The sequence below is a fragment of the Astatotilapia calliptera genome, chromosome 8, assembly GCF_964374335.1.
Source record: "Astatotilapia calliptera chromosome 8, fAstCal68.1, whole genome shotgun sequence".
In the NCBI taxonomy this organism is placed as follows: Eukaryota; Metazoa; Chordata; class Actinopteri; order Cichliformes; family Cichlidae; genus Astatotilapia; species Astatotilapia calliptera.
In genome coordinates, this window is record NC_137429.1 from 8,897,650 (window position 1) to 8,948,941 (window position 51,292).

General features: G+C 40.1%; 3 protein-coding genes across 5 annotated transcripts; 2 read left to right on the forward strand and 1 right to left on the reverse strand.

Moving 5' to 3' along the window:
* Nucleotides 1-11,132: 11,132 nt before the first annotated feature.
* Nucleotides 11,133-14,840, reverse strand: arl3b (ADP ribosylation factor like GTPase 3b). The gene is made up of 6 exons (XM_026178338.2): nt 14,682-14,840; nt 14,052-14,195; nt 13,839-13,955; nt 13,694-13,744; nt 12,316-12,501; nt 11,133-12,215 (listed from the first exon to the last, which is right to left on the reverse strand). Exons 1-6 carry the CDS (start codon nt 14,787-14,789, stop codon nt 12,168-12,170), a joined length of 654 nt encoding a protein of 217 aa, XP_026034123.2. The 5' UTR covers nt 14,790-14,840; the 3' UTR covers nt 11,133-12,167.
* sfxn2 (sideroflexin 2) lies at nt 14,254-28,000 on the forward strand. 3 transcript variants are annotated; one of them, XM_026178336.2, is made up of 13 exons: nt 14,254-14,366; nt 15,643-15,702; nt 19,360-19,607; nt 20,113-20,283; nt 20,379-20,477; nt 21,182-21,257; nt 21,574-21,659; nt 23,678-23,738; nt 23,823-23,889; nt 23,989-24,038; nt 24,118-24,167; nt 24,254-24,301; nt 27,277-28,000. In XM_026178336.2, exons 3-13 carry the CDS (start codon nt 19,453-19,455, stop codon nt 27,374-27,376), a joined length of 963 nt encoding a protein of 320 aa, XP_026034121.1. In that variant the 5' UTR covers nt 14,254-14,366; nt 15,643-15,702; nt 19,360-19,452; the 3' UTR covers nt 27,377-28,000. The 3 variants fall into 3 exon arrangements, with proteins under 3 accessions (XP_026034121.1, XP_026034120.1, XP_026034122.1); XM_026178335.2 differs by lacking the exon at nt 14,254-14,366 and adding an exon at nt 15,005-15,482; XM_026178337.2 differs by lacking the exon at nt 14,254-14,366 and adding an exon at nt 15,009-15,444.
* Nucleotides 28,001-30,883: 2,883 nt separating this feature from the next.
* On the forward strand, nt 30,884-48,922 carry timp2a (TIMP metallopeptidase inhibitor 2a). Its single transcript, XM_026178341.2, has 5 exons — nt 30,884-31,320; nt 41,758-41,858; nt 41,943-42,051; nt 45,568-45,692; nt 47,393-48,922. The coding sequence occupies exons 1-5, from the start codon at nt 31,191-31,193 to the stop codon at nt 47,588-47,590; spliced, it is 663 nt and encodes a 220-aa protein (XP_026034126.1). The 5' UTR covers nt 30,884-31,190; the 3' UTR covers nt 47,591-48,922.
* The last annotated feature ends 2,370 nt before the right edge of the window (nt 48,923-51,292 follow it).

Here is a 51,292-nt window from a genome sequence, read left to right on the forward strand (position 1 = left end):
ATCGTGGGGGGCAATTTCATAGCACTAAAGGGCTGCCATATTTAAGTTTGTACTACTTTAATTAAGGGTCCAGTTTACAGCGTAGTTCAGAAGAGGACCCAAAGTTTTCCAGATGTGGTGGATACTTATTTTATTTACACTTTGCTTTGATTTATTTATTTTAATTATTTAAAAATTAAGCTGAGTCATAGATCTGGGTTTCCACTGTTGTGTGTGAGAAAAGGTGTCCGTGTCATCAGCGTTGCGTAACAGTTCTTCGACACCATTAGATGTGAAATACCACATTGACTCATGGTGCCAAATATATCTTTCAGAGAGCCAACTCTGGGTTTTGGGCCTTGAGTTAAAGAATATTTCAAGCCATGTTACATGTGACCTAAACAAATATGAAAATCTTTCGTCAACCAAAGTCTGTTGTCAAGTACAAAGAAGTTCAAATTGACTGTATAGCCTAAAAGAGCAGCAAAATAGTTGACCTCATAAAGACAATGCTTATTGGAAGCACGAATTCTTTGATGGTTTTGCTATTTTGTGGATTGTATTTCTCATAAAATTTTCCACTGGCATTTTGTGCAGTTTTGCAAACACAGCTACCCCTAAACAGTCATCTGCATACTCAACCATTCAACCTTAAAACAAACTGACATCCTCCCACCTATACCCTTAACATTACACAATCTCTGCTCCAACAGACCTCCCCCAAAAAAAACCTAATCAGTCCGCCTTGTATCGGTTTTATATATAATCTATTAGTGTACTTATCTGTCTTAATGGACGTGTCAGTAAAGGAAAAACCCATTTAAACAGAACTTAACAACTATCTCTGTGTCCACTGAGTACAAAACGGCTCATGAGTATGTGTGGGTGGAGGCCTGCAGAGAGAAAACAGGATGGAGAAAACGAGTCTTGAGATGACTAGACGCGCGAGACAGAGATGCAGAGAGAGTGTGTGTGTCTTTGAGTGAGTGCATGTGTGCGTTCCCCTCAGCCCGATTAAGCTGTTGCATTACTGCTTTCCACTACCCAGCACTTTGAGCCTCAATCCCATTCACACAGCAGAGATGATCCACCTGTGTCTTAGAAAAACAGTGAGTGCAGAGCGGAAAGAAGGAAAGAAAATTTTGAATATTTCAGTTATGAAGATCACATGATTCGATTGAAAGTTACTCAAAGGAGTAGACTGACGCTAATAATTTCCTAGATGAGGACACTTCCATCAATAAAGTTATCTTTGTTTAGCATATAGACTGTAAACAAAGGGTAGTTTAGTTTCACTACTTTACATGTTTTCAATGTTAATCCAGCAACTGGCCACACTTTATATTAATTCTGGCATCAAATTATATCACAGGCAGTTACAGATCTACGTTGCTGCTAGCGAACTCGCAACAGCATTAACTGATAACTCCACAGGACTGTAACGTATAAAATAAAAAGCTACAGGCTAGTTTAAACCTCTGGGTGTTGTTGTGGCAGCTACAATGATCTTTTATGTAGAGTTTACGAATGAGACATCTGCAGAGGTGCTGGTTTTGGCTGATTTTGTTGTTCTGGACTAAATGCTTCTTTCTTCTAGGCTCTGTGCTAAGCTGCAGTAGTGGTCAGAAGTTTACATACACTCAATCAGGAGCATGAATGCCATGGTAATTTTGGTCTTTTAATGATTTCTTTGAACTCTTCTATTTTCCAGGGTAGAATGATTAAAATGCATACATCTTTAACTACATTAAAGAAACAAAAATTGGGTGCATAAGTTTGGATTTATTCAGAATTTCTCTAATCCACATACATATAGGTTCAAATATATACATACATTTAAATCTAATAAGAGGAGCTAAAAGTTCTCTAATTTCTTTTAACTTGACAGTGTCATGGGCAGTTTAAAAGCACAAAAAAGAATTTATTTGACAGAACTTGTTGGATTGTTAGAACAATGGGACAGTCCAAAAAGCCGAGGTAGATTTAAGAAAGAGAAATTCAGATTTACAGTTGGGAAGTTCTCTTTGAGCTATTTGTCCACAATGTTTTGAGGATTTAAGATGAGGTTTTTCAAACTGTCAAGCATGGTGGTGGTAGCCTCGTGCTCTGGGGCTGTTTTACTGCCAGGGTTACTCGTAAATTGCACAAGGTGGATGGAGTAATGAAGGAGAACTACCAAAGTCTTCAGCTCCACCTGAAATGAACAGCTAGACACTTGAAACTTGGACACAATTGGGTGTCAACAGCAGGACATTTGTCTCAAATACAGCCCTCACCTCAACTCTATTACAAATTTGTTAATTACACTTAAAGTCCGGCCAGGAAACCAACTTATATCTGCCAAGAACTGTCAGACGTCCAATCACGAGTATGCCTGAAGGCTGTCAGTAGCTACCAAAAGTGTCTGGCCCAGGTGCAGCCTGCTAAAGGAAATTAAATGTTAGTGGAGGTGTCTATATTTGAACCTGTATGCACACTTTTGACTCTTTGTGGATTAGAGAAAATCCAAAATAAATTCAAATGTGCACACAATTCTTATTTTAAAAAGTCATTATGTATCCGGTACAAGACAAAGAACAGCTCAAAGAAATCCCGAACATTATGAGTGTCATGGAAACATCATGACCACGACTGCACATTCATTTTTAATGTGACTGAATTGCATATTTGAACTTTACATGACTGACTGTAACTGCATGTGTCAGTTCACAGAAGGAGTAGTTTTATTGCAATGTTTCCAAACAGAAAATGAGAACAGTGGACATAAGGTGCAAGTTACCTGGTAAGATTGTGGTCGTTAACCACTTGGTTCTGCTTTCAGTCCGTTGTGATGAGAACTGAATATGTGAGGAAGTTTGAAACACCAAGGAACTACTGACAGCATTTTTGTTTATCAAGCAATTTAAATATGTAGCCTACAGATACTTAATGATGTGAAAGTGAAAATTTAAACATGCCCTGGCTACGTTAGAAATGAAGGTTTCTTTTTATTCATTATGAGAGAGCTGTGAGCTGTAAAGTCTTGCATCAGTTGCAACAAGGTGCCTGCAGGTCCTGTTGGCTTCCTCAAAAGTTTACCCCATGCCATGCTACTGTGTATGAGTGGCACCAGTCTTATTCATAAAACAACTAAAGCTACAAAATCAACATCACGTTGAGGTTGTTTTGTCAACTACAGCTTCCAAGGTAAAGAATAAACCTACATTTTGAACTCTCTTCACAGTTTTATGAGATATTTACTCATTATATGTCAGTTTCAATGTCTGAATGCCATTTCTTTCCCTCCAGCAGCAGTCAGCGGTTAACATACACGTAAAAACAAACATTTTAAATCACATTGCTTCTTGCTCCACCCTCGTCTTCCTCCCACTTCTTCTCCCTTTCAAGCTTAAGCAGAGGTCTGATGTGCTGCTTCTTTTTCTCACGTCAGCAAACCTCAGCAGAGACAGGCAGCCAAGAGCTGTGGGGTCGGAGGTGCAGCATAAATTACAGCGCTGCTTTTCAGTCTTTCTCTCTTGCTGACACACACACACACATTAGCAAACACTCCCCTCTTTCTCTCCTGACACACATTTTCTCACACTTGCGCACACAGCTGCCGAACAGCTGCTTGATCCACAAGGAGAAACAAGAAGAATCCGGTCGCCTACCTCTCAGATATGCATCTATGACACACACACACACACACACATGCATACACTGTGAGCCACTTTAGAATTACCACCACACACAGCAGGGTTTTTTATTCACCAATAAAACAGCCACAGAACTTTTTGTACTCTCATTTGAAGCTTCAACAGACACATAAAAGACAGATAGAACTCTAAAAATATGTCATTAAAAGAAAGAAGACTCTTTGATATATTTCTCATTTAAGTATTATTGATTTCATGTTTCTATGGTCACTTTAGAGCTTAAAAAATGTAATTATTATAAAAGGAATCTTGATAAAACTTATCATTTATACACACAGATTTGTTGAGTTTAAAATAATGCAAAACAACCAGCTACCAAAACCTACTATTTAAGCTCTTAGCTTGCTGATGTTGAAAATCCTCTGTTTATTTTTTTCCGTCTGTGTGTTCTATTTTTATAGTGATTAAAAGGAAATTTCTCTCATTTGTCAGTTATTTGACTTTGTTTGTGGGTGTTAAAAAATGCTGCCTACAGTGGATGTGCAGTAAATCCCCAGCGCTTATGAATCAATGTTTAACAGGGCAAAGGCAACAAAACTTGTCATACAAACCATAGAAAAAGTAGAATTAAATTTGTTTTTGGATGTTTTTGAGCCTTAAATTTGATATTTTTTAATTAGGCGTGACCACATGTGATGGCAAGCCACACCTCACCACTAGTTTACTTCACTTTGCAGTCAGTCCTTAAAATATATTTTACTCATTGTCCAATATATTTTTTCATTATTAAATTAAATTGGTTTATTTTTCCATCACACGTTACAAAACATGTTTTAATGTTGTATTAACACATCTTCCTTTGCTTGAGTTACCCGGGGCACATGGCTTCTCCTTCCTGGTTGCAAAAGGTGTGGCTAAGGGCTGAGGGATCTAAAGTAGTGATTAGAGCCTCATTGGACTGAACCACATGTTTCATTGCCCGGGGGGTGTTTGGAGTTTGTTTCATTGTTTTGTGTTAGTTTGCTATATAGCAGCCATTTTGTCTTCCCCTGGTGTGTCATATTGTTTAGCTAAGCCAGTATTTAAGTTCCCTAATGTCTCGTTTTCTTAGTTGTTGTTTGGAGTTGAGTTTATTGAATTGCCCTCTTTTATTGGTCTGCCTGTATAAGTTTTGGATTTGTTTGTCATTTTCATATTTTTAGATTAATAAAAACCTACCTTTTTGAATGCGACGTGTCCTCTGTGCTTTACTGCTTGGTCCCTGACACCATTTTTAGGTGGGAAGGTGGTCCATAGACATATGCAGCTTAAGTGGCAAAAACTGCACTTCCCCTAGGTGATGCTTGAGGTTGGCTGTTAAGTGGAGTCGATCTTCCCCATAAAAAATGGTTAACTTTAAAAGTGGTTTTGGCTCCTGTGGATTCTTTTCCTTACATAACAATTATTTAATAACTTACCCACCTGGATAACTGACTTGGAGTCTGCCAGGTCTCATCCATAGTTCCAGTTGTTAATAATCATTTTCCCACCAACCTCCAGCAACAGTGAGTATTCCCCACAGTTTGTTGGGGAATACTCATTATTCCTACTTGACAGGTGGTTGATTGGTCATTAGGCCTGCATGACTGGGCCTTATTTACTTGATCACCCTAAAATGCAAAAACATCCCAAATGGATGTTAAGGCAACTTCTGGCTTCACAAAAACCAGCGGCTGTAAAGGTGCTAAACTTTAAAAATCTTGTCTTTGGTTGGATGCTAGAAAGTATAAAGGATGGGCATACCTACTTTAATTTAAACTCCTGTTAGGAAGCCTTGACTTGAGCATTTTTGCTGTCAACATCTTAGTGTTTTGTAACTGGCCAAGATCTGACTAACAATATCCAGGATCCTCATTAGCTAATAACTTGTGGTTGACTTACATTAGCCTTTCTGCCTCTAAAAGTACCATCATTTATTAGTCGTGCTCAAAAATCAGCAATTGAACCAACAGACTTAGACACATAGACTCTTAACTTTGGTTTTCATATCAGGAAGCACACTGCCATCTTGTATACTGGATATGATAATGTGTAGTTGCTAACTGGCTTGCTTAATCAGGTGCATCTGTAATTCACAACATTCAAAGACTCAAAGACACTCACCGTAGAGACCAAAACCATTTTTGTGCCAGCTAAAGAAGTAGTAGATTAAAATACTGATAGCACTATGTATATTAGTTTAACGGTGCCACAGAAAGGTTTCATAAACACTGGTAACACCTGGCATGCTCACTAAATTACATTTCATCAGGTTTATTTATTCGATACCAGTAATTCAGTTTGCCGGGACAAGTCTGTGTTCACAGCTGCCTGACAACTGGTCCCAGCAAAAAATCTCCAGCACTCAAACCCCCTTAAAGCAGCACTTTGTGCAAATTAACAAGCCTGAGCAGGTGAATTAGTCAGGCCATGCTAGCTGTTTCAGCGTTTTCAGTCTTAGTGCGACCAACTTATCTCCAACTCTCCACCAAAGAGCAAAAAGATATTTTCCCAGACTGTTTCCCCCAACGCCTTCATATTTCTAAATGTGACTCCCGCGGCGTATCACATTTTCCGCAGTGCTTTGTTAGATTTAAATGCAACTGGGCGTTTAAGCGCCAGAAATGAGGAACAACACTTGCACATTCTGTCTGTGTGAGCAGAGAGGAAGACTGAACAATGAGAATCTTTGTAAGACAAGAAGAGGCTGTTTTCAGGCCTCCAAGGCCCTCTGAATCAGTTACATACAAAGCTATGCATAAAGTAAAAACACATAGCACACTGTTTCTGCACCCGGAACACACTATTAGACATGTAATACCTCCAAATATCTTCTTCTGGGTCAGTATTAAGGATCTGAGTGTACTTCAGGGTTGAGTAATAACAAACACATGCTGCTTCTCTAAGCTTTAAAATGAAATGACTCAGGGTTGGGAGTAATCAGTTATATAGTAAGTGGACTCAGTGCTGTAGTTAAGGTTCCTGCAGTCAGTGATTGCCTTCACTTAAGCAGAAAATATGAGCCATTCATGGGTTTTCTATGTAAAATCAAAGAGGGTCAGGGTAACCGAGCAACATTGCCATGGTTAACTAAAACCAAACTAGAAAAACTAAAATAAAATTATGAGTGGAACATTTTTAGTTAACAGAAATAAAAAAAAAATTAAAAAACAAAACAAAACAAAACTTTTGCTGCAAGGCATAAAAAAACTGAAACAATAACTAAAATAAAATAAAAGTAAACAGGAAATGTCTGCTGTAGTTTCAGTCTGATGAGGCTTTGTCTACTGAGACTTAAGATGTCTGCATGACTGTCAGTGAGCTGCCAAACAAAGTATTGTGGTTGTGTGGTAATACCTGTTCTAAATCCCTTTTCTGATAAAAAAGATATCTTATTATAACAGCAAAAACCAGTGGAAACTAAACAAAAGCAAGAAAACTATCTCTGAAATGTAGCATAACTTGGTAATAGTCAAATAGATTGCATTTTGTTGTTGTTTCTGCTGCTTACAAAAGAAAAAAGATAAATATCTTAGAATTTTGACTTATGGATAAATATATCCATAAGTCAAAATTCTAGTTTAGTTATCTTAACATTTTTGACTTGCATAGAAGTTTCAGTCAGTAAGTCAAAATCTTGAGGTAATAGCTCAAAATTTCAACTTAGGTCTGGCTTTCAAAAAAAATTAAAGATATTTTAACTTGTGGAAACAAGCTTCCATAGCTCTGGGCCTCAGTTTATTTCCTGTTCATTATTTAAAACTCAGCCATCGACCTGATACAAGGTTTGTTTCAAACAACACCTAAGCACACATCATGTTTGTGGGCGTGTGATTTACTTTGGCAGAAAAACTCCTGAAACTCTTCAAATATTGAGATCACTGAAATATCTGAAAGTTGTAGCAATCAAAAAGTTGTCACTACCAAAACTTATGACAACAAATGTTTAAAAAAAAAACAGTTCTTATAAAAGTTATGTAAAAGTAGAAGTAGAATTCATGACATGAAACATTTTTTTCCAATTATACAACTTAGTCATTTGAAGGTTAAATAGTTTTGCGTAGTTATATTAAAACTACTGGGTGGAGGTGAAAGACTGCAGTGTCATACAACTGTTTATCGCTCACGTCTGTAACAGTTAAGTGCTCTCAAGTTAAACAGGGGCCTTTGTGGGTGGATGAGGTGTATTTGTTTCCTGATATTTGTCACTTCAGCTCGGGGGAGAAGATTCAACGGTTCCTCAAGCACAGCCCCAGGACATCAGGCACTTACCCAGACCGGTGGATGCAGCACCACCTACCTGAAACCTGACAACCTGTCAGGATTTGATTTGACACTGCAACTGTTATATTGTAATACATATTCACAAGAACGACATGATTTTGTGACACAATATTTTGTAACACAGGAAGCCATTGATCCTCTCCAGGCAGTACTGTCTGGTTTTCACCAGTAGTACCTGGAGTAGCACAGGCATGCATCATCAGTGATGACTTATAAGTGATTAGACATTTATAAGTCATTTGTACAAGTCAGCAGTGGAAGTAATTTTCCAGATGTATCACGATGGTATCTTACAGCTGTCATTCTGCATTTTAGGACAGGCTGAGCCTGTAGCATCTCGGAAAAGAACATTCAGTTGTGGTCAGTATTTGCATACGCTCATCATGAGCAGGATGTCATGGTAATTTTGAGGTTTTAATTATTTCTTTGAACTGTTCTTTTTCCAGGTTAGAATGATTATACAGCATGCATATTTAATGCCTTTAAAAACCCCAATTTAGATAACAAGGTTGAATTTATTTTGGATTTTCTCTAATCTACACAGCATCAAATACAAGCTCAAATATATACATATACTGATTTAAATATTTTAATAAGGTGCTGAAGCTTCTATTCACTTCCTACTAGTGATCACGACTGACTATAACAGTCAGTTTCCTCTTTGGTAGCATAAAAGTTATTTATTTTTCAACACTCACTGGAACACCAGTGTCAGTGTCCACAGTGAAACGACCATATACTACCATGCACTGAGAGGGTGCTGACCAATAAAAAAGCTCCTGTTCCAAAATTGACATGCGTGAGTGAAATTTCAGCTGCCTACTTGGACAAGCCAAATGGCTTCTGGACAAAAGTTTTATGGTCAGACACAAAGATTGAGCTATTTGGCCACAGTGTTTGGAAGATTACATTTTTTTAACTTCAGGTCAAATCAGCAGCTTAGATGTTTCAAATGTCAAACACAATTGTGTTCCAACAGGACAATGATCCCAAACACATATCAAAAGTGGTTTGGAATTGGATGAAGCAAGCTAATAGTATGCTTCTGGTAGGGATTTTGCAAAGCCCTGATCCTCAACCCTATTGAAAATTTATGCTTAAGCCAGGGGTGTACCAGGAAGCCAACCAATTCCACCAACTCTGCAAAGAAGAGCGGTCAAATATACAGCTGGAATTATGCCTGAAGGTTGTTGACCCTGAACTGGATAAGCGGAGGAGAGTCGATTCAAACTTATGAACCCAATTTCTGCTTTTAGAATCATTAAAGGTGTATGGCGTACAGTCATTCCATTCTGTAAAAAGAGCAGTTCAAAGAAATCACTCAACGCTTAAAATTACCATGACATTCATGCGTGCATAAAAATTTCTTACCACAACTGTAGATATTTTGGAAACATAAGCACATGTTTTTTCCATGTCATAGGTTGAACTACTGTAGCTTTATCATTCATTAGGTCACAGGCAGAGCTCTATGTGGGTGAGGGTGCATTTTAGCTGCATGCTAAACAAGCATGGTTTCTAAAACTAGAAGGTGTTAGCTTTCAGATCAGTTCCTTTACACATGCATCTTAGCTCTTGAGTACATCAGTTATAACATTTCCACTTGTATGTGCTGTGTGCACTAGGTGAAACGTGCACATAAAGGAGTTAAAAATAAACCTAAACCTTACCCCTAATTTTAAACAGGTTAAGATTTCATTTCAAGAAACAAGAAGTTAAATTTACCTTTATACATTTTTTTTTAGCTGTAATCATAATTACAGACAAGTTCACTGATTTTCAAACAGGTTGGTGGATGTGTCAAATTTTTAATGTTATATTATCCTTCACAGTTTGACCTTGTACACCTATGCAAGTGCAACATTTATGATTTTATGTTATATATTATGCAAAGAGTTTGAAAATACCTTCAGGAGACCTCTGAGTTTTTAGTTAATAATATGGAATTTCAAGAAAATCTAGAACGAATATTTTATTAAACATCAGCATTTATTTATTTATTCATTTATTTTTTATTCTAGAGAAGCTAAAGAGATGATTGATGGCTGAATATATGTTTAAAGCTCACTTATTCAACATTAACATGGTTTTAATTGTCTGAATAAATAGAATTTCAGGTTTTGGATTTAATTCATGCAAAATTGGACTATATTAGAAACAAATCGTGACTAGAAGACGATCCCAGTATTAAAATATAGATAGAAATCAGACCTTTATAATATGCTAAACCTTGTTTTAACCGTCATCGACCACACATGGTGATATAACCCCTGCAAGTTTACCCAATATATACTTTTTGAACTTTTCCAGTGAATTAACAGAAAACAGAGAAAACATCCTGGGTGCCAGAGCTTGTTTCTATTACTCTACATCCTAGACATTAAAGTGGCAGTTTTGCTATTGAAGCTGTCATATATCCCATGATACTGATGCTCAAGTTTCCCCATAGAACAAAAATGAGATCGTGACACATGGGGAACGTGTAAAACTGGTTTGGTTGCTGTTTTTCAGTAAATGTGTCTTTCAGCCCTGGAAATTTCATGTGGATATCTTTTTTATTTGAAAAATTAGGAGAGCTCAAATATGCTAGAAGACATAAGGTAACTTGAAAAGCAGAACACTTATAGCAATGCCTATATAATTCAAGGGCTGGTAGTTCAGAAGGAAATCCCAGAAGAAAGGTAAAATTTTGCATGGGTCATTAAATGTACTAAACTTACTTAATATAAAACAATCAGCTCATTCTGAAAGGTTCTGGAGGCCTTTTTACAGATTTGTTTGATTTTATATTGTCATGACTCTCAACACAAACACTAAATGAAGGCAGTTGACTCACACGCATGCACACTGTCCCAGTGAACACTCCCCCCCACAAAAGTCTAGTTATTTCTGTTTTGGTTAACTAAAATCTTTGCTTTTTCCACACCTATTATCTCACTGTATAATAATCTTGTGTGACGCAGGCTTATACCAGCACACAAGAGGGACAAATGTGTGCTGCAGTTCCATACAAGTAGGGTATCGTACTGCTAGATCAAATCCACATTTTGATAGTGAAAACAATGCTCTGCGCCCCACCCATCAGCTCCCACAGCGGCCTCTCCACAGAGGGTGGTTGTTGTCATTAAGCACACGACTCCACCTGCTTATGTGACCAAGTCTTCAGTATCCAAGTATGTTACTGCATCCAGAAACTAAATAAATGTAAGACTTGTGAAACATTTTTCTCGTGTTTTTATTCACATACAGTATCTTCAGCTCTGGACAGATTACATTCAAGAATATCAAAAGGAGCGAATTACCTGCACATAGAAATGCACTGGGACATACAGTACCTATTCCTCTGTTACAGATCTGCAGGCATACATTAGATATGCAAACATTATAGACTACAGCAGGGTAACAAATACTCTATAACATGTGCATAAGGTAACATATGAACACAGAGCTGAGCTATTTACAGTTGATCGAAAAATGTCCTTAACCATTTAATTTCAGCCTCCTTTTTACATATTAACATGTAGAGTATTATTTTATCTGTAGTGGGGGGAGTTGGACTGTTTCTCAAACATCCTTGAAATCACACACACGCGCACACACACACACGCACACACACACACACACGCTGCATGAGCTGTTGTTCAAAAGCGCTCTACACTCTACTTCACCATAAATAAGACAATTACAAAAATATACGTCACTTTGAACAGAGCCATAGCAGGAAAAGCGCGTTACAGCCTTTTGTGGAATGAAGAAGAACCAAAAACAACAAAAACTGTCACGACATAGGGGTGAGATGGAGGGAGGGGGGTGGTTTCCAGGACAGCGTGTGAAAGAGCTTAAAGAACATGTTGGAATTCCAGTGAAAGACAGCAGTTTAATGGGAATGTTTGAGGCTGTGACAGGCTGCGCATGGGTGGCTGCGGTTGGACAGAGATGGTGACGTGGGTGGACGGCGGAGGGGTGGAAGGGGTCGATATGCTGGTTTGGGTTCCCTTTTGAAGGCAAACGCCCCTCCTCGTTGTAGAGGCCAGCACAGAAAGATGTGCTGAGATTAGTAAACATCAGCGATGCGGGAATGCAGAGGGGTTAAAAACTCCAAGTCCATGTTGGATTAGTAGTGTGTGTACATTCACAGGTATATCCCTTGTACTAAGGCTCAGGAGGGTGCAATGTGTGTCAGTGTATGCGTGTGTGCTGCTGCTGTTGCTGCTGCTGGTCCTCCTGATTAGTAGAAGACTACAAGCAAAGCTATTTTTTCTTAGAGTTGACGCTCTTGCAGACCCAGTTCATGCCCTCCTGTATTAAATTTAGGGGAAGCAGTGGGGTGAGAAGGAAAATATAGATATATGTATAATTTTTAAATGCAACAAAGGTGAAGCACAGTTCATCTGCTCACCTGAATCCCCTCGCCAGTGAGGGCGGAGCAGGACTGGATCTGCCACATGCGATCCCGGATGGTGTGCAGATTGAGACCCTCTGCGATCTCGGAGGCTGGGGCGGCGGTCAGGAGGTCCTGTTTGTTTGCAAAGATCAGCACAGGAACACCGCTCAGCTTCTCCTCATCCAGCAGCTCAGCCAGCTCCTGCAGCGCACACACAGACACACACATCTGTCAGCTACACAACATGACAGACACACACTTACACAACCAGAAGGGACTTCAACTGTACTGTAATGTAAAACAGCTCTAGGGTTCAGATCCTTAAGAAGAAGAAGACCTTTAAGCTGCTACTTTATTTCCCAGGAGTTTGCCACAGGGATATATTGGATATTTGATTTGGGTCAGATTTTATGATTTTATGTTTTATGGCCTTCCTGACACAACCTTTCAATTTATCCGGGCTTGGGGCTTGCACTAGCTTGTACATCCTGAGGCTGGTTTGGGTCTCCTCCCGGAATCAAACCAGGTATTTTTCATGTGTAAGGTGAACGCATTAGCCACATTTAAAGTCAGAAGCAAAACATGGAATTATCCATGTTTTCTCTATTTCTAACATAAAATATATATTATATAGCCTAACACCTTAAACACTATATCCTCAGCTTCTGTAATTATTAAAAAACTATAAATAAAATGTATTTCTTGCTTATTAATTTAAAAGTTTTAGGATAGGATTGGTATCATTTACAAATGATTTGGGGGAAATAATCAGCTGTTTAATAAAAAATAAATAAAATAATTGGCTTTCTTGCCATAAAATGAACCAGTATGTATAATCTGGGACAGATACATTAAAAAAATGTCTGAGCACTGGGTAATTAAAATATTAAAAACAAAATTCAAACAGTTGTGTAAAGTCCCATATTTGAACACACACCAGTAAAAACATGTGAAAGACAACTAGTGACATTTACTGGTATAGAGTTGAGTTTCACAATACTGTAAAATAAAGCATGTAGAATCCTTTTTGACATTTTTAACACTTCTTAGTACATTAAAAATTAAAGTTGAATTATAAGACTCCTCCAGGGCAGTACTTCTCAAAACGGTTCAAAATTTTTAAATATGCATATATTTAACTATTTTTTTCAGTCATAATTAGAGAACCATCTGGAAACTCCAAAACTTGGTTTTATTTTTCATTTCTGTTACGAAGAATGGTACAAGGTTGAGCAGAAGACCTACAAAGATCTGAAATGGAATAACCCTAATTACTTATAATTCACTTATAACTACATATAGTCCAATTCTTTTTTTTTTTATCACCGTTCATTTGGTAGGAAACTGAAACTTCTTTGGTGAGGAGCCCAAACCCTTATACACAGTTACATACCTGACCCGTTTCCTCAAACCTCTTTCTGTCAGCGCTGTCAATGACATAAATCTGAAACAAAAAGTTTTCTTTGTTAGTGTGTGAAAGAGTTGCATGTTACTGAAATTAAGGTCATATTGCTTCATTTGGTGCATCATCTCCTCACCAGAACATCTGTGTTTTCAAAGTAGTTCCTCCAGTACGGCCTGATCTTCCTCTGGCCTCCAATGTCCCAGACATTTAGTTTAAACCCCTGAGACTGCACGCTCTTAATGTTGAATCCCTGCAGGAAGAAGATAAAATAAGTACGGTAAGAGGAGGTGAAACGCATGAAAGTTCCACGACTACGCTTTGTATACAAACATCCTTTGTATCTTACCTGCGTGGGCGTGATGTGACTGATGTCCTCAGATGCCAACTGTTTAAGGAGTGTGGTCTTCCCACCGTTGTCCAGACCCAGCAGCAGTATCCTCACCTCCTGGTCTGGTGTGCTCTTTAGCTTGCGCAGGATGGACAGCAATCCCTACAACAAGCAGTTAAAAACAGCAGCGTGGTGTTACTGTTCCGGGGGGACAGGGGGAGCACTGCTGCAGCTAACCACCATTGCAAAAACACATCTCTTCTTTCCATCCACCAACAGGCCATTTCTAGCACCCTCTATGGATTTTGATGATGTACAAGCACTCGTCTAACGGTAACAGATCCTCTGAGCAGCAAGTCAGATCTTGTGCTTTGACTTTCTTGATCCTTACGGCTAATTTGTTTCCCAGGCAGGGCTAGATAACGGCACGCAAATGGGAGCTAAACACAGCTAACGTGCTAAGCTAATCTCCCCTGATAACTGAACGAAGCAACAAGGCAGTCGATTTTTTTTCTTTGTCAACCTGGTGGTGACGGAATTTATTACAATTGATATAACTAAAAATGGACGATAAGGTGTAGAAGTATGAGCACTCGAGGAAGTTTGTGTTAGGTTATGCGCTAATGTTTGCGATAAATTAAAACTCACCATCTTGTTGCCTTCTCTCCTGGAGACGCCGCCGAGGGTTACTAAGGGGAGTGACGTCAGACGCAGAGATACGCACAGATCCCGCGTCGTGTTGCATTCATGAAACATTTTTTTTAAATGGGTAAAATACAAAATGCCGACTCTGATACTGTTTTGAGGGGATACGCTTTTCTTTTGTAATCGAAGTGTATGGATTCTGTTCATTAACATTTATTTCCCTGTGTTATTCGTTCTTGTAGCGGCTCGTTACTAAGTGGTCATTATCGCAGCAGACCAGTGTAAACGGGTGTTCCTTATTTACATTTTGTTTTAAACAAAGTACCATGAAGGCATCGCTAAACCCAAAACTAAGGTGGACGAGTTTAGTTAGCTACCTGCTAAACGTTTAATTGTCTTTAGACAGTACACTTTGAAATCTCATTTTGTGCACTCTTCTTGTCCATAATGTTAAAATAAGTCAACGGACATACATTTTTACTACTTTTTACCATAACAAACCGGATATAATGTCACCGAAGTAATTAGCTAGCTACTAACAGTAGCTGTAAACTGGAGGGGGTTGATTCAACATCTGGAACCGCCCCCGCCCCCCAGTTTCTGATTTAATTTTAGTCTTCAGCCAAATATCAGGTTCGGTTTCCACCGGTTTAAACGCAAGGATCTGCCCCATCTGCTCCAGCCTTTGATTGGAGGACAACCTGCCACGTGCGCATTTTTTTTCTTTTACTGTGCCTGCACGGGAGTTGAGCTGACCACCTGGCAGGTTCGTGCTCTGCTGGTCCGTTGGAGGTGTATACACAGGTATATTTTCGGTTTCAAAGGGCGGTGTTAGCAGCCGGTGTGTCGGTGTTTTGGCTCGTGCTTTGCTGGGGGTCCCCCCCGTCAGACCCAGCTGGTAACGCGAGGACTGAGTTGCATCAGTCAGTGAGCCCCAACTGACATGTTTTCACTCTTTTCACAGCACTCTGGTCGGTTGTCTTCACACAGGTCTCCACACATTTCTCTTCTCCGCAAACTGCATGTAAGTAATTTAACATTTCAACCATTAGCAGCCACGTGCTACTACTTATCCAGATGTTACTAGGGCTCTGGCCTACAGATCCAGTTTGGCAACCTTCTGCTAGTCAGCAGTAGTAACTACCTGTACTGCAGTACTCTGCACGTTACATCTCTTATTTCGTTTACTCCACCATATGGATGAAGAAATAGTAATCATTGGTTGATCGATCAGTTGACTCTACTACTTCACTAATAATCACTGATTTTTCATTCAAAATATACAAACAAAACAACAACAACAAAAAACCCCACACAGTTCCAGCCCCTTATATGTGAATATTTCATTTGTTTCAATAGTTGGTCCACTTTAACCAAGCCTCGTCTTAGCCAGCTACAGCAGTGAAATGTTGCTTTACAGCAAAACATTGCTTATTATCATTTTATTACATAATCATATCTGTCAGGGATTATTTAGCTTGGTTTAGTACTTTTAGTGATTTATCTATGGGAGTTGAACTTGTAATTGAGCATTACTAAAGTGCAATACTTGCAGTTTTACCCAAGTAACTGCTCCTCTTATCAATAATTTATGGGATCTGTGCTGTGCTGTTGCCCTGCAGCAAACATTTAGGTCTTCTTGCAATGTTGTGTCTTATTCGTGGCTCAAAGAGTTGGCAGGTTGGAAGGTTGCCGGTTCGAGCCCCGGCTCGGACAGTCTCGGTCGTTGTGTCCTTGGGCAAGACACTTTACCTACCGCCTACTGGTGATGGCCAGAGGGGCCGATGGCGCGATATGGCAGCCTCGCCTCTGTCAGTCTGTGGCTACAACTGTAGCTTGCCTCCACCAGTGTGTGAATGTGAGAGTGAATGAATAGTGGAATTGTACAGCGCTTTAAGGGCCCTGAAAAGCACTATATAAATGCAATCCATTATTATTATTATTCACAATATAATCAGTCAGCCTCCCTATTGATTTATCAATGAACAAATCAATCATGTTCTTCGTGACCGTGGCCAAATTGATTAGCACCCTGCTGACCTTCACTACAGGTGACAGTTTCATTATTTGGTTTGGTCCAGGTGGAAATATTTGATAAAGGCTTGATAAGTTGTTTAAAAATGTAGTTAAAGCACTACATCAAGAGTTTCGGGATACGTGCTCTGCAGCTAAGGCTTTTTGTCCTCATCACTTTTTTTTAAGTGTTTAATAATTTGTCATGAAAAAAAGTTCAGTCTTTTCTAGATTTAGCTTTTAAATGTGAAGATTTGTTGTTCTCTCTGTTTTAAATTAACTGTAAACTGAATCTTTAATCAAACAAAATAAAGAGTTATGAAGGTGTAATAATTTTTTTCAGATGCAGTCCTACATATGTTCTTTAATATTATTATTTATATGTCCTGGTAATAGGATCTACGTTGACTTATTCTCGACCATGTTCCACAGACCTTTGACCTATTTTGTAAACAAACAGCTTCAGAAATAATCCAGTTCCAACCAGGCTGAACCTTCAGAGACCGCTGATATCCTCTTCTCCTCGCCCTTACATTTCACCTGTTTCAAAACTTACCTAAAACTTACAGTAAGTGCCTAATGGAGATGAACTGTGGGACATTTGGATAGGCTGAGCTGTAGTCAGCACGTTTTGGATCCCCCGGTTGCTTCAAAGCAAGCACAATGGTGCAGTTGCAAAAAACTCAAAATCACTACCCGAGGACCCATTAACAGGAGGTGGTTGATGATTTCTAGTAGACGTTTGGGCTTTGAGGGTTTTTAGGCAGTTTGTGTTTGGTTTAAACCCAAGAGCAGATGTTTCCAACAGCCTAACTTTAGAGAGCCTGAGCTACAAAGCTACAGGATAGTCAGAGCAACGATTTCGCAGCAGGGGTTGGAGGAATGATGCTGAACAGACGAAAGTTAGTATGTTTACCAGTGTTTAATGCCAACATGGGCACCGTTTCCTCTAGGAGATGTGGAGCAAAGTATTTAAATATGTTACTTTTGTGGCTATAACCACCATAATTTTATGAGGAAGGCAAGTTGCTGAGCTCTGAAATCCCTTTGTACAATACAAACCACATTTATATCACAGGTTTTATTCTTTGCACTTAAAGCATTTTATACTGTCAGGTCAGTAATTTGTTGGATAAAGATACAATTTTAGTAGTTTAGCTGTGACTGAAGTGCAGACTTTCAGCTTGAAGTCAAGGATCTTTTCTGGGTCTTTGTACCTTTCTGGTTTAATAAATGAAAAGGCTGCTCTGGTAAAGCTGTTAAAGGATATCTCATTTCTTTGCTTTGAGAAACTCAAGGCAAAGGAATGTTGTTGCAGTTCTTTGGGTGATTATCTATTTGCAAGCCCGTTCCAATAGTTTGGCTGAATCTGAGCAGAGAGTAATGCATGCTTCAGAGTTCATCCTGCTACTTTTATCAGCAGTCACGTCATCAATAAACACCAGTGACCCGGTTGCACTGGTAGCCATACATGTCCATGCCATAACATCGCTTCCACCATTTACACTTCAGATCATGAGCCGTTTCTCTTCTTCTTCATACTTTTCTCTTCCCATCATTCTCGTCTACCTTGATTAGTATTTTCAGTTTTTTAATTTTTTTTTCATAACTATGCAGGCTCTTTTAGATGCTTTCTGGCACAGTCTATTCTGGACTTCTAGACCAGTGTAACCAGTAGCTTGCACCTTCAAGGTGATCTAGGTAGACTTTGACTTGCCTTTTGGTGTTGCTGAGCTGGCCGTCTCATTCCTTCTTATAAATATACCAGATTCTTGATTTGGCCACTCCTGAAGTTTTTGCTGTCTCTCGGATGGGTTTATTTATTTATTTCTTTTAGTCTAATGAAAGTCTCTCTCACTTGCACTTGCATTCCTTTGGACCTTATATTTAAAATTACAGTTAAAAGCTATCAAATACAAACTCAAGGCTTTGAATTAACTCCGGATGTGTGATCTGCTTCATTTGTTGTAAGAAATGATGGCTTGTAAAACTTATCAATGAATCAATCAATAATATTAAAATAGCTGTTTTTGTATCTTGCACATTTGCTCAGTTTTCTTCTCTTAAACATCACCGTCATGAGCATCAAATTCAGCATGTACGCTGATATAACAAACAGCTGTCTGGGTTCACTCTGCTGTTGTAGGTTTGGTGCTCTAGACACTGACATCACTGTCAAAGCTCTCGCAAATTTAATTAAGTGACCCCATGAGTCCAGTCAATCCTTCATTATGGAAGCAGAAAGGCTAAAAGGGTGATTACGTGTTCGCATGGACTCCTTACATCCAGAACCACAATGGAATGAAGCGTTGGACTGGTACTAGAAACTAAAGTAAAGCTCACAGCTTTTCAGATTTGTCATGGATACATGTATTTTCAAACCCAAGGGAGTGTTATGAAATTCTTAGATTAGGGAAACCGAAGAGACTGTTTGGATGTTAATTATCCAAATAAGTTTTGTGTTGTGTCTCAGCTTTATAAACATACACCTTTGCATGTGGGACGTTGGGTTCAAAGGTAAAGAAAACTAGTGTCTCTGAGCCGCTGAGCTAAAAAAACAAAAATCTGTTAATGTTACATCAGCTCAAAGGAGGACAAGAGCATGCATTAACTATTCACCAACTCTTTGATTGTCCTGTAATAATGTCTTTCTTCCTCTTTTCCTCAGGATCTGACTGCAGCTGCTGAGTGACGTCCCGCACTAACACAAGCTGCGAGGCTTTTTGATGCATTAATCTGCACCTGGATTTTAACAGACGCAATGGCTCTGAGCTCGTTTGACATTGACGCACCACGATGGGATCAGTCTACGTTCATGGGGAGACTAAAACATTTCTTCAACATCACCGACTGCCGAACAGCGCTCCTGCCTGACTCGCGATTAGATGAGGCCAAAGCTTTAGTAGAAAGCTGCAGGTGAGATAATGAATGCACAAGCTCTAAAATGTCTCGTGTCATGTGACCATCCTCAAGTTTCCTTTGATAAAAGACATTCAGGGCACAGTGGCTCATTGGCTTGCTCTATCCTGGGTTCAAACCTGGAAATGGAAAGATTGTTTGCAGTTTGCATGTTCTCCCAGTGGGTTTCGTTTTAGGAGCTCTGGTTTCCCCCTCCGCAGACAGCCACAGTAGGACAGTCCTAATACTCACCCTGAAAAAAAAGAGCATTCTGCAATCAAATAATTGCAATTCACATGCAGAACACAAAACTAACGGCAGAAGAGTAGTTTAAGTAAAGAAGGAAACCACCTGTCACGTCTGTGGCAAAATCGTAGAAATTCCCATTTTACCTTCAACGTTTTGCTTCATACCCTGTTCTCTGTGATGTAACCGTGCTTCTGCAGATTTTATTATAAATCTGTGTTGTAGTTACGAAAGGCTCCGCCAGCGTCATTGAGTGTGTTTTTTTGCTGCTTTGCAGAGCGGGATCCATCCCTCCCGGCACCACAGCAGAGCAGCTCTACTACGCTAAGAAGCTCTACGACTCAGCTTTTCACCCAGACACAGGAGACCGCATGAACCTCATCGGCCGCATGTCATTCCAGGTACCCGGAGGCATGGCCATCACCGGCTTCATGCTGCAGTTCTACAGGTAGAGAAGAGCGAACAGGCAGAGCTGCATTTTACCACATCCTACTTTCTTGCAGAGGAAGTTCTACAGGTTTCATAATTCATGTCTGTTTCTAGGACAGTTCCTGCTGTGGTGTTCTGGCAGTGGGTAAATCAGTCCTTCAACGCTTTAGTCAACTACACCAACCGCAACGCTGCCTCCCCCATCACTCCCAAGTAAGCGCTCTTAAGACTTTAAGTTTGTCATTTCACATCCTCCAGATAAGAATGCAGTGAACTCTCACAGCATCAGCAGGCAACTAGAAATTTTTGAGGGCATCAGTAGAGGTAAAAAGAGCAGTAGCAAGTTTCACTGCCACTTTCCATTCCCCCATGGTAACTAGGTTACCACGGGGAAAGACTTCTCGTCAGATACTTTTACCTTATCGGTAATAATTGTTTCAAACTTCCTTCCAAAGTGGTCTGCACAACAAACTGATTTGATCCTGTCTTCTTGGATTGATTTACAGGTAGCTTTCTTCATATCCAGCCATCAGGTGCATGGTGTGTGCTGGTGGATATCATGCCATGCACCTGTAAAGCAGTTTTCACACATAAACTTTGGACAATTATGGGAGATATTTTCTAGAGTTATCCTTTCCAACCTGTAGCACAAAGCAGGAAATGACCCCTTTCACAGTGTATCATAAAAATGGCATGTAGTGGAAGCTTAACCAAATGCACACTTGCAGTATTTGGATAAATATAAACATGGGTGCATTTAAACACACCTTAATTTTATCTGGATGCAAAACAAAACGTGTGAGAGCTCCACATACTGAATGCTGGCTATTTTATATGCCTATTTATGTAAACATTAAAAAAAAAAAAACAGTTTTCTAATAGCAGCTGCTGTTCGATGCCTTTGTTGTGTCTCTCAGACAGATTGGAGTAGCCTACGTTACAGCGACCAGCACAGCTTTAGCAACAGCGGTCGGACTGAACCTCTACACAAAGGTACAAATGCTGCACGCAGGAACTCATACAGTGCTGACTGTTTTTAAGAAGTGTTTTGTCGTCAAACTTATCTGGATGCGATCACTTTTATGCCCTATGTTTAAAATCGTGGCCAAACCAACTTATAAATAATAGTTTGGGTCAGACCTGTTATGCTTTTTCTTGGTTTCTGTCATATATATCCTGTTGCTGTTGGTGAACAAAAACCAACAGGAACAAAAGCTGAAAATGTCCCTTTAACCCAGTCACAGCTGCACAGATCTTTACAGGTATTACAGTGATATTCATGATGACTTTTCTCTGCTTTTTCCCACAGAAAGCTCCTCCTCTCGTGGCTCGCTGGGTCCCTTTTGTAGCTGTGGCAGCTGCCAACTGTGTTAACATTCCCATGATGAGGCAGCAGTGAGTCCTCCTGCGTTTTTCTTTGAACTGAAGGGTTTTTTTTGGCCATGTCTCCTGAAACACAGCGACTCTGTAAGGGCAGGCTTCCTGAGGATACTCAACCACAGAGCAGTGTTTGCTGTGTTAGATCCTGAGAGAAGGTGTTCTGGAGAATTACTGATCTTAAAATAGTGGCGTGATGTGTAAATCTCTTTTAGCTATGGCTCAGGGGATGGTAATGTAGGTCAGTTGGTACATGCTGAAATATTTCAACAGCTATTTGATGATTTGCCGTGAAATTTTGCACAGATGTTCATGGTTTCCAGATGATGAAGCCTTCGGTCTTTGCGTGTTTTCCTTTAGCTCCACCAGCATCGTTTTCAAACAAACTTCTACTTTATATTTCAACATCTTCTTGATGGAAGGTTAAGTGCACCAATACTCAACCAGAATCCTAATTATCTCAGTGATCTCAACAACTATTTCACTGAATCTCATTAAATTTGGTTCACATGTCCATGCTTGCAGCACGACTATATTTATTCAGTTTGGTAGACCTTTTTTATCTACCAAGGGTCCCTGGGAAGTCAGAAATTTAGCTGTCTCCACCCTTTTGTTTTATATCACGGCATATTTGGGCCATTGAAGTTAAAATAAGAAGGAAAGAACAGATTTAGTAGAAAGCCTTGGCACTAATGACACAGATTTAAAAAAAAAAAGTAGAAGAAAAATAGGGTTTAAAGTAACAACTAGCAGATGTTATAGCCATTGTGTAATTAAATAATTATTTGTGCCGGAATTAAAGCAATAAGGAAATACTTGTTATTTTAACTTTGAATCACCAGATTATCAGAAGAAAGATTTTCCAGCGTACCGATGGTGTCATTTACTGTCGCACCTTCTTACTAATGTGTGCTGTCATTGTTTACCATCTGCCTGCAGTTTGATGATCCACCCTCACAAAGTGAAGTCATATCATTTGTTAAATTAAATTCAAAGCAGATTTGGCTTTTTCTCCTTAAATTTGTGGTTTAAATTTCAGAGATTTTGAGTTTTTAGGATTAATTAAGGCTCGTAAACGCAAAGAAAATTCCAGCTTTAACTTCAGTAAATGTGTTTGTTTCTCGGAACATCACGTCGCCTTAAAGCTTATTTTTAACTTTTACTTTGAATGGCCATTATGCAATAATTAACTACCTGCCAAACCAGTTGCACAAATTATTTAAAGTTGGCATATTTACTTGCTAAACTGGGATGGTTAGGACTTCTGTATGTGTTTGTGTAGAGTTGGCACAACAGACGCAGCAGTCGTAGTTCAAGATATTAGCATTTTGCTGAAATATCATAAAGTTAACATCTTTAACTAGCTTACCTTGATTTCTGTGTGCATCTGTGTAATCTCTGAGCTGCTTATAAGTTTCTGTGTTTGCAAAAACAAGAAATCTATACTTTTAATGTTACTCTACACACTCTTAATGTTTTTTGTTTAGTTTTTTTTCTGGAAATCTCAGCAGAGATCGTTGCATTCCACGGGTAGAAAAACAGGAGCTGGCTCATTTTCACAATTTTGTTCTCCAGTTTGATGCTTGTGACATTCGTGATTTGGAGAGAGCACTTTTCATCCTTTTAAAGCTTAATTTTGGTGCTTTGGGGCATTTATTAAGAAAGTGGGGAGAGACTGAAGGTGAATGAGACACAGGGAAGGGTCTGGGGCCTTTAGTACAGATCCTCTCTCGTTACAGATTATTACACTTCTTTTTATTTTGTTTTTTCAGTATTGAAGGTTTAAGATGAAGTGAAGTCAGAATAGCGACCCAATAAAAGAGTGTTTACTGTGAACTGTGCAGTACTTGATACTGTATATTGTTAAAGTACAGAGCAAGACAAAACAATAAAGCTATAAAATAAATCCAAAATAAATGAGTAAAACAACACAATAAACACATTCCCCTCTTATCTCTAAGAGAAACACTTATTCATGTTCAGTTTCCTTTTTCTTTGTTTTTAGTCTTTTCATCTTCATTTTCTCTGTTTTTTAGGGAAATTCTGAATGGCATCGCCGTCACAGATGAAAATGGCAACAAACTGGGCCACTCTACGGTCCGGACACACTTTAAGGCACTTCAAGGCACTTTGTAATGTGTTTATTTTTTCTTAAATTGTCTCCATTTTTTCTGTTTGCAGAAAGCAGCAGTAAAAGGCATCGCTCAGGTGGTCATTTCTCGGGTTACCATGGCCGCACCAGGAATGAGTACGCAAAGAAGTGTTTAGGAGAAAGTTATGTCATGAAGATGTGGTAAATCCTCTCTCTCTTCTTCACTTAATGTTCTTGTTCTTCTCCTTTTGTCAGTTGTTCTCCCCATCATCATGCAAAGGCTGGAAAAATACAAGTTCATGCAGGTATGATGTTCGTCTTCATTACCGTTCTCCTGCTAAATGTGTGCATTTGTCCTCATTGTGCTTTTCTCGCTTTTTACAGAGAATCACATTTCTCCATGGACCAATTCAAGTGATGCTGGTGGGAGGGTTGTAAGTACAGAGAGTTTACAGGGTCAGGTGTACTATAATGTCCTCTGGAGTATTTCAGTGGTAACTTTTGTCCTTTTTTCCCAAAGTTTGATCTTCATGGTGCCGGCTGCCTGCTCCCTGTTCCCTCAGAGATGGTAATGAAACTGTTTCTTTACTTTCACACAAGTTTGTGGACTTTAAGGAGCATCAAGAAATAATTAGCTTTAGTCAGCCTGGTTTCTTGACATGTGTATTTATGTACATTTTCTCTGTGCTTTGGTGGTCATTGTGGAGGAATTGTGACCCACTCTTCTTTACAGTTTGTTGAAGTTTGCGAGCATTCATTTATTCTCTTAAATGAGGTTGAGGTCTGGACTTTGGGCCATTGCAACACCTCAATTGTTTTCTTTATCCGCCTGTTGCGCTTAAGATCGTTGTCCTGTGACGTGACAGAGTTTCAGCCAAGCTTTAGCCTCAGACCTCACATTTGACTTGAGGATACTTCAGGAATTCACGGTTAACTTAATGACTACAAGATGTAGAGATCATGTGGCTCCAAAATAAACCCACATCATCAACCTTCCACCGCCGTGCTCACAGTAAGCTGTGCTGTCACGTTCCTTTTGGAGAGAAAGGGCTTTCTCCTGGCAACCTTTAGAAACAAGCCCTTCATGTTCAGTCTTTTTCTTTGTACTGAGGCCTGCAGAGTCAGTGATGTAGCTTTTGGGTTTTTGCAGATTGTTTGAGCACAAACTGACTTTGGGATGAATTTGCTGGGACTGTGGCAAATGTTCCAGAACAGCAAACTGCCAAAACCTCTGTTTTTATAGAGGTTCCCACACCTGCTGACGATTAGCAGCTCCTGGCTGTTACGTACTCTCTTAATTTCTGTGGAAACAGTAAGGGTGTATTTAGTTTTCATAGGACTGCACACAATTACATTAATAGGGAAAAAGAAAGTCCTTTGTTTAAATAAACATTGACTGTATATAAAAGATGGAGGATTACAGCACAGTTGCTCATTGGTTGGTTCTGTTTTTGAAGCTCAACTCAAATTTTTGATCTTCAACTCATCTGAAAAGTGTTCAGAGAAGTTCTAGATGAAGGGAGGAGTGGAGTTGGTTTCCGTACTGTAGAAATATAGTATTTGTAATCAAAAGAGTTCATTAGAGTTGCCTCAGAATAGCCCTTAAAACACTTTAAGACACGTTGTCTTCAGCTTCAGATGGTATGCTCTCTCTCACATATGTTTGAATTGACAAAAATCAAAGTAAAACAGTGTGCTGTGTGACAAAACTTAGGAATAAATAATAAATATAAGAGTTTTTGTAGAACCTTCTCTATAGGAGGAAGCAGGTTATCAAGACCTGTGTCTAAGTTAAGTTGTAGCTGTTTCACACAATCAGCTTCTGCTACAGAAACTAGTCCACACTAATCGACTAGATTTTAAAAATCCAAAGCAGAAAGCTCAGGTTTTCAAGTCTTGTGGCTTTGGTCCGATAAAAGATGTCCGTGTTAGTGCAGCTGGTGGATTAATTTGCGATGCTGGAATTCCTGGAGTTACAATAAATCCTGCTGCAGTGTCTTGGCCTCTAATCAGCTTTCAAACGTGTTGTTCACTCAAGCTCGCTCAGACATATTTCATCATCTCAGTCTTCAGATCCAGTTTAAAACTCACAGAGAAAATTAACTTTTGGGAAACAATTTCAACTGAAGTTAGATTTTCAAATAAGGATGCAGCTTATCTGTATGTTAGTTTGTTTTGAAAGACTCATATAAAATGTGGCAAATCATATTTTTACAAGTTTATTTCCATCTTACCAGCAAATTATAAATATAAATTATAATGTAAGCCCGCTTGGGAACTTATGATCATTGATTTAAATGTTGGTTTAGTCTGATTGTGCAGCCCAGGTCTGGACTTACCGCCTTAAATTTTAGGTTTGGGAGTGACCCGATAGTAAAATGGTGAGGATGCGTACCACATGCCGTTCCCTTTGTTTAATTCTCATCTCTCTCCGCTGCTCTTGTTTCATAAAAATATAAAATGCTTATAAAAGAAAAATATTATTGATGAGTGTGCGGTTAACAGGTGCTTCTAATGGTCTACAATCAGATCAGTAGTCCATAACTCATTGTTCTCTGAAGGCAAAGCTAAAAAATGAAATGTCAGTGAGGTGAGTGGAATTAAAACGCAGCACCAGCGAGCGTGGAATGAAGACGCTTAACAACTGCTTTCCAGATGTTCACTGTGACTTATGGTTTAGCTGGTGTTTAGGGTAAAAACACAAAACTTTCTCATGGATTTTAAGTTTGGAGAGCATGTTTTTCCCCCCATTGGAAGTATTTCAACTTTAAAGAGTATCTATTCTCTACTTGACCAATTCTATATTTTCTACTGGAGCAGCTGTGCACGGTTCACAGTCATGTTAAACTGGGCCTTAGCTCATAAACTGGCTTCCACCTTTACGTTCACTCTCTTTTTAAGCTTTTGCACGAGTAAAAGCATGCACACTGCTGTCTATATGAAATGTTGTCCATGTTTAATGTAAGTTTACACTAAAGAGAAAAAAAGTAAAATGCAGTTCTTATTTTAAAAATTTGGGGGGCATAAGACTCACTTTTCTTTATGTTGAGATTAAGCCAGAACTCGAACGATTCAGCGAGAGAATAAACCTAAAATCGCCTGTTCTTTCGTCCTTAAGGTTCAGGAAGTAAAGTGTTCACACACGGTGCTAAAGACCGGCACATGTCTAGTTATCTTTAATAAAACCTGCTGAGATTTTATAAACTTACAGTAGAATAGTGCAACTTTTTTACTTTAATATGTTGCTCATTTTAAAATGTATTTTGCATCCTGTATTGTAAAACTCATTTATAACTCTTTACTGAGGCCTTGAAGAGCTGTAATAACAACGTTATAACAATGAATATTAAGTACATGTCAAATAATAATTTGCTTTCCTAATTACCCGAGTAGATTTTTTTTTTTTTTTTACTGACAAAAATGTGTGTTGTCCTCTACACTTTCATTAGCATTGACTACAACACTTTGTTTTGCCTTGATATGCAAACAAACCTTTGACTGTGCTCCTCTTTTCCTTTCTGTCCTCTCTTCCTCCTCCTGCAGCTCTATGGCTGTTTCGAAGCTGGAGCCTGAGCTGAGAGACTCCATCAGGTCTCAATATGGGGACAGCATACGACACGTCTACTTCAACAAAGGCCTCTGAGAGTTTTCTATTCGACGCACAAGACTCAATTCATGTGTTTCGATATCGTGACCTAAGTCTGTGATTATTAATCACAATGAAATGCTTCTTTGTTCCTTTTTTTTTTTCATTACATTTTCAAACTGGTGCTTGTCTTTGGATGTTTGCTGTGGGACTTTTGATCAATGCTGTCACTTAATTCTTACTCTAATCACAACAGTCTGGATTCCTGCTGAGAAACCAAATGATCTACTCTCAGGAACAGCACGTCAGAATAAATCTGTTCGCTTTTTTGTCGGAGTGTGGCTCTCCTGTAGCTGCTTCCATTGTTTCTGTCTCAATGTTGGAAAATGGGGTCTCCCAAACCTTCTTACAGTCTGTGCCTTTTTACAAAGTGGTAGGAGAGAAGCAACACTGAAGGCATTAATGGCTTAACTGTGAAACCTTAAAAAAAGAGAAAAGGTTCCTCTATGCATGAGTAAAGTCTAGTGAGGTTGTTCAGTGGAGGCTGCTGCCCTCTTCTGCCAGAAAAGAGGTAAATGTGTGATCTGTCTCTGTGATTTATCTGAGATGTTTGACAGCTGGATCCCTTCACCGTGTCAACTCTGACCTCTGTAAGCTGGAATAAAACTACACACAATTGAAGCACATCTCCTCACAGTGGTGTTTATTTAATCCAGTGATCGTTCATCGTGTGGAAGATGCTCAAACTTTATGGAGAAAGTTATTCATGACTTCAGCTGCACCCGGAGCATGTGAGGAAAAACTTCTGTGACACATTTATGTGAGTCATGTGAATGCCAGAACTCACTGCATGTCTCAGCAGTATCAGTGCTGCTTTAATAAACAATGTTCTTCTGCAGCTACATGAAAGAAAAGAAGTCCTGCAGTGGGCTGAACCCACAGAACTAAAAGTCTTTCCCAAATCCAACCTGGGAGTTTGTGCCATAGTAGAAAAGCCTCATAGCTGAAGGCTCTGCCTCCCATTCTGCTTTTACCCTGCAGTCTGACAGTGAAGTGCTTTGTTAGAATAATAAGGTACTTTGGGGTCTTTGACATATGACTGTCCCAAATTTAAGATTTTATAATATAAAATCTTAAATTTGGGACAGTCATATTATGTGAGAGTAATATAATGTAATTCTGAATTTAACATGGAAAAAGTGCGAGACCTCTGACAGAGCCAATCCCAGTCAGGCCTTTACACATTCCCCCTCTGATGGAGTCTACAAGCTCTCTTAATTAACCATTTATCACCCAGGTTTCTACAGCTCTAAAGGACCCCTTTTTTATATATAATTTTGGCTCTAAAATTACAAAATAATCTCATCTTTCAGGAATCATTTGCATTTTCTCTTGAACACAAATGGCAATGGGGCGCTGATAAATAAAGAGTTGGGCGGCTGAATAGAAAAGCACCAATCCTCACCCTTCAGCATCTGCAGTGACTGCTGTCACATAGAACTAAGGCCATGTCCATCCCTTTTTTGAATATCTACCTGTTTCACTTCATTTTCATTCAGGCACTTATAGTAAAACTTCCTAAATGCTCCCACATCTCAAAATTGTTTTTTTGCTCTCTTTTGACTGTCTTGCTCTGTAACATTAGAAATCAAACATTAACAGCTCCATTGCGACAGTCCTGAAATAATCACTTGGGACTTCTTTCTGTGAGCCTGCGGCTTTTCCTCCATATCAGACGAAAAACAGATTCTGCACCTTTACGTGTTTTATTTAAGGAAGGCTTAATAATCCACTTTCACTTAAGACTAGCTGGTTTAAAACAGCTGGTTTAAAGCACTTAATGTGGCAGGCAGATTGAAAGTGGGGAGGAAGAGGGTGTAGATTTGGGCCTCAGGGAAGGGAGCCGATTGAGTTGGTGGGAAAGCAAAGAGAGGATCAAGGAGTGCAAAGATACACAAACAGACTTCTTCTTCTTGCGGCTGCTGCCTTTAGGTGTCGCTGCAGTGGATCGTAAGCCTCCATCTCACCCTGTCACTCGTCTGTAACACTGTGCACGTCCTTCTTCACTACATCCATGAATCTTCTCTGTGGTTTTCCCCTTTTCTCCTGCCTGACTCCTCCATAGCTCCTTAGTTTACAGAATCAGTGTATTTGTTTCAGTTTAGTTTGTGTTTGAAAATCACAAAGCCTAAAATGATCTTTGTGACTAAAGAGTAAAATTATTACAAAAAGTATTATTACAAACATTTGGGACGCTCAGTAAAATGTAAATAAAAACAAAATACCGTTTGTAAAAACTCATAAGTCCATATTTTATTCACAACAGAACAAAGAAAACATCACACGTTTAAAATGAGACAGTAAAGTTCAGCTCTCTGACTCTTCTACTATGAAGTTGTGCTGTTGTTGTGGCTGCAGTATGCATTTTAGCATTGTCATACTGAAAGATGGAAAGCTTTCCCTGGAACAGACATCTGGATATGTTACTCTTAAATCTGTATAAGCCTTTCAGCACTGATGATGCCTTTCTAGATGTGTAAGATGCCAGTTCCATGGGCACTAACGCACCCCCATACCATCACAGATGCAGGTTTTTGAACTGAGCATTATTAACAAACCAGAAATAATATTAACAGTTTTCTACTTCACTTTAGTCCATTTAAAATGAGCTTTGTGAGGACTCCAACCTGCATCTGTTCCTGAGCCCATGCAGTGATTTGCATGACAGAATCATCCCTGTTTTTAATTTATTGTTGCATATAGACTTGAACAGTACAGACATCCAATACTGATTTTTAGCCTCGTCTGATGCGCACAGAGATTTCTCCAGATTTTCTGAATCTGAATGATATTTTGCACTTCAGATCAGGAGATATTTAAAGTCTTCACAATTTTGCACTGAGGAGCATTATTCTGAACGTGCTCCACATTTTGTTTTTTGAAGAACAGTGAACATCTGTCCACCTCTAATTCTGAGAAACTCTCTGTAAAGCTTTTTTTTTTAAATACCCAGTCATGTTAGAGACCTGTTGCCAACAACCCTAATTAGTTGCAAAGCATTCCTCCAACAGTTTCCTCTTAATCCCACTTAGTTTTTAAGCCTTTTATTGGCAACTGCCAACGGAATCAAAATGAGCTACTACTTTCCATGAGACATTTGATATGTTTTCTGTAATCCTATGTGCATAAAATATGAGTTTGTGAGATTATACATATTTTCCACAGCACCCAAACTTTTTTTTAATCTTTTTGGAATTGATAAGCTCTACTTAAGTAAAACCTTTTTTTCCATGTCACTTTTAGATTTTTAGATTAGTTTGTGTGAACTATCACAACCTTGTATCCAGTAATACAAGTTTAATGATTTTATATTATTTTCTTTCTGTCTAAATACTTGTTGCAACAATTTTTCAGCTTTACACTCGAGTGCAGGCCCACTTTTCAACCAATACCGTGTATTATGATATTATGAGGGCGCAGGGGCAATATTTTTCAAATTTCCTTTGGGACCCTATCCAAATGTCCGGTGGGTCCGACTGAGCACTCAGCGCCCTCTGCAGGACCACCCTGCGCTGGGGGGAGGAGTCGCACGGCCAGCTTTATAAAACGCCTTGAAACAAAAACAGTCCAGACAGACAGACAGCTGCAGAAAACGGAAAGTCGGGGGAAATCCGGAGGGCACCAAACGCACCGTGTAACTTCACCTTTTTACCTGGAGCTGAGCGCGCGCCCGTGTGTTGTCGTTGACGTGTGTGTCGTTAGAAAAACGACGGAGAGGGGACGCTGCCGCTGGAGCCACACTGCAACGCATCTGCGCAGAGCACAACATCCACGCAGGAGCTGAAAAACATCGCCATCAGTGTTTACCACGATGCCGTTTTCCGTTAACGGCATCCTTTGCACGCTCGCGCTGCTGGTCCTGTGGCGGGCGGAGGAGCTCGTGGAAGCGTGCAGCTGCGCTCCGGTACATCCGCAACAGGCGTTCTGCAACGCCGACGTAGGTGAGTCCAGCCGCGGGGTCTACTCCTGTTGTTGTTTATGTTGTTGTTGTTTATGTTTACCTGGCCTCTCGTGCAGTGAGCCAGGCTCCTGCACAGCTAACTAGCCCATCCTCTGGCCACGGTTGAATGGACTCAACTAAGCTGCTGGAAACCCTGGAAAGCCTGAAGGTGCTGCTGGTGGTGGTAGGGGTGTTGCTCCTCAAGGCCATGGCCCAGACAGTTTGCACTACATTCGGCTCTACACTTACAGATCACATTGTCATATTTTTTGCCATGTCATGTTGATAATGTTAGACCTCCAAAATGTCTTCTTTCAGATGTATTATTTTTAAAAATAGAAACACACTCAGGTCAGATCCCCATAATGTTCTGCTCTGCAACACTGTGAGGAGTTAGGAGTGCATTTGTGACACTTATTGATAAGTTAATGATGACCTTAATGAACTTTGTGGTTTAAATCTCCCCCAAAATCCACTTTATACAAACTCAAAGGGTGTACCTCCACTCTGTTAGCGTGAGAGCTAAGAGACTGGAAGCAGTTTGAGATCATCTGTGTGAACCCAAAGCCTCTGCTCTGGGAGTGTTTGCTTACCGAGCTTCACCCTCAGCAGCCTCGGGACGAAGCGGCGTCGCCTGCATTTTGCAGGGCAACGTGGCACCAGAGAGGGAAAAGAGACAAGGAGGGAGCGAGCTGAAGAGAGGACAAGGGATGGGGAAAGTGAGGGAGAAATTTAACGGGTTTGTGTGTGTGTGTGTGTGTGTGGGGGGGGGGGGGATTGAATCTCAACCGCAGAATATGTCACACCACGAGCTTTCCTCCCTCACTCCTTTTTTTTTCCTTTTTAAATTTCCATTCCTGTCCAGTTTCTTCCTGCATGGGGTGGTGCTGAGAGGAATTACAGGAATGTTTCTGGGGTTTTCCCAAGTTTGCTCCGATGCAGTGTACGGACACACACTTGTACACACTCTTTCACACCCCAGATAGACAACTAAAGGCCTGCCGCCATGCACGGTAGACTGACACACACAGACACACTGGCTCGGATGACATCTGGCTGTCAGTTCAGAGTGTGTTTAGAGGGGAAAAACAATAAAAGTCACAGTGCAAGTTAAAATATGCATGGGATGAATGAGAAGAAGAAAGCTGAAGATGTTTTGTTTTTTTTCATCCTGCATTTTACTTTTGAGTCTGTGCTGGTAAGATGTGCATCCTTGTAATTCCTTATTGCAAATTGACAGCTCTATTTTGAGGTGTGACTCAATCTCTTGCTGAGTTGGCAGGTCTTGCAGACAGGATGTCTCAGAGGCAAGGTGTTCCAATTGTTTGTCTTTTTTTAAAGCATCTGTGAGTCAGGAAAGCTTTTGTCACAGCTGGGGGAGGATGCACGCAAACGGCAACAATGGTCGATGTCACTGTCCAGCCCAGAAACATCTAGATGAAACACTGCAGAGGAAGAGGTGAAGAAGGGGTGGAATGGGTTTTGAGGGCTTGTGAAGGGCGGGCTGTGTCGGATGAGAGTTGGCTGAAATGTGCATGTAGGCAGCAACAAAGTGACATTGTCAAAAGTTGCGCAGTCTGACAATTGGGATTTGTTTTGGTGGAATGGGATCCCACTCCTTGCTTGTTGATACACATACCACATAGGCGGGAACCAGCTGTGTGTTTGTGTGTGTCATCTTCTGTTTTCCAGTCAAAGTGATACTCTAGGTCAGACCACAAGCCATAAAAATCGTGCAGTGTCATGCACCCACGGTACAATCGCACACACACAAACGCGACAAACATCCTCTTTTCATATAAATCCGTTGCCCATAAAGGGGAACTTCCCTCACCCTTTCCCAGTTTAGCTCACTCTGGTCAGCGGTCTGAGAGATCAGAGTCACCGATCTCAGCAGTGGACATGGCGTGGATGACAGCACGTGTACACGTCCTTTCATGGAAATACAGAAACATCCCTAACACATGTCACTAAAAAAGAAATATAATGGCACTCCTTTGGAGGATAGTTAATAAGAAACTTGGGCTAAAAAAATTAAATGACAAAAGTCCTATAATATGGTTGTTTATACAGCCTTGATAACAATTATTATCACTCCAAAAATGTAAAAGATTCAAAGACAAAAAAATGCATAAAGTATAGCATAAAAACTTTACAGTTAAACTATCAATACAGACGTAATAATGTCAAAAATTTCAAATGAAGTAAAAATGAGCACCGATTGTAGAAAACAGTGACGTGTAAAATAAAGCTGGTACAGATGGTTTGTTTTTCCTGACGTCGTTTGCCTGTAGCGACAGGGAAACAAAGAAATATTTGCTGTAAAGTGACTAAGTTGGTTTATCTTCACCACACCTATTCTAAATATGTAGCTAATGTGACATCGATGTGCACGAAAGATGAACTCCAGCCAGAGCCTTTCATAAATATCTTCTGATTTACTGATTAGCTGATAAGCGCTAACAAGGCAGATGTCAGCCTGAACCACATTTTGCTGCTATGATTGCAAACCTAATAAAAATAAAAATAAAGTCAAGTGTCTCATTTTTGGAGTGTTCACAGTACCTGATTGAACTGTTTCTGTCTTAGGTGCTTTTGCTGGACAAAAAGGTGTAATTGTTCTAACTGTATTTCTTCATTTTTTCACGATAGCAACGGAGCTGTCTGAGCTGTGCAAGATGCTTTTACCAAACACATCAATTGCCAAAGAAAAATGGAAAGCTCATGACCCAAAAACTGAATAAAACATCCAAATCCAGGTACTGGAGATCAGTTCGGAAAAGTAAAGGCCTTTTATGAGTTTTCCAAACCAACCTTAAGTACCTGGATTTGGATGGTTTATACCGTTTTTTTCCCATAAGCTTTCCATTCTTCTTTGTCCCTTTCATGAACAAAAAGTGTTCTGAGGGACAACAGTAGTATTTCTGTTATTTACTTTTTCTTCTAAAAGCATGTTTGGATTATCTTTAAAACCCTGTGTCAACAGTCTGTGATGTTAAGCAGAGGTTTCATCATCACAAAACTATAGAGCTAGGAAGAAAATCAAGAGGAGGATTTTACAAAGGCTTCTGCAGCCTGTGGGGGAGGAAACGCTAATAAATAGCTTCAGGCTCACCTGGAGAGGTGTACAGTGTTGGTTCAGCACATACATCATACGTTGCATGCTGAAACAATTAGGATTTAATGGCAAAAGCGCTGAGGAGTTCACCACGTTTCAATGTGTTTGCAAATTGTTACTTCAGGCAGGTCAAGTCAAGCTTGGCTCTCTGATTTCATCTTCAGCTGATCCACTTCTATGCATTTTATTGGCAAATCCAATATAAGGTGGGGTGTTTGGACAAACAATTACTTCTTTCCCTGCAAGCTGCTTTGCAACCCACCTCCACCCCAGCTCATCCTTTTCATGCTGACTCGATCACCGTCATGTCAGCTCCGGTAACTGTGTCAGGGTAAACCAGAGCCTTCAGGTCTTCATGCAGGTGTAACCAGAGGTGCCGGCTGAATTGTGTTTGAGGGCGGTTTGTTTCTGTTCAAATGACAGGTTAAACAGAAGGCTCACATACGCCTGGAGCTGAACAAACCATACCAAGAGAGTCAGGGATGATTTGGTGGTCACTGGCGTATGAAAAAAGAAATGGACAGTCATGCAGTGGAACGAATCGGGGGGCACTTAGGATGTGGTGTGTGCGTTCATATGGGGGTTTGCATGGAAAACATTTCGTAGTGCAACTAATATGTATGTAGAAGTCATTATGTGTCGTCCCGGTCTGACGGTAGGGGACCGTTTGAAATGTGGGTCAGTTGGTGGTTTATGGCTGCTGATTGAGTGCTGCTGATCGGATGACTTTTGGATCAACCTGCGGTGAAACTGCTGCCTGCAGGCTCGTGGTAGTCATGCTGTTTTAGCATCGTGCTGAGTAGTCTGCCGCCTCTGCAACACACTGTTTAGACTGCACAGGATGATCCGCTCTGGCTTTATTGAAGGGGAGAAACTAACTGAGAAGTAAACATGTCTGCAACACTGAGGGAGACAGATAAGCTCCCATAACAGCAATCTGTTGTGAATAACAGGGTAATTTCCTCTCAGTATTGTGTCCTGCTGCTGATTCTTTGCTCATTAGTTTGTGGCTCAGAATGAGGTCAGGAAATGAGAGCGGAAAAACTGGGAGGAATGCAGGAGCGAGTGCCAAACAGGTATACTGCCGTGTGTGTGTGTGTGTGTGTGTGTGTGCGTGCTCTGGCTGCTGCAGCTGAACATTTGCATGACCATCAAAGTGCAACTAAAATGTGGGGGTTTGATTCTGGGGAACTTGGTTTCTCAAAAAAAAAAAAGAAACCTTAAAAAGTAGTATGTTTGTGCTCATGGTGCTGATTAAAAAAAACAGATTCATTCTTCTGAAGAAGATTTGTTCTTAAACCTTTCATCTTCTTCTTTGTTAATCCTGGTAAATTAAAACCTGTTCTGTAATTTAGCCTTTAGGTTTTTCTTGTTACTTTGTTACTAAAACCTTTATTGTAGGGCTGGGCGCAGGTTTGCCTCTCTTTCGTCCACTTTTGTCTCTACGTAACGTTACTCGGCCTCGCCTCTCCTTCACTGAACACAACTCCCCCTCCCCCATAGCTTCACCTGCAGGCAATAACAAGATGAAAGCGGAAAATCTCCGTTATGCTGGGCAGACACTGTGCGATTTTTTTCAGTCGCGCGATTCAGCTCCTGCTCAAACTGTACGATTGACTCGCAGGGGTTAGAAGTTCATAGGTCACGATGCAGGTCTCACACTATACCGCCCGATGCTCTGATGCGACCCGAGTGCTCACACTGTGCGTCCATAAAATGAAGGTTATAACAGAAATTCTGTCGCTCGCTCTCCCTCTCTGTCTTTCACTCACACAGACACACCACCACCACCATCAACTTTGCTAAATTGCTAATGAAAAACATTGATCAGGCAGCTGTGATTGAGCAGTAGTGTAAATCCAACTATTTCCACGGTTGTTGTGGTCGTGATAATTTTGTGATGCCACATCGAAAAGGCTCGGATGAGCTTTCCAAAGTTCTACAAGTTGTGCCTCCATCGCTTGTGTCCACATCACACGCTACACTGCTGTGCTGCGCCGCCTTTTTCGCTGACATTTGTGTTTGCGCGTGCGCAGTGTGAGAAACTACGGTGACGCCCTCACGGCGGTCGCGAGGATTTCAAACAGGTTTGAAATCCTCGCGACCAAGCGATTGATGATCGGGAGCTGGTCGTGAGGTGTTAATCGCTTCTCGTTACCCCACGTATACTACACGATGCACGATGAAGGCCAAAATCGGGCCGATCGCCAAAACGGTCGCACGACTCAAAAATCGGCCAAAAATCGCACAGTGTAAGCCCAGCATTAGCGAGTTACTGCGGATCGCCCCGTGCGTGGGGCTGGACGGCGTCAACGTGTTAGCGAGCTAACCGCTCTAACGACATGCAGCCCGGAAGGGGTGCACGGCCTAAAATCCTTTCATTTTCTCAAAAAATCGACAGTGCGCCTTATGTATGAATTCTGGTTGTGCTTACTGACCGCGAACCGATTTTATGTGGTACACAGCGCTCAGCAATCTGTCAAAAAATGTTTTAATATGACTTTGCTAAGCTACGGAGCTGCACCGCTTGATGGATTGTCGGAGGATTACGGCTACCGAGGAGGAGCCTCGCGGAGTGATACGTACTGTGTGTGTATAAGGACCACAAATGGCACCTGTTCAGAGACGTGGTGCAGCTGTGAAATCTGTCTCTTTGTTATTATGCTCAGCGTCTATTAGTTTACATTTTGACTGCACAATTGTGAGCTTTTTGTTATGCACAAAAACAACATTGTTTTCTTTTATTTATGGACCATGATTATTTAATAAATGCTGATAATTTATTTTTGAGTAATTTCTTCATGTACATCTACGCTGTATGTAAATAAAAGTGCCCGTGTGACATCTGGCACACAGTGTGACTAAGAACTCTCTTTTTGTTCTTAACTTATGGCTTTAAAAAAAATATCGAGATATATATCTTATATCGCCATCCAGCTAAAAAATATCGAGATATGAATTTTGGGTCATATCGCCCAGCCCTACTTTATTGCCACATAGAGACATTATAAAAACATGTAAACACAACAATAGCCGTAATAATAACAGAAATTAGTTTATATCACCCTTTAAATCTAATATTCAGATCAAATCTGGTCCTCATTAAGAGGCGTAATATGAAGATAACAGCCTACGTTTTCAGGCTATATATCAAGCAAGGTGATCATACTATCAATCTAAGTGTGCTTTAAGAACAGCCTCACATTACAAAGTAATACACTGCTTTCATGTAAACATGGTGTCAGTTCAAAATTAGCAGTCAGGTCCAATTAAAGTATTGTTGAGATTAAGAAAACGGTCCAAATGCGCATCTGTAAGCTGAGGAGGCTGTTTTGCAACGATTTCTTCATCATCTTCTTCAGGATTTTTACCAATGTACTGCAAGCCCAACGGCCATCTGAGCCTAAATCGACTCGCTCTGAGGACTAAATATGGATGAATGTTGAACATTTGAGATCTTAGCTACATCTTAACTATGATGGTTAAATTGGCAGATGTATTTCGTCAGCCTAGTGTTATATTTACACATTAACAAACAGCCTGAAATAGTTAGTCAAACGGTAAAGTGCAGCCTTAACGATACAGACACACTGCATGATCTGAATGATATGTAGTAGGTGAGGGAAAAAAGCTGCATTACATGCAGGCAGTTCTCATGATGTGAGGACTAAATGTATTTAAATCCAATCCAATTTTAAAACAATGTAATACTTTTTTATTAGTAGAGGTATAGATAAAATATTTAAAAATTTTATAATGATTCACAGACACCCAAAAAACAGCCCACATGTGTTGTTGCCACGACTTTTTTCATACGAAAAACCATTGTAAAGGCTCCTTAACTCTGCTTTTAGTCTCTGTCTTTACCAGTGAACCTTTTATATATGTAGTTGTTTTTTTTTCAGTATGAATTATTTCAACACCAGTCACAAAAGGCTAAAGATTGGTTGACAACCACCGGTTGCTATGGGGAGAAGTGTTTATAGGAAACGCAGTGTTATTTTGGACATGTGTACATGTTTATTTAAAGAGGGCAGGTATTATTTTGGCTGGCCGCTGAATTACTAGCTGAATTAATAATGAGATGGATTTAACAATAATTTACATCACATGTTATCATTGTATCATTTTCACTTTCTGGACATTTTTTAGACTAAATGATTGTTCTGTACAGAGTTTAGTACCATGTTTAGTAAGACTAAAAAAGAAGGAGAAAGAAAGAGACACTATTAACTCTGGGAGCTGTGAACCTCCATATTTGTATCTGCTCTAAGCCATAAACTGAACCCGAGGGTGTAAGAGCAGCAGCAGTCGACTGTATGTGTGTTTATAGATGTGTGTGTGTGTGTCCTCTGTTCCTGCTTACTTTATGTTTTTTTCCCCCCTGTATTGCTCATATTTTCCATTCTGAATAAATGCCCTAAGCATAGTTGAAGCTTGAAGTCAGTCAGGCCGTTAAAATACACACACGCGCGCACAAACACACACGCATGGTGAGAAACAAACCTCTGGCCAAGTCCTTCTCAGTATATTAGCTTTCAAGTTGTATTCTTAATCCTCAGCTCTTGTCCTGTGATGGTTTCCCTGGTCATGTTTTGAAGCAGGAAGGTTTGTGCTGCACGCCAAGTCATGTGTCTGTCCCTCCTCTAATGTTGGCTGATGGCGACTTCTGGTTGGGTTTTCATTGACTGGACCACTTTAGATGCTAAAATTCATTTTGTTGTGGTGTTTGGATGAGACTTTAAGGCAGCTCGATGGGTGGTTTGGGCTTTTTTTTTAGCCTGTGATGTGGAGTCATAAGCAGTGTTTTCCACACATAGACCCTACTTAGGCGGGTAACAGAGGTATAATAATGACCACCAATGTACCAGAGTTATTTCAATTCTATTTTTTTGTCTGTCTGAGAGAACACCATCCAAAAATGATTTGCTAGCAACTGTTATTTTGAAAGTCTAGTCGCTCCTAACCTACCTAACAGTATTTTATCACCAGCAAGCTGACAAGGTCATCGATGTCTTCACTCTGAATGCTTTTTTCTTCAACTGCATCATTTGTCACTGCAGTAGATGGAAAAGTAAGATTCCCTGCTGCAGAGAAAAAACAGTGAAGTTCATCCACGGGATGAGACACTCTCTGGAGAGGCAGCTGATTGTGTTGCTCAGTTATTTATTAGTCAAAGTCCTTGGCAGGTACAAACAAAGTACCTGCCCAAAGTACCTGCCCTTTACTTTCTGTATCCAGAATATTCAGAATATCAGAGCTGTGCAATGCTGATTTTGGCCTCTAATTCTGTAGGCGGTGAACATTTTCAGCTGCTTTGTTTTGTTTTGTTTTTTTGAGACCAGTGACAAATTTTTATGAGTCAAGTAAAATGACTGTCATGTATCTGGACTTATTATAAATGTAGTGCATTTTATAATAAATAGGGCCAGATTTTGAACATAGCCATTATGCAGTGTTACATTGTATGGGAGTCAACGTAATTATGGGTTTCACTTTTGTTCATTTGTAATAACAAGCAGAAAAATTGGATGAAATGCTGCGGAAAAAAACAAAAGACTAGGGCTGTTCGATATAACGATATATATCGGATGACGATATAAAAACGTCTATCGTTTCATTTTACGCTATCGTTTGTTTCGTGGTGTCGCAAAATAAACTGTTTACGGCAATATTTTTTTTGTTTGGATGGTCAGTGTAGTGGCTATATTAATTTCTTAAAGTTCTCTCTTGTATTTAATATAACCACACTACGGACGGACAAGCGCCTGTTTTTATGCGTTGTGGTTAGCAACAACGACGGTAACAGCATCGTGTGTCCGCTTGTTTATGTTCCACATAAACCTTTCACAATAAAGCTCAAGATCCTGTTGAGACTTTTCAAAATAAACTGAATCACGTGAAAGAGCAGATTATTTACGGATGAGAAGTAAAAAAGAGCTGTCAGGTGCTAAAAAATAAACCTTAGACTCAAACGTTAGAACAGGCTTTTCCCCGCAGCACGCCGTGTAATAAATACTCACAAAGAAAACGGCGGCTGTTACAACTTTTGTCTGTTAAAACACTCTACTCCAGCTACATGACGTGCATCAGGAAACGCTTCCCGCAAGACGAGCTGCACGAGATTCACAGAATTTACAGAAAATGTTACATTTTTGTGATTTATATCGTTATCGGGACGATAGAATTCTTATATCGGGATATGAGATTTTGGTCATATCACACAGCCCTACAAAAGACATAATAAATTTATGATGGATTAGCCAATTTATAATGTATACTGTACTATTAAGGTTGAGATATCAGTATTCATAAGCCTCACATTTATAACTCTGGAAACTAATGTATTTATTATAGGGTATGTCATTATTTCCTGTGTACTGGGTGCACTCTCACTCTCACCAGCTGCTCACTGATAAGGTGTTGGGATTGTTGGCGTTTTCTCTGTATTATTGTAGTCTTTACCTTACAGCATAAAGTACCTCGAGGAAACCGTTGTTGTGATTTGATGCTGTATATACTACAACTGAATTTAATCATGTCCTTTAGGGACACCACTTTACGCCTCCTTTTAAGCCTCTTTGTCCAGGCGGCTATTCCTCACAAGTAGAAGATTTGATCAACACACCTCAGCACATCAGCATATTAGGGATGTCTGCTCTCAGTGACATCACACAGAACTACAAGTAGAAAAAACTATGCTAAACTGTGTGTTTAGAGCAGGCTGACGTGTGAACATTGATCACAGACATTATTTGTACACGAACTGTTCTCGTTATTCGAAACTTTGGCCATGTTTAACGCCATGTAACAGTGTATGTAAAACTGAAAACAAGTAGAAGCATAGTAGGTCCCTTTAAGTTACAGATGGTTTACAGTTGCTAAATCAGTGATGGGGTGATTCCTGTCGAAATGCATTTGTTTGTTTACAAACTCGTAAATTTCAGCTTTGATTAAAGGAAACTGATATTTTGTAACATAGTTGTTAACCTTTTGTTTAACCTTTTGCTTCATTTGTGAGTTACTTTAACTTAATTAGGGGGGAGTTAGTTTCGTTCATTTACTTTTTGACCTAATTGGTGGACATGCAGACGAACACCAATTACAGTATGGGGCTTATGGGGCCTGCATCCAAAGTTTTAGCCATTACCCAACAAACATTAGCAGGTTTCCCTTTTTATCGTTTTTAGTGGGAATCATTTTGACTTTTTTTGTTTCTACTCTTTTGTTCATTGGTATGAAAGACAATGAAAGCTTCAGTGAGTAAATGCAATGAATTCCTGCAGCCTCTAACGCCGTGTTTCTGTGTTTCCCAACCAGTGATTCGAGCAAAGGTGGTGGGAGAGAGAGAAGTGGATTCTGGGAACGACATCTATGGGAACCCCATCAAGAGGATCCAGTATGAGGTCAAACAGATCAAGGTAAGAATATCCTCACTGTTTTAGCCAAAAAGGTTTGACATTGAGTCCGCTATTAATACCCTGTGCACTGTGTTTAATTTTCAGATGTTCAAGGGACCTACCCAGGACATCGAATCTGTCTTCACTGCTCCCGTGTCCGCCGTTTGCGGCGTCACCCTTGATGCCACCGGCAAGAAGGAGTATCTGATCTCAGGTTTGTGTGAATATCCCCTGTCTCCCGGAAATAATACTGCAAATGAAATTTGATAATCTCAGCTAGCTTGTGGAAAAGAAGCTGCTGTTGTCGGAGGGATAGGTATAATGATGTATAGTTTGTATACATCATTATATAAAACAAAAAGTGAAAGAATGCACAGACAGAGAGAAGCACAGCACAGAACATGCAAACAGATAATCAGATATGGTCCTGCAGGTGCAAACAGCCGGGCAGACAAACCTGAGATCGGATAAAGAGTAGTGGGCAATTTTGCATGTTGGTGGAGCAGCTGTTTATGTTATTATAGGTAATGATACTCTGCTGGCTAAATCCTGTGGAGACTGGGAGGGACCTTGTCTGTTGTGGTACAGCTTAAGCTCCTGAGGTATTTTATGCCTTAGTGACTGTTTACATCTGCATAACATCTGCGTCATTTTTTCAAAATTTGTAAACTGAAACCAGCTGTATTCATTATTTAACACTAACAGCACATCACGTGACTGCCTTAAAGTCAACAGAGTAACTTGAAGTGGTGAACAAACCTTCTAAACTCAGAGCAACAAATTTCAGCCAATTGTTTACCTTTCTGACCACAGCGTTACAGTTTGGCTTTGGCGTCAGTGTCTCAATAGCACCGCTGTCAGCCACAGCAGGCAGCTGCTTGTCTTTAGAGGAAAAGCTGTGAAACCCACTGCCCAAACAACAGACAAACAGTGTTAGCGACAAGTTGATAAACTGCTTATTCTGCTGCTAAAGGGTCAGAAGTTAGAGGCTTCTGACCTCTAACTTCTGTAGAGATAGTAGAAATCCAAAACACAGCTGGGCATTAGCTGACAATATTTAGAGTTAACCCATCCACAGTGGGGCCACAAGCCAGTGTACTCCCAGTTCTAGATAAAAATTGGTTTCCATACCTAGTCTCCTCCTGCTCCAGCAAGAGGGTGTGCCACCACAAAGGCCCTTGTAATTGCTTTTGTTGCTGGGAGATTAGTACAGTTGTTCCCAGTTTGCATGGAATAAAATCTGCCTAAATATTTTACCCAACACATTTCAAAAGGTGCAACTTTTACTTTAAAGAGTCACAGTTTCTGGTTTGTAACCACTCAGAAACTGGTTAGGAAATGCATACTTTTCCCTGATGGATCAATGACGAGTCTCTAGGCCTGTCTGACAGAGGCCTTAGTTGGTTTAGCTTAGTATGATTCTCACTTTGGGACTGGCCAACCCCTTGCTTAGATATAGAGCGAGAAGTTCAGTCATTCGGGAGGGGCTCAGAGTTGAACCGCTACTCCTCCACATCGAAAGGAGTCAGCTGAGGTGGGTCAGGATGACAAGGATCCCTCCTGGGTGAAGTGTACCGGGGACGTCCCAACAAAGGAAAAGCCCAGGTTAGACCCCAGCCCTGGATAAGCAGAATAAAATTGGAAATATTTAACAGTTAATATTTAAATAGTTAATGATACTGGACAAAAAAGGACTCTAGAACATAATTTTAAGTTTTGTTTGAACGAAACAATATTTTACTGTTAAATAATGTGTTGTACTTTAATGCTCTTTAAATAAGCAGGCAGATAAAAGACAGCATGGATGGCTTTGATTCTGTGTTTCCAGTCATTGCTAAACAGAGCAGACGCATATGGGAATTAGGGGTGGGGGAAAAAATCGATACTGTGTAGTATCGTGATATTTTGTTTGCTAATAATGTATCGATACAGGGACAGCAGAAATCGATATTTTGTTGCAAAAAAGGTTTTTGTGGACTGGAACATGCTCTGACTTCAGAGCCTGTTGATCCTTTTTCTGAGCAAGAATCCTGACATTCCTTCACTGTCCAAATGTGTTTAACTTTTTTTTTGGCAGCAATAAACATGACAGTTAACTTATGTTAATTTAAGACATGTTTTATTTTAATTAAGTTTAAAACTTTTTTTATTTAATGTAAAATTATATTTTGTTTTAATTTACTTTCAAATTCTTCAGTTGCTGAATGGGCTGCATAGTTTTCATAAATTTCATAGTTCAGAATAGCTATGATTGTACCAGATGGTTGCATTCAGTTAAGTTGGACTAGACTGTAATACAAACTGTTCAGTTTGTCAACAATAAAACTGACTGAAATGAGAGAAAGACTGAGTGTGAGACTTTGATATTAGATAAAGGTAAACTTTATCAATATTTATTTTATGTACAGAATCTGAATATCGCAAAATATAAAAAAAAAATTGCAATAATATCGTATCGTGCATTAAGTATTGTGATAATATCGTATCGTGGGATGTATGGTGATTCCCACCTCTAATGGGAATATGAGCTGCTGATTTCCAGTTTTGATTAGATTAGCTCATTACCCGCGTTATCTACAAAGTTGTCTGTTAGTTACTAGTAGATCTTTAGTCTGTTGCAGTACTCAGATCACAGAAGCAAAAAAAATCTTAGTAGATGGGTTTTATGTTTTTATGGTTGGTGCCCTCTGTGGGTTATATATCATGCGGCCACCCACAGCTCCACCGACAGCCTTTCCTCAGCTCCTCACCTCTTTGGTACGCTCTGGACAGGTCACCAGTCTGTCATAAGGCAGTGACAGCCAATTATTCACATCTACAGCCGCTTTAATATCACCAGTACCCTGATGTTCATGTCTCTGGACTGTGGAAGGAAATGAGGAGAACATGCAACCCTCAACAGAAAAGGCCCAGCCAGCTTCTGTGAGGCACACCAATGTGTTGCCCATCAAATATAATTATACCTGGACACAGCTTTCTTCCTGTGGTGGTTATTTCGATTTTTAAAGCAAGATAGGCAGTCGCAGCGTCAGAATGAGACTCAGTTTGCAGAGTAGCGGAGACACAGAGGATCGTGATGTCATTCGTGCTCTGGTTTCTCCATCACAGTCAGAGATGCGCCCGCAAACACTGGCCCGTAATTACAGAGAGTTGTAAGAGGAGGAACTGCTGAAGCCAGCATTTTCTCCCCGACTCTCTTTTCTCAAGATGTAGGGACTTTGTGCAGTGGGAAAGAAAGTTAGATTTCTGCTGACCGGGGCATCTTTCAGAATGATTCATCGTTTCTTTAGTGCGAAGGGTTAACGAGTAGAGGAGTTGCATTGAAATGTGAGTCAGTCCCGTCTGCGAGGACATGCGTGTTGGGAGCTGCTATGCAGACAGATAGTGGCAAAGTGGAGAGGGTGCAGCCTCCATAGATTTGTAATCTCATCTCGAAATATCCGCTTGTTTTGACTGGTGCCCCTTTATGCACGAAACATAAACACAAGCTCTTGACAAGGACAGGTGGCCCATGTTGACGCCTGCAGGCACCAGTCTGGAAAGTAACAGATTTCATCAGTGGTTTTCCACGAATCTGTCATCTGATGTTTACAAGTTCAGATTTTTTTCCAGAACATTTATACTGATGCACCCTGGCCTTGGTGATGGTGGTGTTTACCATGCATATTGTTATGTCTGAAGTTTGTCTGTCACACGTGTACTTTTTCTTTTTCTTTTTTTTTATATACAGGCAAGGCCGAGGCCAGCGGCAGCATGCATGTGACTTTGTGTGATTACATCATGCCCTGGGACTCCTTGAGCACCACCCAGAAGAAGAGCCTCAGCCAGCGCTACCAGATGGGCTGTGACTGCAAGGTAAGGCAGCAGAGGGCCGCCTTCGCATGTGCAGTTTATCTCGTGGCGTGGAGAAAAAAAAGACAGCTATTCACTTCTTCCACTACACATCCAGACATAGCAGAGCAAACAAGACGAGGCATGATTCAGGGGAATAAACACAAGAGCAGTAAATGTAACTTGAATACTTGTTTTCTTTATTAATTGTTCTAGAGATTAAAAGGAACGTCTTACACGTTTTCAACTTCCATATTTTTTTATACTGATTGTATTCTTTCAAAATAATCTGTGATCTTGTAGCTCATCCACAAGCCATTGTAAGCCCTCTTCCTTCATTTTTGCTGCCTCGCAAACATAAGGTTTGAAGCTCAGGTGGGCAGGATTTCTGTGCTTCTGCGCTGAGATGACCATATTATGATTATCTCTTCTCTATGAAGTCATACACCGGCAAGAGTATAAAGAACTGAAGCTTGAGCTTTCACCTCACAGGGATTGCTTGTACTCACTCTGATCTCTTTTTGGATGTTTAATAGGAACAAAGTAATATATTGATTAGCGACCCTTAAAGGTGCTTTTGGGCAGATTTATGGTGCACATGGGCAAAACCTAGCTTAACCAGTACCTCAAAAACCAACAGAAGGCAATCTTATGCTAACAAATCTCATAGCAAATGATTGTTATAGGTGTGCATTTTCATTTTACTAAATTCCTACAGAGGGCGCTCTACTTTTAAGACAGGCAAACTTTTTTTTGTGAACTACAAAATGTTACAGGACACAGCTGATGGAAAACTTTGAGGGTCTCAAATGATTCATTATTGATGTAATAATGATTTAGGTAATTATCTATTAGATCTATTTCATTAAAAGTTAAAAATGGCAATAATCTGTTATAAATGTTTTTGGGTGTTTCACAATAAAAGCCCCTTAGTGTTTCACAAGTTGAAGACTTTGAATTTGAAGCACAAATAGTGGCTTGTTCTGTTTCCTTAAGTTCTTTAAATGGAGAGATAAATCAGTAAACTCTGGCTATGGTCATATAGGTACAATCTAAGTACACTCTTACTTCGGTCATAGGAATTTTGGCAGTTTGTTGGTCTGGAGCATTCAGGTGTGTTTTAACACAATGCCACATACTTCCCAGGAGTGGCTGTACCATGTTGAAGTAACTTTGGAAACATACACTTCTGCTTTTTCCAAAAATAGCAGCTTCCAAGCTCAGCTGCCCCTGGGCAGAGAGTTTGTTTGTATTAAAACTCTAAAGAGTTAAAACCGTCATAATGAAGACACTGAGCAGGTGATGGCTATCCATCTTCAGGGAGATGCCAAAAAGAAAGCATGTCTACTGATACATGGCTGCCTAAACACCAAACCGCGTGACAGTCAAATCTTATGTAAACAGTTGCCCTGATATCTTAAATCTACGTGAGTGCAGTCAGGAGGAAAAAATGTGTGCGTGTAACCACAGCTACTCAGGCTGATAAAATGACTCCAGATTACATGCTGTAACATTTCCAGTAAATTCCTGGTAGATGTTGGGTAATATGAGCATGCTGGCACTGAAAGTTCAGAAGCAAAACTGAGGCTTGATTTAATGAAAATCTGGAGGATTAGACCTTAAGGCATATTTGATATGGTCTTCTAACAGCAGTGGTATTTCAGGTGACACCCATCTCTGATAGTTTGATGTCATAAAGAGCGGATTGTGCTGTGTTTCTGCAGATTGTGCGCTGTCCCTCTCTGCCCTGTGAAATCTCGGCTCCTGAGGAGTGCCTGTGGACAGACCTGATGATCGAGAAGCAGGTGCACGGTCGCCAAGCCAACCATTACGCCTGCGTCAAGAGGGCAGACGGCTCCTGCTCCTGGTACCGCGGCGTCGCACCACCCAAAAAGGAGTTCCTGGATGCCGAGGACCCCTAAGCACATGCGACTGCACGCCGCAGAGCCTGACGGAGATAAATGTACACAATTCCAATGAAATAAAGTGATTTTTTTTTTTTTTATAATTAAAAAAAAAAAAAAAGGCAAAGCTAATGTGACAGAAATGACCTGCTGGTCTGAAAACAACCCTTTGCCACTCTTTATGTTTGGAGAGGCTCAGGGGTTGTTCTCAGACACAGCAGCTCTGTAAAAACAACAAAACAGCATCATGAGACATAGACTGGTCAAGTGATGTAACTTCCTCCTGAGGCTGGCGTCAGGAGGATAAAAATTCTCAGTGAGACAGAGCACTTCCTGCCCCTTCAAAGCAATTTTTAACAGCTCTGATCTCCACCAATCAATTCCCAGTATTCAGACAGCCATTGGTTATCCATCATCTTCCTGCTTTTATTACCTCATCCTCCAGTTTTCTTTATTCCAAAGCCAAATTCCAAGTTGCCTTTATTATTATTTTTTTTCATTTCATTTTGTTTAAAACGATTGTCTCCCTCTCTCTCCGAGCACTCTTAATTCACAGTTTTCTCATCGTCTCCGCCGGGAACTTTTTTTCACGCCCACACGACGACACGCTTTCTTTAAAAAGATCGTGAATCATCTTGCACGGCCGATGATCTTCTCTGGTTTCTTTGGGTGGGGATTTTCGCGACCGTCACTGGCCTCACTGGACCAGTCTATGCTGCGTGAAGATGAGCGCTCTAAATTTAAACACCACCTCTCCACTGCCCCAGAGGCCAATCAGAAATATCTCAAATTTCTCACACTTCCTCCTCCTTTCTTCCTCTTCACGTCCTCCCCTCTTCTTTGTTATGTAGCTGTAAGGAACCTATGCATATACTTTTGTTGTTACTTGATAATAATAATTATTATTATTTACTGCTTTAGAACTAGATTTGCACTTTTTGAGGATGAGTTCCAGTAAAGACAAGAGCCTGAACACTCTGATGTGACAGATATTATCGTTCGCCCCGACCGACAGATCCACCTCAGGTGCAGAATTTTTCGCCCATTTTTGAGTGCTTTGGTGATTCATATTCAGAAAAAAGCACGAGCATATCCCTTGCTATCTCTGTCATAACATATAAAGTAGTACTTGCAGTGAACAAAAAAGTGGATGTGTGAAAGGTTTGGATAAAAGGGATCTTTTTGCAGATTTTATGTGTGAAAGGGAAACAAAAACAGCGCTCCGGGGATGTTATTTCAGTGTCTTTGTATTATCTGTTGATTGTAAATGCAAACAGCAGTTTTCATGATATATTCTTGCAGACGGTTCATTTCACGAGTAATAAAAAAATAAGGTCTTTATACGCTTAATATTAGCTTTGACTTTCTTGCTCCTTCCAGTTATTAATGAAAGCTTTATCGCTGTCCTAGAAAGCAGTTACTTAATGTTTACAGTGCTGTTTTATAAACCTCAAGCTACATTAACAAAAAATATATATATGATGGAGTATTAGAGGCATAATTTAAAAGTAAACTCTTTCCAGTTTCCATTACTTTGTATTTTTTTCAGTGTTATTATTATACCTGTCTTTTTTTTGTTTGGTTGTTTTTTTTTTTTTTGGTTTTTTTTTTTGTGAGTGTGTGTGCGTGCGTGTGTTTTCGCTGTCTTTGTCTACGATGTCTTTAGCTGTAGTGTCGAAGGTCCTCTTGCGCTGGAGTAACGTGAGAGTGAGAGCGATTAACCGGAGAAAGGTATAGAGAAATGGGAAATGGGTTCCTTGTGTGAATAGAGGACTGTGCATGTGTTTGATGCTTTGTGTAAGTCCGGGCGAAGGACAAAGTATTCAGTATTATCAAATAAAAAAACCCACAAGTTTCAAAGAGTACACGCTGCCTGTGTGTTGTCATTTCTCCTCAAGTGGGAGATCAAGTAAGTGTCACCCTAACCACATCCTGCTTGTGTCTGTGTGGGTTTCTTTCGCCCTCTTCCCACAGTCCAATGACATACATGTTAACTCAGCTGGTGATTATAAATGGCCGTGGATGTGCGGCCGATAAACTTTAAAGAACCAAGCGCCATATGAAAGGCTTTTATATATACACTCACGGCCACTTTATTATTTACACTTTGCTAGTGCTGGGTCGGCCCTTTTGCTTTCAGAATTGCTATAATTCTTCATGCCATAGATTCAACAAGATGCTGGAAACATTTCTCAGAATTTTGCACAGCGGCTGCAGATTTGTACATCCCAAAGGTGCTCTATTGGATGGAGAGCTGGTGGCTGTTTGAGTACAGTTAACTCATTCTTATGTTCAAGAAGCCAGTTTGATATGATTTCTGTTTTTGTGACATGTTGTGTTATCTTGCTGGAAGCAGCCATTGGAAGATAGGTATGCTGTGGTCATAGGAGGATGGACATGGTCAGTGACCATACTCAGCTAGGCTTTGGTGTTTAAATCATGCTCAGTTGATACTAAGGGGTCCTAAGTGTGTCAAGGAAATTACGTCTACACCATTACACCACCAGCAGAAGCTTGAACCACTGATACAGTTCCATCTTTGATGATGGAGTTAGTTTCTGACCCTTGTTGTTGCCTTCCTATCAGCTCACATCAGTCTGTCCTCTACCGTCTGCCTGCTGGCATCAAATGGGGATTTTCACTGAAGGCCTGCTACAGACATCCTGTCCGGGATTTGCCTCAACTCTCAACCTTTGACAGCTGAAACAGACTTCCGTCCCCAGAAACACTGAAGACGGATGAATGGACTGACCTGCTGCTTACTGGATATTTTCTCTTTATCAGAATATTCTCTGTAAACTCCCAAACTTGTCCCAGCTTGGGAAACTGGTTGTGTGCAAAAAACCTAGTAGATTAGCAGTTTCTGAAATACTCAAATGAGTCTGGCACAACAACTACACGACGTTTAAAGTCACTTAGATTACCTTTTTTCTTGGATAGACCCAAATGCCTGAATGCATTAAGTTGCTGCCGCATGATATTTGTATGAATGAGCAGGTGTAGCTAACAGAGGGTCAGTGAGTGTAAATGGCAGTGTTAGAATGCCCCAAAGTGGCTGGATTACCAATGAGCCAGAGGTTTCTTCACCAAATCTAAAGATACTCAAAGCATAACCAAAAAAGAAAAGACCACAGCTGGCACTTGGTTTCAGCAGCTGCCTCTGAAATTAACTAGAAGCTACAAGCTTGTACCTCAGAATGGGCTAACCTTGTCAACTAAACTTGGACTTAAGCAAAAAGACACAATAGACTTTATTGACATAAGATTAATACTATAAAAATGAATAACTTTATTTAAAATAACCTCCTGACATGCAAACTATAATCTAAAATAAAGGTTGATGTACATATTTCAGCCTCCTCTCAATCATATTTGGTGCCACCTGAAACCTCCAGAAGGTCCTCAGGATGCCTGGGGACGTTTGGGGGTCAAAACAAAGGTAAACAATGCACTTCTCACATTCTTGGAAAATTCCTTCAGATATAAATTAAAATGGTTGCTTTGTTGCCGCACTCATGTATATTTTAATTCTAGTACTGGTGATATCCAAAGATTTTTAAAACTGGTGTTAAGCAGTCAGTCTCTGCCTTCATTTGGCTTTTGCTAATTTCCCACCGAGGTACTCTGTGTGTGAGGGACGTCCTCCAAATGTGAGAGTGGAGTGAGTAGCGAGGCTGGACAGAGAAGGGCGAGTAGATGCGGTGGTCGACTCAGCTAGGA

Coding starts and splice junctions, on each gene's coding strand:
- arl3b (XM_026178338.2), bottom strand. CDS start 14,789: ATGTTTCATGAATGCAACACGACGCGGGATCTGTGCGTATCTCTGCGT. Junction 13,956..14,051: donor GTCACATCACGCCCACGCAG/GTAAGATACAAA, acceptor TTCTTCCTGCAG/GGATTCAACATTAAGAGCGT. Junction 12,502..13,693: donor GGTTTGAGGAAACGGGTCAG/GTATGTAACTGT, acceptor TGTGCGCTGCAG/GAGCTGGCTGAGCTGCTGGA.
- timp2a (XM_026178341.2), top strand. CDS start 31,191: ATGCCGTTTTCCGTTAACGGCATCCTTTGCACGCTCGCGCTGCTGGTC. Junction 31,321..41,757: donor GTTCTGCAACGCCGACGTAG/GTGAGTCCAGCC, acceptor TTTCCCAACCAG/TGATTCGAGCAAAGGTGGTG. Junction 45,693..47,392: donor AGATGGGCTGTGACTGCAAG/GTAAGGCAGCAG, acceptor GTGTTTCTGCAG/ATTGTGCGCTGTCCCTCTCT.
- sfxn2 (XM_026178336.2), top strand. CDS start 19,453: ATGGCTCTGAGCTCGTTTGACATTGACGCACCACGATGGGATCAGTCT. Junction 24,039..24,117: donor AAAAATACAAGTTCATGCAG/GTATGATGTTCG, acceptor CGCTTTTTACAG/AGAATCACATTTCTCCATGG. Junction 24,168..24,253: donor GTGATGCTGGTGGGAGGGTT/GTAAGTACAGAG, acceptor TTTTTCCCAAAG/TTTGATCTTCATGGTGCCGG.